The following is a 68,384-nucleotide window of genomic DNA, read 5'->3' as shown; positions in this document are numbered from 1 at the left end:
GAGGTCATTCATTTAAATAAACTTGGTAGCCTTTCCTCCCAGCATGCTACAGACCCAATATCGGCACTCATAGACTTTTGCTTATTGAGATGAAGTCCTTTGTATATTTTAACATATTTGACCCCTGTGACCTTGAAAGTGGGCCAAGGTCATTCATTTGAACAAACTTTGTAGGGCTCCATGCCAGCATGCTATGGGCCAAGTATTAGCCCCCTAGGCCTTCTAGTATTTGAGAAGAAGTTATTTAAAGATTTTGACATATTTGACCCCTGTGACCTTGAAAGTTGTTCAAGGTCATTCATTTAAACAAACTTGATAGCCCTTCATCCCAGCATGCCACAGGCACAATATCAGCAATCTGAGCCTTTTGGTTATTGAGAAGAAGTTGTTTAAAGATTTTAACATATTTGACCCCTGTGACCTTTAAAGTGGGTCAAGGTCATTCATTTGAACAAACTTGGTAGAGCTCCATGCCAGTATCCTCTGTGCCAAGTATTAGCCCCCTAGACCTTCTAGTATTTGAGAAGAAGTCGTTTGAATGAAAAGTTTACGGACGGCGCACGGCGGACGACGACGGACGAAGCATGATGACTATAGGTCATCGGACCCTTTGGGTCCAGATGACCTAATAAGGGGAGATAATTCCTACCAGATCAATACTCTATAGCCTTACTAGTTTAGGTCTATTTAGTAATTTTTACAATTGGATAAAATAACTTATATATTAATTCAACCTTATTTAGAAGAGGATTTTCTACTTGTTATCGCAAAAACAAGATACATGTCTGACAAATATGATAAAGATCAAATACTCTTACGCATCAATACTTACAAAAAAAATATCAAAAGAGTTTAGACCTAGCACTTTAAATGCAATACACATATCTGGCACATATTACACATTATAACAACTGAATCACTCGTACATGATAAACAAAGCAATATTTAAACGATACAGATAATTGAACAAAAATACAAGACTATAAATTTACGTTAAAATAAAATAGAAATAAAGTTAATGATCTCACCTGTAAGATAACAAAGACCGGTGTTAAGCTTCGATGTTGTTGTTTATTGAGTTCCAACCGAAAGTGCCAGATTTCGGCTTGGTACCCACCTAAACACGCCGTCTTCGAAGGTGAGAAATATTTCCTAAGATCTGATTGGTCAGTTCTAAGATTTTACAAACTTTTCTTCTATTATGCTAATGAGAAGTCTGCTGTACCTAATACGGACATGCGTAGACCACCGCATGGTTAGAGATAATCCTTAGATAACACTTATGTCATACCTATTGTAGTAAATTGCAGCTGGCCAGGTGTTTTATCATGGAGTGCCAATCTGTTTACTGGCCTGTCCAAATACTGAGGCTAATTACACTGGCGGCTTCTCTGTATAAGGTGACATGGCATGTACACAGGATACCTACATGTACTTAATAAGCAATTAACTAATCTGAAGTCTAGATTGGCTTACAAAAGTTACCTGACTATTCTTTGTTCCGTACTCTATGATCTTAGCTAGAAAGGAATTTACAGCGTCAGTATTATCTGACAGAATGGATAGTCCGGCTACATGTTCAATAACAAGATTACAAGAAAATAGATTATAAATTCCTTAGCCATAGTAGAGTCTTATTTCCGAAATACAAGGAATTCCTAAGTTTGTAAATGACTCTTACTTCATTTTCTTTAACTTAATAAAAATAAAAATTTAAATTAAAAAAAGATTTGATTTTTACTTCACAAAGTAAAAGTACAAGAAAATACAAATTTTCTTTATGAAATATCCCTCCTGGTCGGTAAATCTTCGTCCCGAAGATTAAGAATATATATATATACACAGTACATGAAAATGTGTTGATAAACAAGAGGCCCATGGGCCTTAACGGTCATCTGACAAAAAGCAAGCCAAACCTAGAAAGTGGGTTGAGGTCATTCATTTGAACAAACTTGGTAGCCTCTCCTCCAAGCATCTTACAGGCCCAATATCAGCACTCATGGACTTTTGCTTGTTGAGAAGAAGTCGTTTGTATATTTTAACATATTTGACCCCTGTGACCTTGAAAGTGGGTTGAGGTCATTCATTTGAATAAACTTGGTAGCCTTTCCTCCCAGCATGCTACAGACCCAATATCGGCACTCATAGACTTTTGCTTATTGAGATGAAGTCCTTTGTATATTTTAACATATTTGACCCCTGTGACCTTGAAAGTGGGCCAAGGTCATTCATTTGAACAAACTTTGTAGGGCTCCATGCCAGCATGCTATGGGCCAAGTATTAGCCCCCTAGGCCTTCTAGTATTTGAGAAGTTATTTAAAGATTTTGACATATTTGACCCCTGCGACCTTGAAAGTTGTTCAAGGTCATTCATTTAAATAAACTTGGTAGCCTTTCCTCCCAGCATGCTACAGACCCAATATCGGCACTCATAGACTTTTGCTTATTGAGATGAAGTCCTTTGTATATTTTAACATATTTGACCCCTGTGACCTTGAAAGTGGGCCAAGGTCATTCATTTGAACAAACTTTGTAGGGCTCCATGCCAGCATGCTATGGGCCAAGTATTAGCCCCCTAGGCCTTCTAGTATTTGAGAAGTTATTTAAAGATTTTGACATATTTGACCCCTGTGACCTTGAAAGTTGTTCAAGGTCATTCATTTAAACAAACTTGATAGCCCTTTATCCCAGCATGCCACAGGCACAATATCAGCAATCTGAGCCTTTTGGTTATTGAGAAGAAGTTGTTTAAAGATTTTAACATATTTGACCCCTGTGACCTTTAAAGTGGGTCAAGGTCATTCATTTGAACAAACTTGGTAGTCCTTCATCCCAGCATGTCACAGGCCCAATATCTACACTCTGAGCCTTTTGGTTAATGAGAAGAAGTTGTTTAAAGATTTTAACATATTTGACCCCTGTGACCTTGAAAGTGGGTTGAGGTCATTCATTTGAATAAACTTGGTAGCCTTTCCTCCCAGCATGCTACAGACCCAATATCGGCACTCATAGACTTTTGCTTATTGAGATGAAGTCCTTTGTATATTTTAACATATTTGACCCCTGTGACCTTGAAAGTGGGCCAAGGTCATTCATTTGAACAAACTTTGTAGGGCTCCATGCCAGCATGCTATGGGCCAAGTATTAGCCCCCTAGGCCTTATAGTATTTGAGAAGAAGTTATTTAAAGATTTTGACATATTTGACCCCTGCGACCTTGAAAGTTGTTCAAGGTCATTCATTTAAATAAACTTGGTAGCCTTTCCTCCCAGCATGCTACAGACCCTATATCAGCACTCATAGACTTTTGCTTATTGAGATGAAGTCCTTTGTATATTTTAACATATTTGACCCCTGTGACCTTGAAAGTGGGCCAAGGTCATTCATTTGAACAAACTTTGTAGGGCTCCATGCCAGCATGCTATGGGCCAAGTATTAGCCCCCTAGGCCTTCTAGTATTTGAGAAGTTATTTAAAGATTTTGACATATTTGACCCCTGTGACCTTGAAAGTTGTTCAAGGTCATTCATTTAAACAAACTTGATAGCCCTTCATCCCAACATGCCACAGGCACAATATCAGCAATCTGAGCCTTTTGGTTATTGAGAAGAAGTTGTTTAAAGATTTTAACATATTTGACCCCTGTGACCTTTAAAGTGGGTCAAGGTCATTCATTTGAACAAACTTGGTAGTCCTTCATCCCAGCATGTCACAGGCCCAATATCTACACTCTGAGCCTTTTGGTTAATGAGAAGAAGTTGTTTAAAGATTTTAACATATTTGACCCCTGTGACCTTGAAAGTGGGTTGAGGTCATTCATTTGAATAAACTTGGTAGCCTTTCCTCCCAGCATGCTACAGACCCAATATCGGCACTCATAGACTTTTGCTTATTGAGATGAAGTCCTTTGTATATTTTAACATATTTGACCCCTGTGACCTTGAAAGTGGGCCAAGGTCATTCATTTGAACAAACTTTGTAGGGCTCCATGCCAGCATGCTATGGGCCAAGTATTAGCCCCCTAGGCCTTATAGTATTTGAGAAGAAGTTATTTAAAGATTTTGACATATTTGACCCCTGCGACCTTGAAAGTTGTTCAAGGTCATTCATTTAAATAAACTTGGTAGCCTTTCCTCCCAGCATGCTACAGACCCTATATCAGCACTCATAGACTTTTGCTTATTGAGATGAAGTCCTTTGTATATTTTAACATATTTGACCCCTGTGACCTTGAAAGTGGGCCAAGGTCATTCATTTGAACAAACTTTGTAGGGCTCCATGCCAGCATGCTATGGGCCAAGTATTAGCCCCCTAGGCCTTCTAGTATTTGAGAAGTTATTTAAAGATTTTGACATATTTGACCCCTGTGACCTTGAAAGTTGTTCAAGGTCATTCATTTAAACAAACTTGATAGCCCTTCATCCCAGCATGCCACAGGCACAATATCAGCAATCTGAGCCTTTTGGTTATTGAGAAGAAGTTGTTTAAAGATTTTAACATATTTGACCCCTGTGACCTTTAAAGTGGGTCAAGGTCATTCATTTGAACAAACTTGGTAGTCCTTCATCCCAGCATGTCACAGGCCCAATATCTACACTCTGAGCCTTTTGGTTAATGAGAAGAAGTTGTTTAAAGATTTTAACATATTTGACCCCTGTGACCTTTAAAGTGGGTCAAGGTCATTCATTTGAACAAACTTGGTAGAGCTCCATGCTAGTATCCTCTGTGCCAAGTATTAGCCCCCTAGACCTTCTAGTATTTGAGAAGAAGTCGTTTGAATGAAAAGTTTACGGACGGCGCACTGCGGACGGCGGACGGCGCACGGCGCACGGCGGACGAAGCATGATGACTATAGGTCATCGGACCCTTCGGGTCAGATGACCTAAAAAATAGACATGTATGCATCATGCTCATATTAAAGTTATTTACAATACATTCAAGAACAATACATTGAATATACACAGTGCCATCATAAAGTAGGTCAAGGTCATGACCTTTACATTGGTGATAATGGACATGAAGGTCAAGGTCATTAACATGGGAATCTGTAACTGAGATTCATGTCCTATAAGTCATTACAAAATAAGGTATACAATTATCTCTTTATACATATACAATTATCAATCAAGGTGCAAAACATAAATTGTCACAATTTTCCTTACTTCTGTAAGGCTTTTGTAGGATACAACTTGCATAACAGTAAAAATATACACACAATCTACAATAAATATACAATTGAGATCACCATACATTTGATACAATAAAACTTTGACTGGTATGAGGTAGTTCTGCCCAACATTGATTTACCTATATGTCCCATTTTTTTGTTTTGTTTTGAAAGATGTAAAGAGGTACAAACACTTTACTGTAATGTGCGATAATAACCATGATGAGCCAGTAATAATTATGCAGTATAAGATTGTTTGAGAATGTTTCTCAGGCGTCTAGCCTGAAGAAGTGACACATCAATGTTATGTGATGGAACCACATGCTGTTTTGTGTAGTTGTTGGTGATGTGAAATGCTGACCAAGTTATTTCTAACATGGGAAACAACCTACCAGTGACAACAATACTGGAGATGTCTGATGTTGGTGAAAATGACCAGTTATCAGGGCATAATCAGAGTGAGGCTACTGGTACTAGCTCACATTCACTACCTGTTGTTACTTCAATAAGGACAGTGGTTCTGTGAGAATGGACGAGCTTTTTCCAAATATAATATATACTGCCTAATATAAAAATAGTGGTTATTAGAGATAGTGTTACATAGGGCCAAGGTGGCATAAGTGACTGGTACACCTGTTCAGTAAGAGGTGTTGGTGTGGTATTGTCTTGTATAACTGGAAAATTAAAACTAGGTAGTTTTGGGGTCACTGTGAATGCTGATGCCTTGTGGGCTAATAGTAACATAGTGGATAATTTGCGGAATTTTGAATACAGACAAATAACAAGAATAATAGCTATTCCTGATGTACCTGTAGCAGTCATTGCAATAACTCCACTTGTGTCAGGCCAAGTGCCTGATGTAAAGGGGATTTGTCCATCCAACATAGATTCTGACAAGGAGGTAAACACAGTTTCTCCTTTCTGGGCCTTTTCAGCTATTTTCTTAAGACTGAGATGATACTTCTTATCATTAGCCAATGTCTCTGAGAAAGAATGGTTATAGATCTTAAAATCAGGAATCTTGATACTTATAAAATCTGGGTATGTAGTGTCACCAAGAATGGAAGAATGTTTGAATGAGGGGAAAAATTCTTGGAGGATGGCTAAATTGACTGGGTGTAAAACTGAAATGTCTTGAGTGGTGTTCTGACATGAGCTTAGGCGAGGTGGAATGAACAGATTGTCAGAGGTCACTGTACACCTACATGGAATCAGAACAACACAGAAACTACAACCTTTGATTATCTTCTGTCCTGTCGGACAATCTAAAGCTAACATTGAAATTCGGTACATAAGTAAAGTGGATGGTGCTAATTCCTGTATATTAGGTGTAATTGTATTTGGTATGAAACGAAAATCACACATCTGTTGTACAGACTGTTTCTGATTGTAGAATATTGCTGACAAACATGAAGCCTTAGCTACTGAAGATAGAGCAACATGAAACTGACAATGTAAAACATTTGTACCAGTGCATTCTTTAAGTTGTTCATGTGACAGTGTAGCAACATGTTGATTATCATGTGTATGTAAGAAGAATGCAGGGGTGTCAAGTAACTGTGTAGCATGATCTGAAGAAGAATTTACAGGAACAGGTACATTGTACACTTTGTACAATGACAGAGGTTGTACAAATGATGAAACTGGAATTTTCAGAAGAATATACAGAGAAGAATGATGCCTGGCGAAAAGAAATGTAGCAAAAGAATAGTAATATAGTGGGTCATGGTGGATTATGTTGAAACCTGGAAATTTCTTAGACATGATATTCTGAACTTGTTTTAAGGTATAAGAGATGTCTTTTGGAGATAGGATAAAGGGAGATAACTTTCCTTTTGCTAAGTCGTGAATTGCTAACTTGGACTCCTCCAAATGTTTGTTTAACACAGTTGTTGCATTAATTTGAGTCAAAATCATATTTTCAAGAAGGACAAATTCATGTTCTATGCCATCAAGAGAAGCGGTAAACTGCTCAGATAAGGTTACACCTTGATCCTGATTTGTTTTGACAGCCTGTATCACATTATCAAATCTTTCATTAACAGTGGTCATGAAGGAGGTCAGCAGATGAGCTTCCTTAGCCATTGCTTTAGATAACTTAACATTGTTATTGTTTAGAATCTGCATGTGGCGTTTCATATCTTGTATGTCGTCCGATGTAGCTGTTCCAAACAAAGATTTTGATATCTGGCCTATGAAATCGAAAAGACCGCGTTTACTGCGTCTTGAATCCAGGGAGAGTGTGTTAGGAAAATATGAATGTGGGACCAATCTGTGTATATCCCTAACTGCTGCATTTACACTGGACATACACTGTGCTCTTAAATTGTTCAATGTTTTTACCATGGAGTTTACAGATTCACATGTTCTGCGCTTACATGAAGGAATCTCCGGGAGGTTGATGTGTGCTGGAAGCGGAATCTCGAATGTGTGGGACCAGAACTTCTGACCAAGATGTAGCTTGGCTGTTGGTTCAAACAACACGCCATAGTTCAAGCGTTGTATAGGTGCACTTGTACTGACAGCAAAGGAAAGCCAAATGAGGATCATCAGTGTTATCTTCCACATGAGAGATGGGCACCAGAAATCTACGGAATACAGAAGAGAGGATAAAGATTAGTCTCCTATATGTCGTTATAAGGCATGCGCAAACCTTAAAGCACTAGTTAGCAGTAACGCTAACTCTTAACATACAGATGACAAGAATTAGAGAGAAATAAAGATAGGGATGGCCTATTCTATAGATTTCCATGAACCACACTCCATATAGTAGTTAATTACTGTGAAAACAAGTCAGTTGTGACTGTTTGCCTCTTTTTCTGGCCTTTCCTCTCTGTGTAATATTTTCAATTGGTTTCCATGTCCTGTTTGAGTAACCAATCCATTTTACCTTGTAAAACTTTTTACCGCGGATAGTTTTGCATGCTAACAGTTTATCAACATCATAAGTTGTCTGACTATTATCTCCATTGTCTGGATTACTGTCTTGTGACAAATCAGAAAGGTCTGTTACCTTCTGACTAGGCACAGGAGTCTGCTTATCTCCTGGCCCTGAACTGTCCTGAATAGGACTCTGTGGCCTTTGATTAACCACTTGTGATGCAGATGGCGCACCATGGGGTTGTACAGGATCATGTCCATGATCAGCAACTATTCCATGGTTTGGAATGTTGCACTGTACTACTACAGATTGGTTTGCTGCTCGATCAAAATCAGGCCTAAGGTTAGTACTGGTATATGACTTCAACCTGGACGCGTTGATAAGTGACCTGATCTCTTTGTGTGTTGTACAATGTCTTGACTTGTAAGTGTGATTGGGTCCTATATCTGTGATATAGTATGGACCAGTCCATGGGTTATGTAACTTAGGTGACAAACCTTGAGGAACACGTGTTGTGTGTAACAGAACAAGATCTCTAAGCTGAAACTTGGGTACAGAAGCAGTTTTGTCATGATGTTCCTTTTGTTTAGCTTGAGCTTTTTGAATGTTTGTAGATGCTAGGTCCTTTACGTATTTGAGATGAGACATGAGCTGAGTCACATGAGCTTTGACATCTTTGTTAAGACCATTCTTAGGAACCAGAGAAGTGTCAAAAGGAGGATTCATCTCCTTGCCAAACAAAATGTGGTATGGAGAGAGATCTGTTGACTGAGTGGAAGGACTCATCCTAAAAGCCATCATTACCCCAGGTAGAAAATCTGACCAGTTTTGCTGATTGTCATCAACATACGCCCTTAAGCACTGTGCAATAGTACTATTCATCCGCTCACAGGTTGAGTTAGTTTGAGGATGGTAGGAACTAGTATAGTGACGTGTGACTTGAAATATTTCACACAAAGCTGTTACTAACTTGCTCAGAAAGTTTTGACCTCTATCACTGACTATGACTTTAGGTGCACCATACCTGCTGAAGATCTCATGGTACAAAACTTTGGCAATTTCCTTTGCGTCTTGTGTTTTGAGGGGAAATGCATCTCGGGCCATTTACTAAAGGAATCAACTACAAGTAAAATGTACTTATAACCTTCTTTGGTAGTAGTGACAGGGCCCAAAATATCCATGTGAAATCTTTGGAAGGTGTCTGTAACAGGCATAGGAGTCAGCGGTGCATGCCGGTGGCGGTTGGGCTTTTTAATGCGTTGACATATGTCACAAGATCTTATGTAATCAGCTACATTTTGAAACATCTTTGGTCAATAGTATTTGTATTGAATAGCATGATATGTGCGATCAAGACCTAGGTGACAACCTCCTGCTGGTGAATCATGGTATGACTTGAGAACATCTTCACGCAAACATTTCGGTATTGCAAGCTGACGTATCTGTTTTCTAGGTCCTCAACCATCATCCAACATAACATATTGTGATGAAAGATATAATATCCTGGAAGCACTTGCTTTGTTGTCAGGAAGAGTTTGTGAGGAGAGACAGGCATAAATAGCACTGAAATCAGGACAATCTGACTGAAGGTTAGATATAGACTCTCTAGGGATAGGATCTTTTTCCTCTGTAACCTCGTCACATGTGTGCAAACTAGGATCTGTGTTATTGTACATAAATGAGACTTGATGATACTTTCTTTCTGTTTCAACACTACTTACCTCTGGACTAGGTAGGACATCTTCTGGGTCTATTGACTTATGACAGGTATACTCACGACGTGATAAGGCATCTGCTACTTGATTTGTAGAACCTGATTTATACAACACCTCAAACTGATATCCTTGTAATAGTACTGACCATCTGGCGAGTCTCCCTGTAGGCTCTGGTTTGATGTCTTTTAACCACTTAAGTGCACTGTGATCTGTGTAGATCTTAAATGGCTTACCTGACAAGTATACATGATAGGCCTTTATTCCTTCAATGATAGCTAACCCTTCACGTTCTGATATGCTATACTTACGCTCGTGTTGATTAAGTGACCTGCCACCAAAAGCAACGGGGTGTTCCCTTTTGTGTTCATCAAGTTGACCAAGAACGTATCCTATAGCTTCACCTGATGCATCAGTTGTTAGTATAAAAGGTTTGCTGTGGTCTGCATAGGCTAACACTGGTGCAGAATTAAGGGCATCTTTTAGAGCATCAAATGCTGCTTGACATTCAGAAGTCCACAGGAACTTTACGTCCTTACTTAAGAGTGCTGTCAAAGGGGTTGTAATTTTACTGAAACCTTTTACAAACTTCCGGTAATAATTACAGAGGCCTAAAAATGATCTGACCTGTTTTTAGTTTGTTGGTACAGGGAAGCTGCGGACAGCATCTGTTTTGTCTGTATCGACCTTGACACCATCTTTAGAAATGACATGACCAAGATAGTGGACATCAGACTGAGCAAACGAGCACTTACTAGGTTTAAGGGTGAGATGTGCTAGTTTAAGTCTGTCAAAGACTTCCTGTAAATGACGGAGATGGTCTTCAAATGTACGTGAAAAGACAAGGATGTCATCAACATAAACAAGAAATGTTTTCCAGTTGAGATCCCTAAGAACTTTTGTTATAAGTGACTGAAAGCTAGCAGGGGCATTGACAAGTCCGAATGGCATACGCTTCTATTGGAAAACACCTGTTGGTGTGACAAATGCTGATTTGTGGGCTGTAGCAGGGTCCATTGGAATCTGCCAAAAACCTGATGCTAAATCAAGGGTGGAAAAATATTTAGCTTTGGATTCACCTATAGAATCAAACACATCATCCAATCTTGGAAGAGGAAATGACATTTGTTCAGTGACAGAGTTAAGTTTCCTATAATCTACTGCAAAGCGCATTTGACCGGTTTTCTTCTTAACCATGACAACTGGGCTTTGCAACATAGATGTGGACTCTTCAATGATGTCATTATCTAGCATCTCCTGGATCTGGCGATTTGTTTCTGCTTTAACCTCAGGACTTTGTCGATAGAATCTTTGTCTCACAGGATGTGCATTACCTGTTTCTATGTGATGATACTGATGAGAGGTTTGACCTAATTCTGATAGACTGGTGGCAAAAACTGATCGGTTAGACAGAAGAAAGGACTGTAAAAGATTTTGTTGTTTGTCTGAGAGGTCAGACTTTGAAAGATCAAAGGAGATTTCAGGGCTAGTATCAGTATCACTATCAAGAGGAGGTGGCTCTAGTACTGGGTCATCTAGGGATAGAACCAAGTTTTCCTCATACAAAGATGCAGAGGCTACAGTTTGATTTCTGTTTATGGTGATGTCTACCTCAGTGGGGTTCAAAACTTGTAATACAGTTCTCTTGCCTGATTTGAGGAATGATATAGTTCTAGCACCTGCTAATCCTAACTTTGGGAGAAATGGTGATGGTTCTAGAAGTACCTGAGTACCTGCTGATAAGTAGGATACTTTGACAGGGATGAGAGATGTGGACTGTGCTGGTACAATGGTGGATTTCAGAGTCCTTGCTAAACCTACATTTGTCTCTACTGAAAGTACTGTATTTGACTGTTTGTCATTCAAATGTAGTGTTTTAGTGACTGTATCAAAAATAGCTCCATTTGCTTCTAAAAAGTCCATGCCTAAAAGCATAGCCAGGTGAAATTTCTTGAAAACATGAAATTTTTGTTTTAGAGTAACATTGCCAAATGAAATGGGTAGGATGATAGCAGCAATACTACGATGAACTTCACCGTCAGCAACACGTACAGTTACATCAGAATTCAGCAAATGTAAAACGTTGACTGAGAGTTTAGTTAACGTTGGCAATGCAACACAAGAAATGGTTGCTCCTGTGTCTATTAGTGCCTTCACTGGTAGTGCATTGACCGTTTATAACACTTCAGGTGCTTATATATGCTTAAAATAACAATCCAACCAGGTAGTACAGGTTCTCTAGTCTTCACATGCAGTTAAAACGAAAGAGTTCGAAAAGTTGAAATAAAGTCTACAGTTAACAAGTTTTAGGTTCCATTGGCCGAATATGAGAAATGAGGAGAGAGAGTAACACTGGTGATGTTCTCTGGCCAGTCGTTCTCCCCAAGTCTGTTAGCAACATTGCGAGCCCCTATTTTATAGACAACAATCACGTTGCCAAACATGGGATATGGTCAAGTGTTCCTAACCCTACCAGAATTTGCCCAAATTTGGTCAAAATATGCTGATCTCACAAACTGAAGTTTCATAAGTATTCAATGACGTAGGTCCAGTTCTATAAACTGACGATAAATGCTTGAATTATGTATTTAACGTGAGACCTTAAGTACTTGACTCTGAAAATCCAACACTGACCACACTTGGTTTGTGTATTCCATTACTGACCACTTATTTAAGTATAATCTTGACTCTAAGACTATGTACCTATCTAATTCCTTGACCGATAAACGGTTTGATAGCTCTGCACTAAATATCATCAATTATATAAAATATTATTAATTAACTCTGATTGGTTATTAACTGCATAATTATTAATCGGATCTTATTTTGTTACATTCCTCCCACAGCTAAAAGATTCATTGGTAATGAATCCACAATTGAATAAACTATTAGCGTACATCTACAGGTATATATATATATATATATCATATTAAACAAAATAAGATAAGGTTTAGCACAGTTCATAGTATACAAAAGAAAATTCCACGAAAGGTTTCAGCTGCAGTTGTATCCTGTGAATTGTCCTGGTAAGAGTCATTCACTTAATAAACACATTTTATAAATATGATTTTTAACACAGTTTTACTGTTACAGTTATCCTTCCACATCGTACACAAAGTTCCAATAAAATGTTCTCTGTCTGGTACCACGTTAAATGTTCACTCTATGTCCCACTGACATTGGACTTAAACAAAAGTCTCTTCTCCACATCATTTGTCAGCTATACAACTTTACATTAATCCACCACTGTTTTCACGCTGAAAGCAATCACCATGCCCCTGTCGAAGGACGTGCCATCACTGTCCTTGTCCAGTCTCCTCAGCTCTAAGTTGAAAAGCAGTTGGATATATCGACGTTGGTCCCTGCTGCTCGGACCTCTCTACGTTGATAAATGGTGCACTTGGACTAACTGTCTCTGTGTGTTGTGGGACACCTTGCCCACTGCGCAAGACTTCCATTTCATAATTAGGAGCAGCTCTGGTGTCTCTCTTACCATACCTAAACATGGCCAACCAGTGTTTTTTTCCCTTTTTGTCTCTTACAGAAGCAATAAATAGATATGATAAACCCCAGCCCAACAGCTATTGCAATACCGGCAAGTACTGACTTCCACACAGGATATGGTTCGTCACGTTGGATAGGCTGCAATTTGTGTAATTCTTTTATTAAACTATTCATCGGTATTTGTTTTACATCTTTTAATATCTCGGGTAGCTGTACGCGCGTCATATTTGGCAATGCTTCTCGGAACGGTGTCCATATCTTAACGTTAGATACATTGCTATACGTCTTAATTAGCATATCAATAGGTTCAGCAATATTATATTGACTTTCCTTTTGAAAATACGGCAAGAGCTTTATATAATCATTTGAGGCGGAACATGAGCTATTTACATATACAACACCCATAGGTGGATTTACTGTCACAGAATGCCCATTAACCTTAATAGTATTATCCTCTTTACACACCACAGTAAATCGTAGTGTGAGCTGAGTAGCTACTAACCACATCCCCTCGGTTACATACTCTGCCATCGGTAACACTGTGTCGAGAGCAACAATGCTCTTACAATTTTTATCAATCCGTTTCAAGGACTTAGTAAACAAAGCTAATAAACATAGCTTACTCAGGTTTGTCGGATATATAGGACTTTTAATACCGCAATATTTCATCAAAGGATCACTACACCGACTAGCTTCTACTGAATTTAACAATGCGTAGTGTGTTCGCTCCTTATTAATCGCAAATGTTTCGGCTTCTAATTGATATTTTGCTACCATACCCGATGTTTGTGAATCAGGTAAGGCATTCGAAGGACCAGGCAAAGGTAAATTATGTACCCTATAAATATCAAATCTTCCTTGTACATCCAGCAAGGGAATAGATATAATGACTAGAATTCTATTTTCCTCTAGCACTGTAGTGCAAGTAAGAAATTTGTAAAAATACCATAAACTAACATTTGGATCTTCTGGTAATTTCAACGTACTTGGCATATTAACTTGAATTGAGTGTAATAGTGCTCGCAAATTCCCCGGTGACACTGTTGTCGGAGATAAATGTCCTAACGATAACATGTTTAGCTGTAAACCCAAATGTTCCAAATAGAACATTGCCTTTTGTATCATTTGTTTAAGATCTTCAACCATTTTATCTAACTGCGCATAAACCTGCAATGCCTCATTTAAGTCATTTACTTTGTCCTGTAACGTTCTGGTAACATTAATCAAATTTTGATCTAATTGTGCAATACTTACTGCTAATTCGTTAATTGCCTGTCTATTTTGTTATATTTCAACTCGCGATATATGCAATATCGACATGTTTTCCTCGAACACATGCGCAATATCCTGTTGATTTTTACTTAACAAGGCAATATTGTGTCGTATGGAATTTAAGTCGGCTTCTGATACCGTACCGAAGAGAAAGCTCAAAGCCTTACCTATAATTGGTAACAATGCCCGTTTCGCGCGCGACGGCTGATGTATTAATTTATAATCCAAAAAACTGCCCATGACAGTATTTTGGGTAGTCCTAAGGGTCTCTAACATAGTTCTAAGTCCTACAAAAACATTCAAGAAACCAGTCCTTCCTGGTGTGTCATACTGCCGTACTACAGTGGTAGCTAATTGATTTGCCATTTCAATATCGTTTATCAAATGTGTCATAAATGTTTCATATGGTGTCATATCTATAACAAAAGTAACTAACCATTTTGATCTGGTTGTTGACACATCATTAACCTTATGAAACACGACATTTTCGTGTACAATAATATCACTGGTTAGCCCAAATAGTAATAGTAAGATCAACCTCATCCTGCCTACAATACATTAAATTACAAAATATATTATAAAACTATTTACAATAAATCAGTTATTGCTATAAGCAAGTTCTTCACCGATTTTTTATTATGTTCCCTACTTTTCCTACGTTTTACCTTTCGTACTTTCTTGACATGATCTATAGACATCAGCTCCTCCTCCTCATCAAGTCCGGTAAGACTATCATTATTAGGATGCCGATGTGTTTGATCACTACTTTTAGAGCCTGAACTATCTGTTCCTGTATCATCCTCATCAGGATGTTCATTATTGCGACGTCTTAATCTTTTAGCTAACTCCATCAACGGGATATCTTCTTCCTCGGAAGAAGTATCTCGCTCCCTACGGAATTTTTTAGCTATTTTCGCTATTGGTGTATCAGAGTCAGAAACTGTAGATTCCTCTTCGCCACTACTGTCACTCTCTTTAGTCGGTACGACATATGTAGATTGTCTCAATACCCTACCTTTACTAACGGGTATTTCCCAGTCATCAATTTTAGCTAGTCGTAGATGTTCTGCATGTGCTTTTGTGGTACGTCCGTCAAGCTGATTTTTAATTATAAATGTCACTGGTGTTGTTTGTTCAATAACTCTAAAATGAGGTTGCCATTTACCCTGCAGTTTACTTTTCCGCAAGTGATTCTTATAATATACTGGATCTCCCACCTTGATTTCGAGAGGTTGACTATTCTTGTCAGCATATTTATTCTGTCGTTTCTTTGCCTTCTTCAGATATCTATGAACTAAGACAAAGGATCTGTGTTGTTGTTCAAGTGCTATTTTATGCTGTTCCTCTCCCATATATTTCCTTCTTGGTTTTAACAAATTATCTACCGGTAATACGACATCCCGGCTATATAATAAAAAGAATGGAGAGAATTTTGAGGACTCACTAATATTGAACCGAATTGCCGCCAGTGTTTGATTTAAATACAAATCCCAAGTATTCAATTCATTGTCCAGCTTTTTTGATAAAACATCATGCAGCGTTCTATGAAATCTCTCTACTTTTGCATTACTTTGGGGATGGTAATAAGAGGTTTTAACATGACTAATGTTTAAACTCTCCAGTACATGTTTAACAACCCTGTTATCATTTTCAGTTCCATTATCAGTGATTATCTGTAAGGGTGCACCATACCTGGGGAATATTTCTTCTATTAAAAGATGAGCAATATTTTCCGCCGATTTATCCGGCACAGCAAAGGCTTCTGGCCACCCACTAAATATATCGACAAAACTGATAATGTATTTATTCCCAGACAAACTCCTAGGATACGGACCTGATAAATCTAGCCCAACTTTTGCAAACGGATATGGTGGTATATCTGTTTCCTGAAGTGGAGGTTTTCTCTTTTTGAGACCGCGTGTCTGACATGTAATACACGACGAAATATAATCATATAATTCCTTGTACAAATTTGGCCAAAAGTACTTTTGTCTAATAGCATCAAAGGTCTTGTCTATTCCCATATGACCATTCTGTTCGTGATACTGAACGACTACTTGCTCCCGTACATGTTCCGGTACATACAATCTAAGCATTGGTTCATCATCTGGGTTTGAAATATAGTATACAATATCTTCTACTACAATATAGTGCGTTTGTATTTTGCCCTTGGCTTTTCCTGCTTTTAACTGGTCCCTAATTTCTTGTATTCCCCTGTCTTTCCCCTGTTCCACTAAAATGTCAAAGTCCTCTAGTTCAAAAACTGGTTTTCCAGGAGTATCAAGTATCTCTAGTTTACTGCTTGCAAAATCTCTTGGTTTAAAGTATTAATTTCAAATGCCTTATCACTTATGTCTGGTTCGTAGTTATCTTCCCTATTCGCTACTTCTACAGTCTGTGGCGTTCGTGAAAGTAAGTCCGCACAACTATTTTCAGGTCCTGCTATGTATTCTATCCTACAGTTGTATCCTGCTATGCCTAACGCCCACAATTGTATCTTCCTATTTTGCATAGGTGACTCTAGTAGATACTTCAACGGCTTATGATCCGTTTTAATAACAAACTCTGTGTTATGTAAATAATGATCTAACTTTTGTAGTGAGTAATGTATGGCGAACGCTTCTTTCTCAACTGTTGACCACCTTGTTTGTGTATCTGATAATTTATGGGACAGATAATATACTGGCCTCTCCTCGCCATTACTTGTTTGTGTAAGACAAGCACCAACACAAGTGTCACTTGCGTCTGTGTAAAGGGTATAGGGCTTAACCGTGTCTGGGTACGCGAGTACTGGTACAACTGTCAAACTATCTTTTAAGAAATCGAAAGCCTCTTGACACTCGGATGTCCATTTAAATTTTGCATATTTCTTTGTCAGATTTACCAATGGTTCGGCTATTTTTGAGAAGTTTGGAATAAACCGGCGGTAGTAACTACCCATACCTATAAATCCACGCACCTCTCTTACCGTTTTAGGAGCTGATAAGGACTGTATAGCTTTTACCTTGTCCGGATCAGGTTTAACACCATCCCTATCTATTACAAATCCCAAATACTTTGTTTCCTGTTTTGCAAAATAACATTTCTTCAATTTAAGTTTTAAGTCATGCTCTTTCAACCTGTCAAATGTCTGTTGGATATGGACCAAATGTTCTGACATAGACGTAGAAAATATCAGAACATCATCTAGGTATGCAATTGCAAAATTTTCAAAACCCTGCAAAACCCTAGACATAAGTTCTTGGAACACTGCCGGAGCATTAGATAATCCGAAAGGCATAACATTAAATTCAAACAACCCTTTGTGACAAGCAAAGGCAGTCTTTTCTTTATCTTTCTTATCCATGGCTACCTGCCAGTATCCAGATTTCAAATCTAAAGTAGTGAAATATTTTGCATTTCCTAATAATGCCAAAATATCATCTATTAATGGCAATGGGTAAGAATTTATTTTTGTAATTTTGTTCAGTTGTCTAAAATCTACACAAAATCTTTTAGTCCCATCTTTTTTATCAACAATTACGACGGGGAAACTCCAGGGTGAGGTGGATCTACTGATAACTTTAGCTTCAAGCATTTCATCAACAGCCTTATCTATTACCTTTCTTTTGTTAAGTGGCGTTCTATAAGGTCTCATTTTAATTGGTGGATGTGTCCCTGTATCTATTTCCATTTGGACCGTTTTTGTACTGCCTAATTCAGAATCAGTTTTAGCAAAGAGATTTTGGTTCCTAGTAATTATATCTTCAATAGCTACCCGATGTTCTTCAGCTACTTGGAGTTCATTTTCTAGATAAACCGACTTCATGCTTCCGACTTCTGGTTTTCTATTTTCAAAATCGACAGACATTACATTTTGTTCAGATACGCTTACGACTTTTCCTATGGTACAGCCTTTCCTGAGCTTAATTGTTTTATTGGTATTATTGACAATCACAACAGGAAGTCTTAGGTTGTCTTTAAGTTTAGCTATAGAGTTGGCGACCATTAACCCTGGTTCCTCATGCACATAACCTGATTCTATAGCACACATCTGTAAAACTGTACCCTTTAAATAATCCCTATCTTTCACTTTACCCTCACAAACAGTAGCTGTTTGTGGTTTTAGTACCAATTCCTTATGGTTCCTAACAATGGAAGAAATATGGATATCTTCCTCTAATGGCACGTATGTTTTGCGTAATCGTAAACTACCCAAATCAAAATACAGTCTAACACCGTTGTCCCTAAGCCAATCTCTTCCCAAGATGATATTTCTATTCATGTCTTTAACTACATAGAATTTCTGTGTCAAAGTCTCATTTCCTACCTGAAATGTCAACGTTATAGCTCCATCGATAGTCAATGACCTTCCATTAACAGACTGCAAGTCAACTTTTTGTTTCTTCAGCTCTGGAGGATCTTTTAACATCCGATACACCCTTCTATGAATAAGTGATACTTCTGCCCCAGAATCAACCAATGACCTAAATTTCTGTTTGTTTATTTTTACTAATATTGAATTTGGATTACCAGATAGATTTATGGTGAATATGGATCGACGTCCCTTTAAATTTTCTCTCCTATCATCGGCTCTACTATGACAGGAGTTACTTAGTTTTTTGTTTGTCTACCCCTAAGTTGTGGACATGAAGCTCGAATGTGTGGCCCTCCACAGTGCCAACACTGCAGTCCCACCTTTTGGGGTTGCTGGTAAGCATTAACCTGCCGTCTGGCTGGTATGTCGCTCCTACCCTTACATTCCCTAGCCTTATGACCAAATTTGTTACACTTGTAACATCTCTTATTTCGGAAATGGCTGGACGTTTCTTTCCTCACCAAAGTCGTGACCATACGACTGTAAATTAAACCTCTTTCGAAAGTTTTGCTCCCTTCTAGCAGCTGCAAGAGCATCGTTAAGATTTTCTGGGCTTTCTCTCATTACCTTCATACGAAGATAGTTATGGTATAACCCTTTGGTGAAAAATCCAACTATTTGTTGGTCTATCACAGCATTACCACCTACCCTATGCCCGTTATATGCGTCTTGTACTACATCGAGTATACGCTCGGCATACACTTCTACATTCTCGTCCTTCTTTTGTTTGATCGCGGACAGCATATCAATAGCATGTTGCGGATCTACCACGTCAGCGAAGCGTATTCTTAATTGAGTTTTAAGTTGATCCCAAGTGATTTCGGGTTGAACCGTCAGCTGTCGCTGAATAAAATCTCCTACCGCCCCCTTTGCTGACTGGAAAGCTACGAATTTAACTCTACCCGTCGGGGTCTCGGTTAAAGCGGAATAACGTTCTATGTCTTTTATCCACGTTTTGAATTTCTTGGGATCTCCATCGAATGGAGTTACTAATTGTGCCACGCTTTGTACTGCGATAGCTGTACTTACATTGTTCATCTGTACTGCCAACCCTTGAATAACATTACCCATAGCTTCTACATCGGCCATGATTATTAGGTATCGTAAATATCAAGACTTAGAGCCACTTACCTAGTTATGGAGTCTACGGGTCCTCTGTTACAAGCAGAGCGTAGCGATTACTCCGTCGACGTAGATTTGACTTTCCTTCCTTCTCCGTGAATAGTCTAATTCGTTGCGGTTTGAGTTCCCCTTGGTCGTCCTCTTGCTCTTTGAGATTCCTGTTCCTTTGCTTTTTCTTCCAGTTCGATGCTGTAGGAAAGTGGTCTTACAACAGCAACAGGTTTCCCTTTCCAGTGTTCTGGGAAGTTTCTTCTGGCCTCTTTGATATAGAGTCGATTGAAATCTCTTATTATGTGATTGCTCATACCACTTCCCTGGTGTAATGTTAGTGTTCTTTTGAAAATCCTGGTCACGGCACCAAAAATTAAGACATATATAACACTTCAGGTGCTTATATATGCTTAAAATAACAATCCAACCAGGTAGTACAGGTTCTCTAGTCTTCACATGCAGTTAAAACGAAAGAGCTGTGGCTGGAGATCATCACCTTCACATCTTCTGACAGTTGCTGTCTCAGGCTTTCTTTTTCTGCCTGAGACAGGTAGTTATCTGGATCTTCATGAGTGTCCTGTTTGATGGTTATGAATTTTATGTCTGTGGCCTTTGATAGAAATCTTTTATTAAAAGCATCCTTGAAGGAGGATAGAGATGCCTTCTCATTGGCTGACAGGCTGTTGAGCCACACCAAAGCTGCCCCTTCAAAGTGGCAACCGAAGGAGGCCAGGGTTTCTATTTCTGACAGACGGTATAGCTGCCGCCAATTCTCCATCGATGACCACCACAGATGGGGATCACTTCTGCTGAATCTTGCCAGGTTGATATTTAGTGCTGTCATCATGACTGGGGCCATCTGAGCAATAGGTGGCTGGTGTACATGTGGTGGTGGTGGTGGTGGTGGTGGTGGTAGTGGTAAACTTGAAATTGGACTTGATGATGAGGATGAGGATGTTGTCATTGTTGCTGCTGCTGTGGATGGTGAGGATGGTGATGCTGAGGATGTTGTTGCTGTTGTTGAAATAGTCTGTGATGTAGATGTTAACATTTCGGCTGTATTTGTGTTTCGTCGAAGAAAGTACGGGTGTTGATTTGTTGAGATCCTGGTAAATTGGTAATTTCGTGGTCTGTTATTACCTTTTGATGATTTTGATGTCTTCATCCAAGGATTTTGGAATTCTTCACCAAGTTTTCGAGTTGTTTTATTGTTTTTCTCTGTAAGATAACGAAGACCGGTGTTAAGCTTCGATGTCATTGTTTATTGAGTTCCAACCGAAAGTCAACAATATCAAGTCACAAAATATACAAAGATGGATTATACAGTGTTTCTTACATAGTATATAAGAATTGCATAAAGAACTAAAAGTATAATTCACTACATGTACATACACATGTTTTACCTATGACATGGATAATTGAGGTATAGAATACAATATCACTTGGCATGTGGAGTGTAGGATGAAGACATTCATATAAAAACAAATACTGTGTGTTTCTAAGTTCCAAATGATACAAATATTTAGAATAAACCATTTAAATAATAAACAAAAATAAAATATGAAAACCTATAATATTATTCCTAATATTAATTAATATCTAAAGTTAGAGACAGTTTAAATAAATACACTGTAAGTTTACATTTCCTACAGCTATAAATAACTTTGAAATCACATCCGGTTCACAACTTCAGGTTTAAATTAAAAATGTCAACTTCCGGTTTAAATTCACAATGTCTATTTTAGATATGAACATATATGACAATAGTGATCAGAGCAGTGGTCTGCTTTGATATTGTATAATTTGAAAGTTATAGATGATCAGATCTAAATTAACCTGTGTAATATTAATTGTGAAGAAATATAATCAATAACAAAAATACTAATCATTCAAGAATGATATCAGGAAACACAATCACAGACTCAAGTTATAGCTATAATTACATATAAGATGAACCCGACCGAACTTACGAGATCAGCGAAAGTATAATTTAACCAAACCGATTCTGAATTAACATTTCCTAACCATCCCTTACATGTAATGTCTACTGAACAATTACCTTTATTACTGCACAGGATCAGATGCCCGACATCCAAAAATATTGCCAAACTTGATGATCATTCGAGACAGCAAAACACATGGCTTAAGAACTTGTTTACGGAAATACCACAACTTAGAAAGGAGAGGTAACTCGAATTGCAAATAAGGGGAGATAATTCCTACCAGATCAATACTCTATAGCCTTACTAGTTTAGGTCTATTTAGTAATTTTTACAATTGGATAAAATAACTTATATATTAATTCAACCTTATTTAGAAGAGGATTTTCTACTTGTTATCGCAAAACAAGATACATGTCTGACAAATATGATAAAGATCAAATACTCTTACACATCAATACTTACAAAAAAAATATCAAAAGAGTTTAGACCTAACACTTTAAATGCAATACACATATCTGGCACATATTACACATTATAACAACTGAATCACACGTACATAATAAACAAAGCAATATTTAAACGATACAAATAATTGAACAAAAATACAAGACTATAAATTTACGTTAAAATAAAATAGAAATAAAGTTAATGATCTCACCTGTAAGATAACGAAGACCGGTGTTAAGCTTCGATGTTGTTGTTTATTGAGTTCCAACCTAAAGTGCCAGATTTCGGCTTGGTACCCACCTAAACACGCCGTCTTCGAAGGTGAGAAATATTTCCTAAGATCTGATTGGTCAGTTCTAAGATTTTACAAACTTTTCTTCTATTATGCTAATGAGAAGTCTGCTGTACCTAATACGGACATGCGTAGACCACCGCGTGGGTAGAGATAATCCTTAGGTAACACTTATGTCATACCTATTGTAGTAAATTGCAGCTGGCCAGGTGTTTTATCATGGAGTGCCAATCTGTTTACTGGCCTGTCCAAATACTGAGGCTAATTACACTGGCGGCTTCTCTGTATAAGGTGACATGACATGTACACAGGATACCTACATGTACTTAATAAGCAATTAACTAATCTAAAGTCTAGATTGGCTTACAAAAGTTACCTGACTATTCTTTGTTCCGTACTCTCTGATCTTAGCTAGAAAGGAATTTACAGCGTCAGTATAATCTGACAGAATGGATAGTACGGCTACATGTTCAATAACAAGATTACAAGAAAATAGATGATAAATTCCTTAGCCATTGTAGAGTCTTATTTCCGAAATACAAGGAATTCCTAAGTTTGTAAATGACTCTTACTTCATTTTCTTTAACTTACTAACAATAAAAATTTAAATTCAAAATAGATTTGATTTTTACTTCACAAAGTAAAAGTACAAGAAAATACAAATTATCTTCATGAAACTTTCAGGCTCAGTATAGGATCAGTGATAAAACATATGTCGCAAACTGACCAGTTACAATACGTTCTGTCTTGGAATAGAAAGAATGGAGTGTATTTGGAAACGAATTATTACCAAAAATAAATTTTATATAAATTAAGGAATGTCTATGATTATGTATTTGTACATTGGAACCAAAAGAAAACAGATTAAATGACAATTTCGAAATATATATATATTTATTCACCAGTTTATATGATATTATAGCTATACTTTTTGCAGCCGTCGAAGGGTAACAGTAGTTATACATTTTTGTTAAATTGAGAGAATGATTGAATAAAAAAGGTCGTGAAGCATTTATCTAAAACAGCTGCAAGTATAAGATTTATTGGTAGAAAGGTTAAACCGAAGTTTTTTCTTCCACTTTTTTGATTTTTGATTCGTATCAGTGCTATATTTGGCTTTTGTTGCATCTATATCTATTTTGCCTCCAGTCACTTGTTCTGTGTCAAGACTACTGGTTTTTATTCCCAAAATGTCATGCCAGTTTTCTGGCACGATACTTTTAGCGCGCGTGCTTCTCATTTTGTAGCTTGCTAACGCCATATTTTCATCAATAATATCTGGTAATACGGTGGCAGTGCTGTTTTTCCCATTTCTGTCCTCCAAATCGAAAATTTCGAAGTTGTCATTCCACTGATTGTAAAGTTGTTTGATATAACCATACGGATCGTCATGAATATACTTAACACGTTCCATCCACGCGCTCCATTTCTTCTTAGCGTTCCCGCCGATATTCGTCATCATGTAATAACGATGACGTCCATTACGAGACAGAATGTTCAACATACGTTTGTGCGGAATTCGAGTGATTTCTAAAAAGCAGACGGGGATGATCCATTCCATTTCCAAATCATTGATATCTAGATCGACGTCCGCGTCATACTTTACAGACGGGATTTTCCGGTAATCTTTGATCACATCCTTTGCGACGATAAAGCTATCCCTGGTTAGCCCCAGTAGGACCTGCCTAGAGACGGAAACATTCACTATACAGGAAATGTCTTGCATTGAACACAAATATCCAAAACTAACTTTAAGCTACAGACAATTAGAGAACATCTCGTCCTCTTACTATTAAACGCAGTTTTTTTTGGCCAATCGGTCACAGTTCCACACACTATGCACGATTCTAGATACTCATAACAGGAACCCGATATGTTGACAACCGGAACATGATATGTTGACAACCGGAACATGATACGTTGACAACCGGAACATGATATGTTGACAACCGGAACAAGATATGTTGACAACCGGAACATGATATGTTGACAACCGGAACAAGATATGTTGACAAGTGAAACATGATATGTTGACAACCAGAACATATAACGCTAAAAACCGGAACACGATACGTTAAAAACCAGAACTTGTATTGTCTTTTGTAATTGTAAAGTTTTGTTTATTAGTTTATGTCTATACTGTATCCCTACATGGGCGCCAATGTAGCAGAGGTTATTATTCATTTCAATGCCTCCACTAGGAATCGAACCCAGTACCCTCTTGCGTACTAGTCTGACGGTCAACCGGTCGAGCGAAAGAGAAGTATGTTGCGGCTAGTATTTTACCAGGGTTACACTAGTATTTTGACAATCAGAAAAAAGTAAACTGTTGATAACCGGAACACGATACGCAATACAACCCAATCATCACCGCATCCCATACATTAACAAAATCACCAAATAATGTAGTTAATAGACGTAGAGACCCTGAGACAGGCGCATCGAATACGTAAGGGTTATGACCTTTGTATACCTGCTCTACGTTCGTTCGGATGCTCGAAGTGATGTATGCGACAGTGCTAATGCGATGACAGCCACTTGACTGACTTGAACGTTCTTGTTTCGTTCACGTCCTAACTTACCTGATAGCGTCACCACGTTTGTCTAGTTCAATAAAAGCCCCCTCTACAAGAACCTTGTCCTCTAGCTCGGAGTATTCTCCCGACATCAACATCTTCTGTAGCCGCGAGTCCGCAGCCATCTCAAGTGCGTCCTCGGCTCTCTAAAATCAGTCCTTACATCTCTGTACACAGCAAATTGTCGTTCAGTAACCGGGTATTGCCAAATGACGTCATAATGAGTGACACAATAGGATGTTACAATCATTGTTATCATTGTCGATGTCAAAGGTCAAGGTCCTTTTCTCCGCAAAGATGACGTCACCAACAAATAGAGCCTGTGACCTCACATTACGCAAATCTTGTTGGTATGCTGGCGTCTCTAAGTGTACACAATGGGAGTTGTGTATCAGAATTGTTGAGGTAAGCCTATTTGTGTTTCAATAGTTAATATTCATGTGTTATATGATTATTTTACTCACTGTAATAACTTTATCTTTTTCAAAGTAGACATGTTGGTGCAACAGAACAGAAAAAAATACGACAGGAGTCGAACCCTAGACTCCGACTTGATGGCTAGAGAAACATACTCTTTCAGTTGAGCTGTCAACTGAGTAACATATACCTATTTAACATTTTGTACAAGCCACACCGACCCGTCAAATGAGTGAGGGGAAGGGGATGGGCCCAATTGCGGAAATAGAGCAAATTCCTTAAAATCCTACTTCTTCATTAGGAATTATTATATATCGCCCAAATTTTGTCCTTAGTTTTGTCATGAATAGTGAATCTAACCCCTGTTTGACCAAAATGACAGGACCCAATGGTGAAATATCAGAAATTGTTTGTCATATTTGAAATTGGCTGAATAGCTAAATTTGCTAGTTGAGCTATTCAGGCCCCTTGGGCCTGTTGTTTTGCTTACATGATCTTCAGATAGTCAATTTTTTGACAGGGATTCGGACTGTTCCTGTTTTCATGTGTTGTTTTTGTGGTATTCACCAATTCAAACATCTTTCGTCATCCCTGATGTGCTATCATTCTCTTTATGCATCTGTGTCTTTTACGTGTTCCACTTCGTCCTGCTTTGATGTTTTATTCGTAAGATGGACAAGGATAGAGCGTCCTGTGAGATTTCATGTCTGCGTTATCTCCTGGACACTGACGGAGTTTGCTCTTCTATCTGACGGTTTGGTCTTCTATTTGACGGCTTGCTATGCTATTTGACGGTTTGGTCTTCTATTTGACGGTTTGGTCTTCTATTTGACGGCTTGCTATGCTATTTGACGGTTTGGTCTTCTATTTGACGGCTTGCTATGCTATTTGACGGTTTGGTCTTCTATTTGACGGCTTGCTATGCTATTTGACGGTTTGGTATTCTATTTGACGATTTGGTCTTCTATTTGACGGTTTGGTCTTCTATTTGACGGCTTGCTATGCTATTTGACGGTTTGGTCTTCTATTTGACGGTTTGGTCTTCTATTTGACGGCTTGCTATGCTATTTGACGGTTTGGTCTTCTATTTGACGGCTTGCTATGCTATTTGACGGTTTGGTCTTCTATTTGACGGTTTGGTCTTCTATTTGACGGCTTGCTATGCTATTTGACGGTTTGGTCTTCTATTTGACGGCTTGCTATTCTATTTGACGGTTTGGTCTTCTATTTGACGGCTTGCTATGCTATTTGACGGTTTGGTCTTCTATTTGACGGCTTGCTATGCTATTTGACGGTTTGGTCTTCTATCTGACGGTATGCTCTTCTATTTGACGGTTTGGTCTTCTATTTGACGGCTTGCTATGCTATTTGACGGTTTGGTCTTCTATTTGACGGCTTGCTATGCTATTTGACGGTTTGGTCTTCTATCTGACGGCTTACTATGCTATTTGACGGTTTGGTATTCTATTTGACGATTTGGTCTTCTATTTGACGGTTTGGTCTTCTATTTGACGGCTTGCTATGCTATTTGACGGCTTGCTATGCTATTTGACTTGCTATGCTATTTGACGGTTTGGTCTTCTATTTGACGGCTTGCTATGCTATTTGACGGTTTGGTCTTCTATTTGACGGCTTGCTATGCTATTTGACGGTTTGGTCTTCTATTTGACGGCTTGCTATGCTATTTGACGGTGACGGTATGCTCTTCTATTTGACGGTTCTTCTTTCCTTTTCTTACCATTTGTTTACATGTTGGTGGCCTACTCTCCTGAGTCCTTAATCAGGTTATCTGCACCTGCTGTTCATATTATTCCATGACAATTAAGGTATCGGTAAACGTATGTCCATGACGTCATCTCCACAAAATGGTGCTAATATAGTGCCCAGCGATAATCAGATAGAGTTGTTATTGCTGTTATACTTTCATATTAGTTTGATGCCGTCGATTGGATTTCTGGATTTTAAATCCGTTTGTGACCACTTTTGTGATATATTTCATCAATATAATGTTTCACATGCCGAGTGCAGTATATGGAATTTTCAATACAGGAAAGATAATGTTCGCAAAACATTTCACATATCATATATCATTTTAAAAAGGCATAGGAATTCGATTTGGCGATAATTTTGTTTTGTTTGGAAGGTTGATTAAAAACAAGAAAGCGATGGTGCAAATTTCGATTCCGAATTTTTATCGACGGATCAGAAATATACACAGAACCCAAAACCATGCGATATGGCACACCCAGGATGATTATGTTTCTTGTATACAAGCGGGTCTTGTATTGTATGCTCCTATTTAATTCTGGATGATATGTTCCAGATGTCAGACTTGAACCTTCTAGTATTGTATGCTCGTCTTTGATTCTGGATGATGTGTTCCAGATGTCAGACTTGAACCTTCTAGTATTGTATGCTCGTCTTTGATTCTGGATCCTGTTTTCCCGCTGTGAGACTGGATCCCTCTAGTATTGTATGCTCCTCTTTGATTAACAGGATTTAAGAGTTCAGTTATTGTGGAGCAACCTCTTTATGTCTTTCTCCATTCGCTTTAATTTCCACTTTTGGTGCATGAATGTGAGATTTACTTTAAATTCAAATTAGCCACATGTAGGGCTAGGTCATTAAAGTCTTTGTAACTATTCATGTACGCACTCAGGCAACTTCATTTCTGAAGTTTAAGCCAAATTGTAGATAACTATGGAGATCTTTGAACACGTACGAATTTTAGATAGCCGATATCAAGGATAGGAGCAGAGTTAATAATTTATAAGCTCACATCCCCTTGTCAGAATTCTTGTGGCTGAAGGGCGGACATCGTGAAGGGGAAAGATCATTTCCCAGGTGATATGATCTGGATCAAGCCCCAGCCCCCTCCCACCCACCAACCCTATATCTTAAATGTTGTCAGTATTCCCAATATCTCGGTTAATATCACTCCTGACAAACCTTCACATCTTGGTCAAGATTGGTAGTATTTCTAGCAGGTTCATCATTTGCGGCTGTTTTGGCAATATCCTGTAAGTATTCGCGTTGTAGATTTACTTGTTGTTTACTACAAATTGTTATTTTATTTTGCAGGTCTATCGAAGTTTTATCAAACAAACTTTCTGCCACAAATAAAATGGAGTAAATTGGTCAGTCACCCTGACGTTTAACAAGAAACACTACTAGGCTCTCCTGGTATTTATATAAGTACGTTGCTATGGACTGGAAATGGTTGCTACGGTGTTGTTTTCCTAGACCTCAAAAAGATGCCCATATCCATACTAAAGATACTACAGAGAAAGAAGAATTTCCTGTTGATGAAGACATGGCATTGAAAACTGACCACTCGTCAGGAAATATCATTGGAATGACTCATATCACGGATGAGAACACAGGAAAGGGTGTGTTAGAGGCAATATCTTCACTGGATCATCCTGGACAGGAGAGACGGGAACCGCCAGGTTTTCCTGTACTGGTTCTTACCTCACCGGATGGTTTCGTTCACGAAGAAATACCCAATACCAAAGTTTCACTTGGGATTGAAAATCAGAACGAACCAATATGTAGGCTATCGGGTATTTTAAAATATGACACTAAAAATGACACAACGATGTCACTGAAGTGATTGTTTAGAAGTAAAATAACCAGTGACAAATCCAAAATATAAGTTTTTAATGTTCTCACCATCGATAGGTTCTCAAACAAAATCTTCTCTCTCTGAAATAATTACTTGTATTTTCATATCTGATTAAAAAAGAACCACATTGTATCTTTATGACTGTATATGAAATTAGAGAAATTAGCAGTTTATATAAAAAGTGCAATCTTGTATTTGTAAGCATATAAATGAGGGGCCCATTATGAAGAAAACCGATATACAAAATTTGAAAATTAAAGAAAACTAGCGATACAAAAAATGATTTTCAATGTCATATGTACCAATCAGACGCTTTAAAAACGTATGCAATGATGTCATCAACCTCGTGAAGGATCTTACAAAGGAAATGACATGTTCTCAAAGAAAGTAAAAAGATAAGCAATCTGTTAGGAACAGAGATATAACTTAGACCGGCTCATTCGTTCTTTATCACGGTGAAAATATACATACTTAACTGACATTGGCCTTTAGAGGCGGATGGCATCCACAAAGAAATGTATATACATCCGGAGTACTTTTAATGATAGATCTGTACTAGGCTTATTTTACACGAGGTTGGATATTATGCAAGATTAAAGAAACGAGGAGAACATTTTCATTTTACCGAGCCTCGGCCAGTCAAGATGAACAATTTTTTATGAGTTTCATCAAAACCATTTTAAGTATAAACACAAACTTCAACAAATAATATGTCTATGCTGTCATGAAATCAGTGTTGCTTTCTTGGCAGTCCAACATCCAATATTCCCGGAACACCCTAACACCAACTCGATTTCATTGGTCTTGTGTTCAACACAAAGCGCGAAGAATTCCGCTTTACTAAACTCATATGTAATACACCCACAGTACCAGAGTCAATGTATTGGGTTCTCTGATTTGGTTTATATACAAACATAACTTTTCCGACATAGCACATACTAGTATTGTCACCATTTTCAATTCAGCGCAACATCGCATTCCGGCAAATTAGCGCAATGATGAATTCTCACATCAATAATTACTCTATGTAAACCATGTACTTAGCTTACAAATAGCACAATACGCGAAGAACGCTAAATTACGACTACCGAAAAAGCATTACGGTAACAGCATCCGTGTTATCTTAATAATCATTAAGATTGTTTTAAATGAAATTGGCGAGCTTGTTAACCTGTGGAAAACCGAGTTTATATAAACATTTGTCCAAATCTTCAACAGTTGCACTGGGATTTCGGACGGTCCATTCATGTAGAATGAAACTGCACTTTTCCTCTACACAGAGGGGAGAATTTCTATTGTCGACGCAATCTAGGTAGATAAGTGGCAGTCCAAGGGATTTTCCTAGATAGCGCCATCTACGGGAGATTTTGCTGCTACAAACTGCTCTTATTGCCGTCCTCAGATAAGCTGAAACAAGACATATACCTATGTAAACATTACAGTTTCTGTGTGACAATGTCAACACTTTGATATACAACTGAAGCGGGCTGATAATATACAGCCATTTACTGTATTTACATCAAAGTTGTCATAGCAACACAATCAGTTTTATTATCAATTTATCAATAAAATCGATCATACATAGCATCATCTCATTTTCAGTTGCTTTTAAAATATAAAATTCATAATTAACACTACTGTTAGAGAATTAACGTATTGTAAATTGATTGTTTTTTTTCAGAAGAGAGTAGCATTAATGATATACTAGTGTTTATACACTGTATTTAATTAACACTCGATAGTTAATGTTGTGAATGGTAGACTTGAGAATCCTTAACATTTACAATGAAGTAGTGACAAAAATGATACGTACGGTCAGGTATTGCAGCAGCAGTCAAGTTCTGTTAAAACAAAACATAGAAAATAATTTGTGAAACTACAAAATAGTCCGGATTATACAACGCTGTGTATGAGGTAACGGTGATAAGTTAACTTTTCGTTCATTAAAAATGTGTAATTTGCTGAAACTAAGCAATTTGTTATCTTGACAGTGTCGTTGATTTTAAGACAGGTGTTCAGAAATCAATTCCTTCCATAAAGTTGTAGTTTTCGATTGGAATCAGTAGTGTTTTTTTTTACCTTTTTAGCATTTTTTGAGTATGTAACCATGGCAATCATATGTAAAAAATCAGAGGAAATTTTTGATTTACACAATTTTCATCTTTCTACTATTAATGGAATTGTTAAGTAGTTTATATATAAGGGTGCATTCTTCATAACCAATCCGCTATGCCTGTATATCTCAAACATGACTAATAATTTCAGGAAAAATGAAATTTAACCGTTTTCTGCTACCTCAAGGACACGCCAGCACAGTATGTTCCGTCATGGGTAGTAAGCGTCAAACTACACACCTCAGATCATCACTTAACGTTATGTGAGCCCAGACCGACAAAGTTATTGCTGCACCATGTTATACCTGTGAGATTCTTTTTACAATAAATCATATGTGTTTTCGTTACAGAGCAGAGAACGTTAATCAATAAAACAACGATAAAATTAGGTCAGGAATCTTACCTGTTCTATTTCGTTTTTCTTCACTAATATTTTCTTTGCAACCCTGAAATAACAATACAGGATTAAATTTTAAATGACTGAGGGGTGTTTCGTGGTTAGTGTGATGTGATGTCTTTTTAAAACAGCACCAAATACTAGCAGAAAAAAAAATTAAAGAAAAAACTCATGTCTGTCAACCAAGTTTGATTTTCCCCAAGTATATATTTCAGGGCAATGAATTCACTGACAAAGTATAGAAGGACGGAACAGCTACTAGTATATGATGCAGTTTAATTAGTTAGTTTGAATGTATCTTATTCGAACTATTTATTTGAAGGGTTCTAATCTCTTGTGTGTGACTTTTGCATAAACCTTTGGTCAAAGTTATTTGACTATTTTTTTCTCAGACACATTATAACAGGTCACCATACAGACAAACATAAAATATTTTCATTTTTCATCAATTGAAACAAGTTATTCCAGCGGAGAATAGGCACTTTTGTGTGGCCCGGATGTAGGCGTGCCCGGAAACCGGACTACCTGTGAAAAATCACAGTGGTCGAGCAGATGACATATATTTATAGATAATGTGATAATTCGAACGTCACTGTTCATCACAGCGGAAGCCTCACCGTCTATTTAGACTGTTTATTACAAACACGATACAGCCGTGTACTTTGTTCGCTCCACAAGGTGCCTTCTGCCACTTGAGATCTCCATCTTTGACTAATATGATCAGGCTCTTTGCGCTCTCTGTAACAAACAAATTCTATCTATTAAAATATTGTTAAGTTATACGGGGTTCTGCTACCAAAATACACGCATTATTGTGTCAAGTATATAATGCTCGATCACAAAAGATTGTTGTAACATGTATAACATTCTTGCCTTGACTTCATTGAGAAATCAGTTACGAAAATAACTCCGTAACAGACATTGCGTATTAAGAATAACATGTAAAATCATCCTTCCGTCAAACTATACTGACTTAAGTGACACTTTTTATAGTGTCATCACATTGGAATGTCACGGCATGGACATGGTAGCTCGACACCCTCCCGGTTACATTATACTGAATACATGGACGTCATTATAGTGTCGTCACACTGAATTGTCGTGACTAGGACACGGTTGAACCACGCACCACCCATACTGCAACTAATGGACGATACAAAAAGATGGCAGGTACAATTTTACCTGTTGAGCAAAAAGACGACATCTTTAGCTACCTAAGTTGTTTTACATTATGAAATAAATGATTTTTTCGTGACACATTACCTCCTCTATCCAGCATGTTGAACGGTATATATAGTGTAAGTGGCCGTGTAATGTCTTCTGTCGCCGTTAAAGTAACCATTGGCGTAGGTCTGGACTCCTGTTCCTGTCAATATCAAGTAAACGATAACAACAGAGAGAATTTCACACGAAGGAACAACATCGGAAAATACCGGAAGTCTAAAAGAGAGACACTTTGAGTCCATACCAATACAAAACACTTCAGGCTACTTCATTTAGAAAGAGTGTTTGTTATGATAAAAAAAAAAAAAAAAATAGATGATATATCAGTGTTCTGAATAATGAGTACAAAATCATGATGTGGAATTTTCTCAAACCCTCAAAAACGAGTGCCTTGCACATATATTGGTCTAACTTTATAATGGTTTACCATGACGCAGATGTCTACATCTCGGTCGACAGAATTTTTGTCTGCTTTGATAAGGATCCTGTTGTTACACCGGAACCGGATCAAACCTCCTCTAGGGGACACCGTGTGTATCTCTAGACGGTTCATCATAAAGTCGGGAACATCCGGCCATAATTCGCACGAGATGGCCATGATGTGCGTCGGACATGCACGGACGATCGCAGACACACATGGTGCCTTCTAAAACCAAAATTACCATAAAGAAAATGAGTCTTTAATATTTCCAATAGGATGTCCTACGTTTGGATGACATCAATTTTTTTAATCTGGTGTTTCGACATAATATTACATAGAATACGTAAGTTTCCCGATGTATCTGTGTTTATGCGTTACAATCAAGGGAGCCATTAAAGCACTGACACAAATATAAGTTATCAGGACATTACAGCACTGACACAAATATAAGTTATCAGGACATTACAGCACTGACACAAATATAAGTTATCAGGACATTACAGCACTGACACAAATATAAGTTATCAGGACATTACAGCACTGACACAAATATAAGTTATGATGACATTACAGCACTGACACAAATATAAGTTATCAGGACATTACAGCACTGACACAAATATAAATTATCAGGACATTACAGCACTGACACAAATATAAGTTACCAGGACATTACAGCACTGACACAAATATAAGTTATCAGGACATTACAGCACTGACACAAATATAAGTTATCAGGACATTACAGCACTGACACAAATATAAGTTACCAGGACATTACAGCACTGACACAAATATAAATTATCAGGACATTACAGCATTAACACAAATATAAGTTACCAGGACATTACAGTACTGACACAAATATAAGTTACCAGGACATTACAGCACTGACACAAATATAAGTTACCAGGACATTACAGCACTGACACAAATATAAATTATCAGGACATTACAGCACTGACACAAATATAAGTTATCAGGACATTACAGCACTGACACAAATATAAGTTACCAGGACATTACAGCACTGACACAAATATAAGTTATCAGGACATTACAGCACTGACACAAATATAAGTTACCAGGACATTACAGCACTGACACAAATATAAGTTAAGTTATCAGGACATTACAGCACTGACACAAATATAAATTATCAGGACATTACAGCATTAACACAAATATAAGTTATTACAGTACTGACACAAATATAAGTTACCAGGACATTACAGCACTGACACAAATATAAGTTACCAGGACATTACAGCACTGACACAAATATAAGTTATGATGACATTACAGCACTGACACAAAAATATATCAGTTACAGCAGTTACCAGGTTTTGTGTTACAGCACTGACACAAAATATAAGTTATCAAATATAACACAAATATTACATTACAGCACTGACACAAATATAAGTTATCAGGACATTACAGCACTGACACAAATATAAGTTACCAGGACATTACAGCACTGACACAAATATAAGTTATCAAGACATTACAGCACTGACACAAGTATAAGTTATCAGGACATTACAGCATTAACACAAATATAAGTTACCAGGACATTACAGCACTGACACAAATATAAGTTATCAGGACATTACAGCACTGACACAAATATAAGTTATCAGGATATAGCAGTACTTTCACCTGTATTTGTTCTATTTCCATTTCCATTAATGAAGAGAAAAAATTTCCATTAATGAAGAGAAAAAATGGAAAGTTTCCACCGTTTACCTGTACCATAACCCGTGAATCTGGGCTGACCGCAATGGTCTCCCACGTTTTTCCGTTGTCGTGTGATAACACAACGAAGGACGGTAACTCTTTATCAATCTTCGGCTTGTTATCCACGATAAAAACTTGCACTGAGCTCTACAATAGAGGTTGTAAAATTAACTTCTGTTAATGACATCGTTTTGTTATTCTTTTTCTCATTTAACAGTTAACATAGCTCGGACAGGATATTGTCATGGGCGAATCCATCAATCCAAGCTTTCGAAAAGTATAATGTGGTGAGAGATGATAATTCTAACACGGAAACTGAATCCGAATGAACTTGGGTTCTTCGGACGCGTCCTATTAATGACCTGTTACAAACATTTCATCATCACCAATTCTCTGACTTGAGTTTTCTAGTATTCTAATGTGTCAAAACCCTCTTCTTCATCTTAGAACAGTTCCTTAATCCAAAAGATATGTTTGAAACACATTAGGCCCCGGGAAAAGTTTTCAAGGCTAGGACATTCAATTGAAGGACAAATCTGCAATATCAAAGTATGGATGAACAGATAACCTACAAAGTGAAAAGTCAGTAGGAATGCACATGCTTGATAAAAGAGACATTTTAAAAAGGTCATGAAATACTTTTTGGTATGGAGACTATGGGACATACTCTACAAACCGGAAGAAGAAAAATGTAACGAAAGTATGTATTTAGGACCGCTAAACGAAGTGGAACTATTGTTTACCACGTTTCTCGGTAACATTTTCATTATTAAAGTAACTGAAGTAAGTATTGAACGGAAACAAATAAGTGGTCTATTTCAACGTTTTTAAGGTCATGTAACTCTGGTATATATTGGCAGAACCTGACTAATATTAAACCCAACCGAGATCTTATTGATATCAAGCTAATATGATGGACAATCGCTGAAAGTAAATATTTTTTGTTTCGGTTTGTTTATGGTTTCATTGAATCTTATTTTGATCGTTATTTGTGATATGTAGGTGGTAACCAAGGGTATTTGGTTTACACAAGCACGCTTTTATAGTGTTATCATACTGAAATCTCACCACTAGGACACGATAGTATGACACTCTACTCCGTCACAGTTTACAAACTACATGGACACTTTTATAGTGTCATCACACTGCAATTTCATAAAACTATCCTACTCGGTTACCTCATACTGACTACAGGGACACTTTAACAGTGCCATAACACTGAAATGCCATAATCTGGAAACGGTAGAATGACACCACACCCCACTTGGTCACATTATACTGACTACAGGGACGCTCCAAAAGTGCCATCACACTGAAATACCTGGACACGGTAACACGCCACACCGGCCGGTCACATTATATTCACTAATCCTTACTGTCACCTCATGGTAGGTGTCAACAATCTTCGAGCAGTATGAGTAAAGTTTTAAATATTTAGTTTATCTTCAATCGGGGACAGAGTTAACTCCCTCGCGGTATAACGAAAGATATTCAAACACAAAAATGACTGTTTGATATGAAAACCTTCGAGAAATTTTCTTGTCATTATAATTAACTATGTGTAATATATAGCGCTCAAATTAGAACATTGACAATGAACAGTTCATCACAGAGATCGACCTCAACCAAAGATCAAGGACAGATCTACAGATTGTACAAAAGACACACAAATGAATAGCAGTAACATACCTTCTTACGTAGCGATGCTTTGGCTTTCACTTTAAACATCTTACTAAGAGGCACAGATGAATGGTCACACGGATACAGGTGTCGAATTTTGGCCTTTACTACAGGAATGGTGCGTACAATGACGTCTTCGTCACTGACAGCCATTGGGAACACGAAGGCCATCGTGAAGTTTGAGGCGTGGTCGTAATACCTTTAAAATGATTGACATTCTTTTTTATACGCCTGTTTTAACTACATTGTGTAGATCTAGATACTTGGTAAACTGACAAAGTATGACTTCACAAGCCACACATTCGTAAAAAAAATAAATAAAAATAAAAATAATAATAAAAAAAAGAAACAAAACAAAAAACAAAATAAAAACAAAAAAGATTTGTGAGTTGTATCAATTTTCGGTCCAGTTGGTCCAGTTGTTGTATTTCATTTTTCCGTGAGTAAGCTCTGGCAAGCTACTTTTTACCGAAATCTCCAGTTTTGTGTTTCAAATGATGACATTATGACAACGTGCGAATGGTAAGTACTATTACACTTAGGTGGTACTTTTTGTTAAAAGATCAGTAGTTTGGAAATTTTCGAAATTTGGTTTTCTTTTTTAGAACTTACTTGATGTTCGTTTCGTTGGTATTTTCAGTACATATGGAACGTAGCTGATTTCTATGTGGCGTTTTGTGTTGCCAGTGTAGACACCTTTTAAAGATTTGCTGCTCGTTGGAGGCGGCCTCTCTTGCCATATTAAAAACAAAGTTCTCGAAGCCTTTCATCTATAAAACACAAAACAATCTTTCCCAAGTTCATCACGAGGATGCTATAACTGTTTTCCCAGACTAATATGTGTAATTTGAGATTATGATAAAATATAATACAGTGTAAATTCAAACTGAAGATTGAACAAATTTACGTGGCATCAGCGAAGCAATACATTTGTTCTGCAAATCTTGAAATATTCAAAACTCTCATTTCTGTATTTTCTTATTTAGTAAGCTTTCTAATCGTTATATGTTTGTTAGTTTGGCAAAAGTTTGATTCTCAAATTGTAATTCTTTGATATAAAAAAATCAAATCAAAACATACTGTCTGTATTTGTTGAAGTCTATTTGAAGTTTCTGTTGCTGTGAATATAAAAAAATAGCAAAATAATAGTTAATTGAATTTAAAAAAATACATTCTTTTTCTTTATCAAATGCTATAGACCTTCGACTAAGTCAGGTTACATTTTATCAAAGGATTTTAGTTATTAAAGATTGTGACGGAAATGCACTCCTCGATTGACTTTCTAAAGTCCTAAACGTTTCAAATGTTAAGAGAAGTGTTTTGAAATTTTAACAATTATTGTATTTGATGGTGTGATAAGAGCTAACAGCATATCTCTAAAAACAAACTGCTCTAATATACATGCTTGCCTTGTGGTGCGTATTTGCTCATCACAGTTGCTTTTTTCCTGTTACTACACGTTAACGCTCGCAAGAAGTTGTCCATTTTCCAAAAGAAGAATTCATTCAGTTCTTTGTCAAATTTATGTTTGGTCTTCTTCTTTACGACGATCTGCGCATGTGCAAGTCCCTCATTCAATACACTTATGCAAAGGTTCATCACAATAACACTGATTGAAATCCCGAATATTGTGAACACAATGATGCTTCCGTAATCGATGAACTTGATGCTGTTCGCGATCTTGAACATGCCCAGAGCCACCCTGTACAGGAAGAGTAGCGTGCTGTACATGTTCCGTAGTTCCCATATGTCCATGTGGAAAAAAATATATACGACAGATGCAAAGGCAATGAGCAGTATCGCCTGAACTATAAACAGGGAGAACAATGTGCTTTTAGATATGTCGAGAAATACCTTAAACAAGTGGAAATGGTAGCTGAAGGTCAATGGTGTTAAGAGGTTGATGATCGCGCAGAAGGAAGCGAAACCCATAAACGCCATGAAGACGGAATCCATAGTACTAGCTTGTTCAAATGAAACGTATTGTCCTGAAAAAATAAATAAGTCTATGATGAACGAACATAAGATTTACACATCGACTCCTGGAAAAGTAAAAGGAGAATAAGACTTACATATTGAGTAAGCGTCTTCAGGCTCATTGACGACACCCGCCATGTAAATCTTGATCGAACCAAGTTAGGAATTCACGCTCTCAAATGCAAAACAACGGAACCAACTACGAGCTTGAAATACATACAGCTACATATCACACGAGTAAACAGAATTTTTCTCACTCAGATCACTATAAAAGTTATGATAAGTTACTCACTTGGGTTCTTGGCAATCTTTTCAATTGCGGTAACAGTTCCGTCCAGTCTGATGATGTAACACACGATTGCGCCTATACTAATCAATATATCTAACGCTGTAAAGTAGAATCGAAGAGTGCGAAGTAACTTCCCTTTGGACATGACGCCATCTTTGACGAGTAATACTAGTCTGATGATGACAACAATGACGAAGATAAACTGCGCTAAGAGAACGATGTAATCCCATGGCGTGTTGTAAGGGTACAAATTAGCAGAAACCGTGTCCATAGTGAATGTTACTCCACCAATGACAGGTAACTCGAATATCACGTTAACATAACTGAACAGATTCGTGTTCGCATTATACGCCATAAAAGTGACGAACATTGCCCTTGTATCACTGTCAATCCATTTGCTCGTCTGAAGGTCGGCGATAGAGCGGAAGGCTGCAGATTGTTTAGGCCCGATATCAATGTAGTAGCCTCCTGATCCGTATATCGCATGCTCGCCATTGGTTAGTACCGCTTCTGTATCCTCCGACGTGTAGTATTTGAATGCATAGTCAATGTCTTCGTTCTCGTCGAAACAGGTATCGTTGTACGGCTGCCAACCTAAATTAATATATTACAGATTATTGCTAAGGATATGAGAAAACAATAGACGTCAGAAACCTTTTGTTACTGGCTGAAACTAAGCTGTTCTAGAACCAATATTTACAGCCTAGGACAAATTGGTTTATAACATACTGTGTAGAGTCTGTGAAAATGAGTTCTGGAGTGAAGTGAAAAGTCCTTTTTGGGCAACAGATTTCATGACGTTAGAAATGGACATTATAAGTTATTATTGTTTATATATCTATATTAGAAACAACTTGAGTCCAAGAGTCCCTAAAAGGACTTTAAATCAACCTTTATATAAAAATATTGTCTTTATTAGTAACGTATCGCAACTGATTGTAAAAATACCTCTACAGAATTCACCATCTTGTTCCGAATTCATCGAGTAATCAGCGGAACATTTCACATGTCCTACAAACCCTTTGATTGTCTCACACTTCTCTAAAATAGAAAGCAAAACTGAAATAAATTGTTTACCTAGTTATCTAGCTGATAGTAAATATGAATTCAGTGCATCAATAACCATTAGAATTAGCAGCATTTACTCACCAGAAGATCGGACTTGTCGAATTCTAGCCAAACCCATCCTGTATAGGTATTCATCATCGAAGAATTTCTGTGTATAAGACGGTCGTATTCGTCCATTATAGGAAAACTTCGGAAAGACTTTCTCAATAAATACGTTGTCGAACCAAGTCCATATATCCTCAATTTTAACGATCTGCAATTTGATTGCTTAGATTAAAAATAGAAGATTCAAAGCTAACTGTATGAGGCGTACTGGATGGAGGGGAAAAAACCACAAAACGTCTCACCACTCTGTACGCATGAAGAATTTTGCTAAAGACACAAACGCAAAAAAATAAAAACACCATTTCAGTGCAGCTTTAGGACAAGATACAGTATAAACATATAATAAATTGCATCATACAAATGTTTCGTCCTTGTTGGATTCATTATTGATGCTAAGAGACTCGAGAGAAAATGAGAAAAAAAAAGATGGGAAAATCCACGTACCCCAAAGCTAAGCGTAGTTCGAAAAAGCAACTGATGTCCATCAATGTGGTAGATAGATAGACGAAGGCCGTTTGACTCTTGCAAATATAAACAGGTGTGTTTTTTTTACCAGCTTTGTTCAGTTTATTTTAAAATATGGCCAAACCAGTTTCATTTTTCCTACAAAATTTTGATTGCGGTTGCGTGTATTGTCTCCGAGGTATATATTCTTTTCTTTTGAAAAGGGTATTGTCCACATTAATACAAAAATTGTTACAGATACTGTTTGTGCTTCATGAACGTACGTATATCCAATATTTCAAAAGACAAACCTTTGTTTTTGGCTGTAAAGCTGATTTCAAATTATAGTTTTGGTAGTAAGCTGTTTCGATGAAGTTATGAGAACACAGGATGAGAAGTAGGCCGGTGTAACAGAGGCTAATGAACCAAGAGGAAAGTTTTTTAGACAATTTCCTGTTCAATTGCATCTGGTATCCATTTTTATCTATCTCTGAAATCTCTTGAACATCTTCCGGGCTAGGAATGTCTGTTGGACACCACTGTTTCTCCACAGGTATATTGTATGCTGACAAAAGGATGAAACATATATGTCAACAAACCAGGAATAAACAGAAGCAAAGAAAGACTTGAACATGAATACAAAATCGAAGAAGAATAGTACCGCTAAATATTTTCATTACCACTTCTCTCAAAAACATCAACAAAATAACAACATAATCATAATCGAAACTCTACGGAAAATTATGAAAAAAAAAAAAAATTTAACTGACAATGTACAAGGATAATAAGACTAGGTGTTCCGGAATGGTAAGTGTCTTCTGTTTCATCGACGACAACTGCCATTTAAACCTTGGTCAACCTATGTAAGCAATGTCACGTTCTCTTATGAGAATAAGCAAGGTATACAACAACGGAACCAACAAGCAATCTATCAAGCATCAAACACGCCCGGCTTCACATGGTATAAAGAAATAGAATATTTCGCAATGAGACCATAAAAGTATACTTCAAGTACAAAGTTGTCATCAATGAATTTGCTGTTAAAGTTCGTAAAAGTGAAGAACACATCTTTGATCAGAATTAAATAAATGAATTGGAAATTAAAACACTTTACGGATGCATATCGAGGAAATTTCACCTCATTGTAGATCGAGTTACAACAAAATTGAAGCAGAATACGCTTACTCTTCCGGAAAACCTGGGCTTTTTCTCCTTGTAAACTTTCAGGAATTCCCGTGCAATTATTTCTTTTGTCCATGATTTTTGTGCTAGTTTTATTCAACTTGGATTTAGATTGTAATTTCGTTGACTTATTGTTATTTTCTTTACTATTTTTCACCTAATGTACGATGATTGTGCCCTTCCATCTTTTTACAGAAGTGTCTCTATTCTGTTATTGAAGCTCAAGATATGACTTAATATGAAACAGGAAACAGAGGTGACTTGGGTTGATAACCATATCTTTCTTGACTGCCTTAATTGATGGTGTGTTGTCTTTATTGTGGTGCCCGTCTAATCGACTAACTCGTCTACAGTACAGTGATTACATATACACTAATAAAATGTAACACAGTACTTTAGCAAGTTTCATAGTATCAACAAAAACAATACCTTCAACGAACTTGGCTTCAGGAGTCGTTGGTAGGTCCACTAATATCTTTCTGGCACCATCGCTACAGCAGAAAGCAAATACGGCAGCAAAGACAACAGCCTGTAAACAAGGTGTCACAAACAATAGGTAAGTGATTTGAAACCTCCGAAAATAATTAGAAAATTAATATCTAACCTTAAAGAATAAATATAGGTTACTTACATTTATATCTATATGTTCCGTACCTGCGCTTTTCAAGAAAGTGTCTGGCAATATTCAAGAGAAGGCCGTGATTTTTGTCCGAACCCGACAAGTCCTATGACAAATCTTTACACACTTTGTTTTGATGTAAGATCAGTGTCGATCTCTATTAAAAGACTTTTAATACACGATATATAATCTTTATTTTCAGAAATTACTTGCAACGATAAGCTCACTTCCATTTAAATGGCTATATCGGTATTCCAATAGTCTCCCTCCCCCCGCCTTCAACCAACAAATAATGAGCTAATGCATTTTAACCACGTGACCACCTTAAAGTCAAATTCACCATAACGAATAAATTACCTTAAGAGGCTCAACGACGACCACGCTCTGCAATGTTCCTACGAAGAAGGCAAGTAACCACTGCAGTGTAATGTCAGGACCCCAGTCGAGTGAGTACAGAAATGTGAACGTTGAGCTGGTTAGGATAGCTACAACTACGAGGGCATAGGCAATGTAGATTGTCCACCAGGGGAGATGACGAGGAGCTTTAATATCCCCTTTTCCCAAACTATTATTGCCGTCATCAAACAGATGCTCATTTCGGAATTTTCTTTTCCGAAAAATAACAATGACAAGGAAAGTCGGGATAACTGCCAATACGGCTGCAGCGAACCCAACATAAACTTGTTTGTAGCTGAATGTGAAAGGTCCCACCGTGATGCTGTTTTCTTTTCCTGCTGGGGTATTGTAAAACATGGCGGATACAATCATGGAGAGAAAGAGCAATGCACCAATCGTCCAAAGTCGTTGAACACGGTTAAACCTACTGAAGTGTGGCCGAGCAGATATAGAAAACCATAAATTGTCGTCAAACAACTGTCGTAGACTCAACTCTGAGAATAAAAGATGGCTACTGATGGCTTTCTCGTCCTGGGCGGGAATACGCTTCCAGACTTTACCGTCCGCCCTATCTAATGCCAGCCATTCTCCACACACAAACACATACCTGTGAAAGAAAAAAACGATCACACTAAAATAATCGCCGGAGGTAAAACATTCGAGAGCGAACACACAGAATACAGAGGTACACAAAGAACGATTTATCACTGGAGGTAAAACATTCGTGCGTGAACACATAGAATACAGAGGTACACAAAGAACGATTTATCACTGGAGGTAAAACATTCGAGCGTGAATACATGGAATACAGAGGTACACAAAGAACGAATTTAACATCGGAGGTAAAACATTCGAGCGTGAACACATGGAATACAGAGGTACACAAAGAACGAATTTAACATCGGAGGTAAAACATTCAAGTTTGAACATACCCATAATTTGGAGACACACGAATAATACGGTTGGCTGCGATATCTATCGGATGACTACCTTTTCCATCATTTAATACAAACTATTATACAGCAGTTGTAAAACAAAGTAATGGCTTATATCAATCATTTCTATTGGGTAGGATCATACGTACATTACCCAATTTATTTTCCATAAAGTGTTTCTATATTTTCTGTAATAATTCAAAAGATACACTAATGATTTTTGAAAGGCTTTATGGTAACACACAATTTGCTTTATCAAACTAGGAAAAGAAGTTCTAAATTTCTTTGTTAAGAAGACATCTAGCTTGAAACCTATCATTTACCCTTAACGATAACCCTACAATACACAGGAAGGGTATGCGTGTGGTTTCACGTTAATACCAGCACGTCTAACATTGATGTCAAGTAAAACTGAACAATACTGAAGTTATTTATTTATTTACTTAGATACGGATGGTGCTAATGCACTCGTCTTGCAGCTATTCGACCGGGGTTCGATATCCAGGTCGGATGGGAAAAAGGTATAGAGTTACTTGTCCGATTGTGTGGAGCTTTGCCATGTACCTCTGTTTGCTCTCACATTAAGACCCTTCGCCTGCTTCCGTCCACACCAAGAAAAAAATAACAGATAAAAGATTGTTTCGCATGTTTAAAAAAAGTTTATATTTGCCTACCGGTTGTTGTCCGAGATATCATGGATGACGATTTTAGTAAGTAGCCACCTTGGTGAAGATCCTGCATTGTCATGCCACACAACCACGTGTTTGAGTGTTCCCAAATTTGTGGGCGTTGTGACGTAGAAGTGAGATGTTGTTCCCGGCCGAAAGTTCTGAAAATCGAAGGTTAAAAGGTTAGATAAGTAGTAATGAGATGATATAATTATTTTTACGGCGAGGAAAGCGATTGTCTGCGATAAGCCATGGGAACATTAGGTACAAATAAACGGATAGATTTTTGACTCATATTAATTGAAAACTAGCAAATGTTTAGAAGCGAGACCCGACAGTAACTCTATAAGTCCCTATAAAGCGGAGAGAACACATTAAAAAACTGTATATTTTCTAAGTTTTCTTCGGTAGTTACCTTTCTGTGCGCGTCGCTGATGATCCTAGGCCCTGTTTCACCCTGACTCCCCACAATATTAAAGTACGGGGTGGAAGTGAGGTTCCGGGAAGACCGTAAAGCAGTGGACACTGTTATATAGTAACCAGGAGTGTTCCATGGGTTGTTGTCAACCAGGGGCAGATATTTCCACTGTAACCAGAACGAAAGATATCACATATACAGCGACGTAAACTACAAATTTTGAAATTGAATATATGAAAATAATGACGCTTAAAAATAGCGGCAAACGGAAGCGTTACAATCGAGGTAAGAGTTCTGACGACCCAATAAGAACTGCCGATAGTCTATATGCATTCATAAAGATTTCCGGCAGTAGGATTAATCCGTGGAGGTAGCACATGAAAATCCACCGATGTAGTACCGGCGCTTCCGCCATGATTCTCAACTACTGTTATATTACTTATGTAAAAGCATATTGATGACTGAACCCCACTTTACCCTCCCCTTAAAGTAACCGATGAACCACCGCAAAAGACATCACATCGCTAAAGTCAGTACTTCATCGTTAGTATATCGTCAGGACCACGGTATCACACATCGCTAAGGTCAGTACTCCATCGTTAGTATATCGTCAGGACCACGGTATCACACTGCTAAGGTCAGTACTTCATCGTTAGTATATCGTCAGGACCACGGTATCACACTGCTAAAGTCAGTACTTCATCGTTAGTATATCGTCAGGACCACGGTATCACACTGCTAAAGTCAGTACTTCATCGTTAGTATATCGTCAGGACCACGGTATCACACATCGCTAAGGTCATACTTCATCGTTAGTATATCGTCAGGACCACGGTATCACACATCGCTAAGGTCAGTACTTCATCGTTAGTATATCGTCAGGACCACGGTATCACACATCGCTAAGGTCAGTACTCCATCGTTAGTATATCGTCAGGACCACGGTATCACACTGCTAAGGTCAGTACTCCATCGTTAGTTTATCGTCAGGACCACGGTATCACACACTGCTAAGGTCAGTACTCCATCGTTAGTATATCGTCAGGACCACGGTATCACACATCGCTAAAGTCAGTACTTCATCGTTAGTATATCGTCATGACCACGGTATCACACATCGCTAAGGTCAGTACTTCATCGTTAGTATATCGTCAGGACCACAGTATCACACTGCTAAGGTCAGTACTCCATCGTTAGTATATCGTCAGGACCACGGTATCACACTGCTAAAGTCAGTACTTCATCGTTAGTATATCGTCAGGACCACGGTATCACACATCGCTAAGGTCAGTACTCCATCGTTAGTATATCGTCAGGACCACGGTATCACACATCGCTAAGGTCAGTACTTCATCGTTAGTATATCGTCAGGACCACGGTATCACACATGCTAAGGTCAGTACTTCATCGTTAGTATATCGTCAGGACCACGGTATCACACTGCTAAGGTCAGTACTTCATCGTTAGTATATCATCGTCGTCAGGACCACGGTATCACACATCGCTAAGGTCAGTACTCCATCGTTAGTATATCGTCAGGACCACGGTATCACACTGCTAAGGTCAGTACTTCATCGTTAGTATATCGTCAGGACCACGGTATCACACATCGCTAAGGTCAGTACTTCATCGTTAGTATATCGTCAGGACCACGGTATCACACTGCTAAGGTCAGTACTTCATCGTTAGTATATCGTCAGGACCACGGTATCACACTGCTAAGGTCAGTACTTCATCGTTAGTATATCGTCAGGACCACGGTATCACACATCGCTAAGGTCATACTTCATCGTTAGTATATCGTCAGGACCACGGTATCACACTGCTAAGGTCATACTTCATCGTTAGTATATCGTCAGGACCACGATATCACACATCGTATCACATCTGCTAAACACTGTCAGTACTTCATCGTTAGTATATCGTCAGTATCACACATCGCTAAGGTCATACTTCATCGTTAGTATATCGTCAGGACCACGGTGTCACACTGCTAAGGTCAGTACTTCATCGTTAGTATATCGTCAGGACCACGGTATCACACTGCTAAGGTCAGTACTTCATCGTTAGTATATCGTCAGGACCACAGTATCACACTGCTAAGGTCAGTACTTCATCGTTAGTATATCGTCAGGACCACGGTATCACACTGCTAAAGTCAGTACTTCATCGTTACTTCATCGTATATCGGTATCACACTGCTAAAGTCAGTACTTCATCGGGTATCACACTGCTAAGGTCAGTACTTCATCAATATCGCAAATAGTATCACACTGCTAAGGTCAGTACTTCATCGTTAGTATATCGTCAGGATATCACACCGCTAAGATCGATATCAAAGCAAATATTAGTACAAATTAAAGCTCTTGAGAGACGCCGATGCATGCAGGGGCGCTTCCAGTGACATAACAACGTAACACATACCGGAACACAAATTGGTTCTCGGATGTAGCTCAGGCTAATCAGATAGGAGAGATAACGATATAAGTATAAGGCTATCCTCACTGTAGTAGTTGTGATATTCGAGAAATACACAATGATGACCAATACTCTAATAACCGTCTGTGTAGCATTACGAACGATTTACTAAAATTTTACATCCAAAGTACCTTGTATCTGTTTGAAATATTTATAAACTTACCAGAGTCTCGTCCTGAATGTCCATTCGTCGGAGGATTACAGCAATGAGGGCCAGGAGGCACCATAGCGACAATATAACAGCCAGGGCATAAGGATTGGACTGCAAACGTTCCGAGAAATTTAGAAACACTGCCGAAAAATCTATCGTATCTGGAGGAAGCAACAGCATGTCTGCTGAGAATGTCCCAAAAATATTGCTTTTGAAAGCCACCTTTGACGCCTTTCCAGAGGCCAACTATATACAAAATAAAAACGGTTAAAAATACACAGATATTTTACAAATTGCTTTTCTATAAAGAAGTCTTATCGCCTATTCAGGAGTATGTTTCATTTGATAATGAAATTATCTGGTCAGTATGTACTAAAAAAAAAAAAACAAACAAACAAACGCACAAAGTTCCCCCCAGCTGTACACCTTAGCTGTAAGGAAATAATGGTCAGGTCTTACATTAAGAATGATCTCCCTTCTCGACAATCTACACTTAAAGCGTGACGATGTCATTGACATTTTTCTTCTTTAGTTCAAATCATGTGGAATGATCAAGCCAAGCTGGAATTTTTCAAACGAATCATTTCAACGGATACCGTGAGAATCATTGCGTGCCGAGCTTACGTCGGGCCACCTCTGACACCACGGAGGCTGCAAGTGCGTCTTGATTGGATGCGAAGACATGACCCAAATAGGTTGGGGATGCGTCGATCGAGGAGTGTTATGTTCACCGACGATTCTAGATTCTGTATCCGCTCAGACGGAAGGAAAAGGGTATATCACAGACGCGGACCAGATCCTCCAACCACATGTGTTTTCATTTTTCTGACGTTATAACCTGATTTTCCAGCAAGACAATGCTTGACCGCATGTTGCCGGAGTCTGCCGTGATTTTCTCACGGCAAATAACGTTTAGCCTCTGGAATGCCCCCCCCCATATAGCCCCGACATCATGTCTCCCATTGAATTAAGACGAATTAATGTTTTCATGAATCCAATGCATAGGAGAATCGGTGCAAGGATTTGTACGAGAGGTGCCCACACCAGGTACTGTAGTGTCTTTTTATTTTCCGCGGATATCAAACTTTGAGCAACAACTGAAGACACGATTGACGTTACACAGGGTTTTCTGCTACAGTATTGTAAAGTGTAGACTTGTCCCTTCACATTGATATCAAATTCCACAAAATATCATAAGCTATTGATTGCATAATTTAATTGTGCGTTTCTTTTTTTCTTGAGTATATATTGGTGATCTCTAATCTGATAGAGTAAAATGTTTTGATGGTCAGTACTACCATCTTTACAGTAACAAGTCACGACTAATCGAGTTTACATGTAAACAGTATAAAATGATTTACCTCTACATTTTGCGTTTTCTCCCACTGAGCAGTTTCCGAGTTAAAATACTTGAGGGCGACGATAGACAATCGGAACTCATGACCTTGGACATCTAAAGATATAAACATATTGTTACCATGTACTACTATGGTAATGTTCGGGTTCTGTAAGATACGGGATACTTCTTTTAATGAGGGAAATCTTTATAAGTAAAAGAAACCTATTTATATCATTAAAATAAAATTATGTCAATAAAAATTTCATATCAGAAATGTATTTTTATCTCAGGGAAATCTCTTAATACAAGGAAACCTTTTCATATCAAAAGATATTTGGAGTATACCACTTTATTAGGGATACATTCTTTTGTCAAGGAAATCTCTTTATATCATGGAAATCGCAATAGGGGGACGTCGCAGGTGGCAATCAAGTATGTTTTATATGTTTTAGAACGAAATGTGTAGATTTAAGTATACTCTTACATAGAAACATGCTACCTACCAGTTTCAAAGATGGAGTCGTCTAAAAAACAGATAAAACAATACATTCAATACATAGCATAGTGTATAACGTCATCTTTTTCTGATTTCTTATATCTAATATAAATAACCATCACAGTGTTTATACTGTCTGTTAACATTCTGTTATATTGTTAAATATAGTTCCGACGAGAATACATTTGAATAATGTATTTGTCTGGTTATACAAAAGTGTCCACAGTATGGACGGTATATTCTTGGTATCACTTAACTGTTACATCCATTCCCACACGTATAATAATCCAACACATTCAGTAAAATGTTTCTTTGGGAAATATATTTACAAATATTGACGTTGACATTGACAGAGCATTGAATTCTTAATAACGTGGAAATTGCTATCCCAGTTTGAAATTAAGATAAATAAATCAATACATTTTTAGCATACTAAGACAATTGTTATCTCACTTCGCGGAAAGACTAATTTTCGAAATATCACTTAGTGTTTATAATATCTGATAATGAATATGATATTTGATTTATCAATTTGCTTGAATAATTAAGATATGTTTGTAAATATCGAGGAATCAGTTACTTCATTTACATTAATATATCGAAATTATTATCTTCTGTTCGTTAGAGTTAAACGTTAAATCAATTACCTATATCTGGTATAAATTTGCATTGAGAACTGCTGTCTATTGTACAGTCTTTTTTGCGACATAATGTGATATCCACAACACTCTTTATCAATACTAGAATCATCATGGAAACACTTACCTTTACAGATGACAGTCATCAGGAATGGCTTCGTTATTGATTCGTCGCCTTTGTAGTTCAAAGCCAGTTGCAGAATTTGATCCGAAAAACTTGCACTGAACTCTTCCGGAAACACAGACTTCAACCGACTCTTTCCCTTAGTCTCTACTTTCACGTCATACTCGGTATCCGTCGGGATCGATTTACCATAACTACCATAGGTCGTACACAGTTTCCGAGTTGCCAATCTGAGGTCCACAATAACGGCATTGACAGTGAAGTTAAAGGCTGCTACGGCCAGAAAAGCTCCTTTCTGTGTGTTGACCCGTTCTAGCCTCTCCCATCCCTGCGCTGGTTGTATAGCCTGTTCAGCGTCCGCATCCAGGGTTATAGGATCATCCGGGTCCTCCAATTCAAGATCATTTCCATCAATGTCTATGACGACTGTTTTTACAAGACCGGCACTGCTGTCATCAGGGCTGCTTGCAAACAGGTATGGATTTGTCTCGTACGTCAGCAACTAAGAATGAAAATGGTAATGCATTACAGCAGTATAGTTTTTTAATTGTTATAATTAACCATAGTTAAATGCATGGATACGAAACATGTTGGGAAACGAAACTTGAAAATTTTATATATATAAATATGACGTCACTATTGAACTGCATTATTAATGACGTCACAATTGCATCTATGTACATTATGTAAAACATCTGAAGAAGAAATGAAAGCGTGTGTGTGTGTGAGGGTGTGTGTGTGTGTGTGCGTGTGCGTGTGCGTACATGTACGTGTGTGTATAAAACTAACAGATAAAGAATACTTACAATAACAGATACAGTCTGATATTTGATTTGATCGTGGAAAGTTTCCCAGTAGGGTAGATCAAAGGAGCCATACTTTGTTTTATAGCTGTAGGGTAGATTAGGTCCTTTAGCTTTGGTGTAGGCCAGAGAAAACATCTCGTGCTGAAGGTCATCTGTATGAGTCGTTACTTGTTCCACATTGACCTGACTCAGCAGCACCTTGACCAGTTCTAAAAGGTTCGATTCCGCTTGTAACACGTTGCTTTTGGCCTGATGAGAAAAGAAAAAAGAATATTTACCTCAACTTGGATTTAGATTTCCTTTAAGAAAGTTCAAATGACTTATACGTACCCGACGTCATTGTTTGCGGAAGTCATATTTCACGGAACTAATTAAGGTGTAACTTTATACGTTACTAGTTTATTCAGTTTTAGTGACATTACTTACCCAACTGTTAGTACATGTGTCGCACACCATCCTTGGTGTCAAGTCGAATATCTGGTGCGACATTTCCAGCATATCTGAAAGGGATGAAAGCAAGGCGTGAAAGCATTAAAGATGTGTTCTTATCTGTATTCTTAGAAATCAAAATTCATGTAACTAGTGTTACGATGATTTGATGGACACTAATACATAGCATAACATCCTACACCTGTCACGTAAAACAGCTAATAGCACACTGGATTGATTCACTATTCTGAAGTTCTAGTTTCGTCTTTGTTCTTGTTAAACTCTAGTTTAACATATGTGAACAGAAAGAAGCATGTCATATGATTAAGATGTAGGAAGATCAGTTGGCAGAAAACAGTTGACAATGAATGAATAAAGATATAATATTTTCGCACGAAAGTCAAATTATTGGCACAAACTACATCTGTGGAAAGCACTGAAATGTCAACATTCCATATCTTAATCGCAGCTAACTTTGATAATGTCGACAAAATATTCAGAAAATCATAACGAAACATGACATCTTTTAGAGAATTATGCTTAATCCAATAGGCATTATGTGAAATTCGGTTCCATGCCACATTCAAAGTATCTGACATTATCACCACCACAACACATATGGAAACAAGTTTTCTGTCTTATGAGATATTCAAAGACTATGATTGTCTTTTCTAAAATTATTTAACAGAAAAAGAGCTATATAGTGTCAACTGAATTGTCATAACTAAAACTGAAACCATGTTACATTCAAGATGACCTCAATGATGATAATATGAAAATGTGCTATTTTTGACACAAGCATATCTTAGTTTTGTTAGGAAGTCTAATCTGTTGAATATATACATGATAAGATTATCCATACAACATACCATTTTCGAAGTCGTTCATATCTGTGTCCTCATCTATAATGCCTCTCACCTGATCCAACAACTCCTTTTGTATCATAATCACATAGTTCTGCAAAAGAGTATGTATTTTATCAACAACATGCACGTACTACTTATAATAAGTATCAGAAAGATTCGGTAATAAAATTATCCAGGAATATTTTTATGCTTACTGATAATCAGTGTGTTAACATAGAAATATAGTTTGGTAACCAGCCGGACTCTATAATCCATATTAAGATATCGACTTGACACTTACCTTTTCAAATTTCATTTCAAAACAACAACTTCCTGTTTTCAGTGTTTGCACTGCTGTTTTTCGATAAACTAGTTTTCCAAAACGATGGAACCATCATTATTGCATAGTTCTTGAAATAATAAGACTGTTCATGACATGATGAATTTGTGATGGATATATTCGTGTAACAGCCTAACTAGCAAATATCTTTATTGTATCCAACGTCATGATGTTTTAAATGTCTACACCTATGTAGAAAACATGTCGAGTTACAGAACTTACTAATAATGGGGATAGTTAACAATCACATATGCTTTTTCGACCAATTTGAATTGTTCCAAATTGCCACTAAGCTTTCGGCAACTTCCATCATTACTAAGGCATACAAATCATAGAAGTGTATGGTGCAGTTTAGTTTGTATTTTGTCTTTAATCTAATTTGTAATTTATATAAAAGGATACATACATTTGCGTATCATGATACAATTATCGGTACAAATAAGGATATGTGAATAAGTAAAGCTGAGTATGGTGGCGACATAAAGCTACCAATTATTCCAGACATTATACACTCCACGACTGGATACGTACCAAAGAGATCGGTAGTTGGTCGTAATTGTAACTGACTTGGTCACTGAGGGCCAGAAGTGTCTGACGGCTCCTGTTGGTCACGGTAGTCATGTTAAGGTATGTATCCATGGAAACGTTATAGTATATCTCTCGAAGTATATCTGTGAATGATGCATCAAGAATTATTCAAGCAAGTAAGAGGTAAAAGTTATTTTTTTCATTTCACTCTTTTTTCTACATACCCTCTATGATTTATTTTCCTTTCTCAGAAAAAATATGGCTTAAGAGGAGGGTAATCACATTCCTGTTTGTTTCTCACTTTCCCTTCACATTTTTCGGTATTCTACACAATATTATAAAACCTTCTTTCCCAAGGACACAATATGAAAAACCGAAATTCGAATAAAATGGTATCTTAAGGTTACTGTGTATCGTTATCGTGACTTAATGATGATTTCTGAATTTTATCCATCAACATCTCATCAACAAATATTCTATGAAAAAAATATGTCAAATCAGCAACACCTGTGCTTATTCTTTATGTACCTACTGGGGAAATGATAATGGGTAATGTTTCCTGTTAATCCCATTCAAGCAAAATTGATGATGTAATGTCCATTTCCTAAATAATTAGTGTATAAGTGATCGTTACAGCAGTACTTAAAATCATATCAGATCAGAACTCGAGCGTATATTTCTTCATTTTAATACTATTGAACATACTATTTTAAATGCAAACCAAGACCAAGATTTGATAGAAATGTATTACATTTGTATATGTACAGAACAATTTTCATCATTTTTCAAAAATGCCGATTTCATTGGAGGAAGATATTTATTTTATTCAAAATCTATTTTACTAACTATTTTCGCAAAAAACGCCCGTAAAGCCGATCGTGCAATTGCACGCTATGTCGCCGGTCGTTTCGTTGGTTTCGTAACATCCAGTAAACATGTTACGACAGCCCATCATTACGCAGTATTCAGCTGAAATGTAATAAAATAGTATTAAGTATAGTGACGTCACTGTCATTATCATCTCTCTGGTTATTTAAGAATAAATGAGTTTTCCAAACATCCTCTCGTTCAGATGTAGTGTTCTTTTAGTGACCAAAGACCATAAGCAGAAATTAGCCATTCCTGCCAAAAATGGTTTCAAAATATGACACCAAATTGTAGTTACGATTCAAAGGTGAAGCAGTGAATATCGTTCAAGTACATTAAATCTAGGTTAAGGTAGTAAAATCTGTTTCTCCTCTTTCAATCATATTTCAAGTTCAGCGTTGAAATACTGGCCTTAAAGACAAGCCGTAGACCAAGATTTCCACTTGCCTTGTTTCTTGGTGCTTTTCACCATAACTTTTATTTTAGCTGTATCATTTTTGAATAATTGCATGCTGGAATGATACTTTTTTTTCTGCTTATCTGACCATGAATCGAAAGCATTCACTTTGTTCGTCTTGAGTAATGGAGATCAAAATAAACAAGATAATACCAGCATGTGAACAGAATCCTAATCCGACCCAGCATTAAATAAATCTATGGCAAAATATAAAGAAAGATTTAAACGAAGACCCCTTGAAATGTACAACGAAATAAAATACCAGGCGTTCCGCAAGAGTAAAAAAAGTCTTGTTCTTCAGCGATGACATTTGCCATGTAAATCTTGGCCAATCAAGTAAGTAATGTAATGTTCACAAATGAAAAAGTATACGACAGCGGGACCAACAGGCAAACAAACGAGCATAAAACACGTACAAAGAAAGAATATATTTAGAAACTTGATCGTCCTTCTGGCTGGAAGGATTTCACTTTTTGGGAAATGTCTATGACATAAAGTCACTGAGATATCATACCTGTTGTCGTTATACCGTCGGCTCCCAGCTCATATACACAGCCAAACAAAGCTAAAATGGTGAAAAAGAGAAAATGATTAAATTATCTGTTTACTCTCAATATTTAGAAAAATCTGAAGAAGCTTAGCAGTCAAAGCCAAATTAATGTGACCTTATGATAAACGACGTGACATAAATAATTTTCCATGTGTGTGTTGGCATATGTCGTTCTCTCGCTCTCAGAATCTAAATTATGAAAATCCTTATTTACAGACGAGTTCATTACATCACTTACCTGAAATGACGATAAGTGTTATATAACTACGTCGGCCCAGTATCGACATGCACAATGCAGCCATCTGAAAAAAAATGTCAAATTTCGAACTTCTTATCACTATATTAAAGGTTTGTGATGAGAATCACTGAACAATTACATATTTTTTGTCTGAAACATCGCAAACATTACATATAGTCAACGAAAGATTTATTATATATACATATATTTCTGATTAGGTCAAGGTCAAGGTCAATATATTTCTGATTAGGTCAAGGTCAAGGTCAAGGTCAAGGTCCAAGAAGTGGGATGTCTTCAGTGTCGTCATCCTAACAACATGTATTCTTCAGTGAATTAAAATTTGGTAGAACTATTTAAAGGTTAGCAATCGAGGACAATGGTCATCATGACCATTAATAGAAATTCGGCAAGCAATTATACTAATTCGAGTAGAAGCGCGTGATGGTTGGGTGTGTATTAATGTCTTGAGGCATTTTCAGGTGATTTATGCATAAAAGATAATTATTTACATGTTGTTGTTTCAATTAATATTCCACTAATTGATAACATTCAACACAACGTTATCAATTTCGTTCACATACGTGTGAAAATATTGTAAAGCTAACACATTATTCAGGCTCATAAATAGACAATCATAAGAAATTCTGGTTTTTTGTTTATATAATAATATTTACTACCAAACCTATTTAATACAATTTGTCAACAAAAATAATTCTGTCACATTTATTGCATTGATATCTGTAACTTACTCATGGACGAGATAATATTAAATAAGTTCATGTGACGCTCGCTTCACGTGTCCCCGTATTTTCGTCATGATTGAAAAAGTAGAAATGTCAATCATTAGGCTGCCATTTGGGCATCAGACCAAATCCTATGAGAGGTTGTTAATCATGTAACACTGAAAATGGCTTACAGTAAAACAATAGTGTGTATTGAAATAACAGTCAACCATCATTGTCGTCCGTTTTTATAGCTCAAAGAATTCATATCTCAATTATCCTAAATGTCGACCGTTTGTCTCGATATATCAAAGTTTTAGATGTACTGCTGACATTAGTATTGTTAATCAGAATGGACTCACGACCAATAACTAATTTGTACAGTGTATCGTAGCCAGGAATCGATTAACACACTACTAACTTATCATTAATTGATAATCATCAGGCTGTGAATTTGACTTTAATTCCCGAATCATCAAAGAGCAGAAACCAGTAAAAAACACATTTCCAAGAGAAAATTGTTATGTATGATAACTATGAATATGTATATTTTATTAAGCAAGCCGTTTTTCATTAATATTTCAACATGGAAAATGTTTTCTCAATCATTCGACAATTTGCAAAACAGAACTAATACACCCGATACAATATACACTGTTTGAAAAAATGTAAAAGGAGAAAATATCAAGATTTCAGTAAAATTTAAGCAAAATATTAACAAAAGAAAGATTTACATGCAAACTTTCGAAAAAGTACAAGGATGATAAGACCAGATGTTCCGGAAGAGTAAACGTCTTCTGTTTCCTCGATCGACACTCGCCATATATACCTCGGTCTACCCAAGTAAGTAATGTCCCATTTACAAATATGGACAAGCAAGGTATACAACAACGGAACCAACAGCCAAACTTACGAGCATCAATCACTTCCACCTTCATATCGCACAAAGAAATGTATTTCTTATTTTTTTAAAAATATTTCTTAATGAGATCACTATGACTTTCCCATAAGAGTACGAACATCGTGATAATGGGAATAGGCCCTTGGTTATCGAATCAACCGCGACACGTAAATACAAAATGTTTGCAAAAAGTTGCAATTCAGATAAGAAAAAATTGACAATAGGGAAATTAACATCTTTTCGCTTATCATACAACTTTGTGGAAATCTGTCCAAAGAGTATAATTGATTAAATAAACTGACTGTCACCCTTATTCATGTCTTTATAATTAAATTTTTTTAGAATCTATTATCATAACTGAACTTTAGAAGGAATTTGGAGTAGTAAGTAGGTATATAAATTTGTTCTTTAAAGACAGCTGTCCACCTAAAAACCCTTCACGTGATGTGATTCTGCCTATATGTCTGATTTGGACCTAAACATATTAGATATGTCCATATCTGGTTTTGTGTATCACGCCGTTACACCACTTTTCGTAGTGTATCATTTCACTTCACGAACGAAAGAATAATATACTTATTATACGTATTTAAGTACACATAAATCCAGGCCCTGACATTTTTAAGTGTCTGATATATGTGTATATGACAAGATCATACTTATGCTGAGTCTGGTGATTCTGTCTTTCTTTGTTTAACTCATCTTAATAATGATTGGTGATACGATTATACAAAAGACACACAAGTGAAGAGTACGGTTTGATAATTCAGAGTAAGATACAGTAGAGCCGAACAATGGATTAAGCTGAATCACACAGTTGTTTCGTCCTATTAGGATATGTCTGTGATGCTAACAGCCTAAATTTCGACACCATGGAGGCTAAATATAAATTCTCTCGACACATTTGCTTCTTTATTCTTTAAGGATAAAGAGAATATAATTGAAGATGTTTCGTAAAATACCTCGTGATGGGTCGTCTAGGTAAAGGTTAAATTGCAAAATAAATTGAAAATTCAGGATGTTTATATAAAACACGTGAATTGTTGAAAAGGGGGTTTTGGAAATATTTCTAACCTGAAATAAAAATAATGTCCGGTTATTTCTACCAAAATATCGTCATTTATATGTAATCCAATCTTATCCACAACCTTATTATGATAGATAAGAACTTGATAAAGGAAATCATCTACATGTCCAGATTGAGGCATCAAAGAATGAAAAGTGAGTATATAGTGAACCCTACGTTTTGTGACGATCATTGATTCATAACAAGGCACATACAATACTTTCGAAAGACATGTAGCCCTTAAACAGTATCTATTTTGTCAACAATTACATCTTAACAATACATTTGGGAATATGGCTTTAGTAACTTTGAATATATGGAAGTTTAAAATCCGGATAAATGGTAATAAATCTGTTTCTAATTTAAGAAATAGAGAATATAAAAATTACCATTTAGAATTTTATAGTGAATTGGAGGTGAATTCTGTAGACACGCGCTTTCTTTACGTACTTTTCTATTGTCAAATTTTACAAAGGATACACACGTAAATAACACTGTCAATGTATACTTAGAATTAGATACAGTAGAGCAAACTAATGAAGTAAACTGTCTCATGCAGCTGTTTTGTCCATCTAGGACTCGTCAGTGATGTCATGGGTCTTTGAAGCAACTGTTAGGACACCCCAAAATGATTCAGAAAGATATCAAGATCTTCATGGTGAGGTGCACTTTCCTCATATTTCAATAAAATTTCTAATTCACATGTGTCTGATGTGTCAAAGGAATGTCAAAAACATCTCCTGCAGGGTTTTATAAAAACACATTTCAGTCAACTAAAATAAAAAATCATAAAGTTGAGCCAAATCTTTGATCAAACTGCATAATACAGCAGTTTTGACCTTGAAGTGATGCCTAGGGAATTTTGAAATCTATGAGAAAACTATTAAAGATCTTCCGACAGTATTCATTCTTTCCTATAGTTATTCAATATCATTACTACTACTGATGAAAATATTTTTGACCAACTGCATTTCATGACTCCAGATAAATCCTGGCATTATTCAACCTGTATTATAAAGGAAAATACAAAATATTGGCCATTCATAGAAATACTGAATCTATGGACCTATGTCTACCACGTTTTAGTTGAACTGTGTAATAGTTAAACGATCCTGGAACAAGTCGATAGAGAGAAAATGCTGTAGATCAAAATCCCAATTTCGAGGCGTTGTTCGGGATCACATTTTATTCAATACTGGTTTCCAATCATCAAAAGTATGCTTGTGACAAATTTTGGCCAAAGTCCGCATTTATGGCTAAAAACGAATTCAAGAATTTTAATGTAAATATTAAAACCAAACAAACAAACAAACAATTAGATCATAAGCCTGATCTATATTGGTTTGTATAGGAAGAGTTTTCAAGCTATAGCCCGGAAATCCAAATTTGCATATATAATATTTTGAAATTATTTTTCTTATTTCCATAAAGAAGTAAATAAATAAACAATAAATATATATATATATAGTTACTTGCGTCTGATATATGTATTCAGTTGTGGTGAAGATAGGTTGAACAGTTTTCAAGATTTAGCACGGAAACTAGTTTACTCTGCACACAATGGATTTAGTACTTTAAAATTTCGTTGCCTGTTAACAGAAAAAGTATCAAGGAAGAGCTCGGAAATAGTACGATTCTTAATTAGTCTGATATGTGTCACTATTGACAACTGATTAAAAGTACAAGGTTGTATGTTTGGAACAATGAAAGTTTTCGGTCACATATTTAGGTCACATTACTATATTGGTCAAAATGATAATGATTTGTAGATGACATCCAAGGACAATATGAAAAGTCAAATGAATGACTGTAACTCATACCATATTTATATGAACAAATTGTTTCGAAAATTTGAACATCCATCCGGAAAATTACTAGTCAGTCTCAGTTACCTTTAAATTGTGTTTACCATCCTATTGAAACGTAGGAAATCTTGTTTATTAGTCAAGATATACTTTCCCATTCAACTGTACATAAAGGGGTACTTGTCATATGATTTAATTAAACAATGCTTTATCTCAGTTATTGAAAATAAATACTACACGTTCACTAAACAAGGTAAATCATACCAAACTGAACGTCATTCATGAGGTAGAAACAAAATATAAACATTAATGTCTGCGAACAAAAGGTTTCCAGATCGATACAAAAGTAAGTTGGTCATTTCAATTACTATTTTTATATTGTTTAAGGGAATTAGAGTTATCATGGTCAGTAACACTAGAACAAGACAAAATGAACACATCACACATATGCTAAAATCTTAAAATTCTGAAAAAAAAGGGAAAAACCCCAATCAGTATATCAATAAAGAGCAAAACGAAAACCATCACGCTATAGCCGTATTTGTAATCCTCGAAAAAACTTACGATCTAGTCTTAAGGCCGTTGGTATTTCTAGTAACACTCTAAGATTTATTACTCGATTCCAAAGAGATAGGAAAATTCAAGTAAGGGTAAATAACTCCATGTAAGCAGTAAAAACCTAGATAATGGAGTCATCTTGCCCACCCTGTTTAATATCTTCATGAGTAAGCTGTACCAAAATCTACATGAGTATTCGCAAACAAAGTAGCTAACATAGCACAATATACTGATGATATCAGTATTTGGAGCACAAATAAGGTTATCACAAATAATGGTTACACTATACAATAAACTATTGATATAAATCAAGAATGGGCTAGTGAATGGGGCTTTAAAATCTAATACTGTAGCTGTGCACAAGACTTAAAAATCAGATCTATATCTAGGCGATATGCTCATTGAGTAGATTAAACAAATCAAATAACTCGGAATGAGTTTGGACCATAAACTTTCTGGGAAACCACACATTCAGCATACAGCAGAAAGATGCATCTCATTACGCTCACTTTTGTTTCGAGTAACAATCTTTGATCAAACAAAAACACATAACTCAGTTTATATAGAGCACTAATAAGATTTAAAATAGATTACGATCTTCAGGTAGTTGATTCTAGTTAGTCTAGACAATATTCAAATACAGGAAAAGTTTCAAAACCTTTTGCCGCCTTGGCTTCTCAGATTAAACCTAAAATTAACTAAGAAATCCTGAACTCTTCCCAAAAAAATCTGAAACCAAACAGGAACCAAAGTTATATCCATGGCAACCATCGAAGGCAAATACAATGGGTTTGTTAAATTCTATACTGATGGTTCTAAAATTCCAAGAACGCGTAGAGCAGATTTAAGAGTTTTCTCCCCCTGACAACAACATAAACATATCCATCAGAATGTCAGACAATTGCTCCGTTTATTCTAGTGAACGCATAGCTATATGCTTAGCATTAAGATTGATAGATCAAACCAAACCGAACAGTCATCCTCACAAATAGTCTTTCGTCTCTTCAATCTACACCGGAAATAACTAAAGATCAGTCACGCTAAATTAGATTCTATGTTCCCTAAATCATTAGATAAACAGGGTATCACGGTAGAACTAGTATATATCCCATCCCATGTTGATATTCCAGGCAATGAAAGATCTGACAAACTAGCAACAACAACAACAACAACAACAACAACAACAACAACAACAACAACAACAACAACAACAACAACAACAACAACAACAACAACAACAACAACAACAAAAACAAAACAAAACATAAACAGAAAAAAGCAAAACAAAAACAAAAACAAAAACAAAAAAACCGCTAAATCATAAAGTTGTACGGAATTTGGAGAGACCAGATTGTTTTAAACGTCTTGAGACAAATTATAGAGAAGAAAAAAACAATTTGAAAAACAAAATAAAAATAAGAAACATAACAAAAAAAAGGTCTTGTCATAAAAGGTTGAAAAGACCTTATTATTCGGTCACAGTAAATCAGGTGACAAAATTATCACAGGATTAAAATTAGCAAAATAAAATTGAAATCAAACATTGATATCATGATGAAACACATATCACTGAATTGTGAGTTCTGTAATAATGTAGAAACAATTGATCATGTTTTCTCCTTCTGTCCCAAACATTAAACAGTCAGGACAGAATTGTATAAAGAGTTTAATAATAATAAAATCAATGTTATTTACACTAATCACATATAATCATCACTAAATAGGTAGGGTATTTTTCACAACATAATACTCGACCTACCGACTTATAATCTTCAGCACTGGAAAATGACAAATGTACTATAATATTCTTTCAAGTTATGATCAAAACCAGAATTTTAAAATATTCCAACATATTAGATCCAACTTTAATTTACATAAGCGTTCACGATATTAATGTTGGTTTAAACGTAGCAGAACAGATATGCAGGGAAATAAGCACATGTCGTTAACACAAGTGAAATGAACAGAGGCTCGACACACAGTTCCAATCTTGATTTTCATTTCAGCACATTTCATTGATCACTGAAAATAGGATTAGACTAGAGCCTATATAAGTCTTCTCCCAAGACAACATGGTGATCAGACATGGACATAATACACCATAAACATACATACATACAAACAATACACACATACCTACATTACATACAAATAACAATAATTTAGTGATGACAAACTAATCAATCTTAAACTATGGGAGACAACTCTGTTATTTTTTTTATATTTTAATATTATGATTATAAGAAGATAATCAACAATCCATCATCTTTTCAGTGTACCATGTCTTATGATATTAAATGTGCATTACATGTATTTTCTCTCCCATATAAAAGGGGTTTGGACCAGAATGTCCATGAAATAAAAGTTTAGTCCTCTACTACTTCCGTGAGGGAGCAAGTACACATAAAGTACATTTTTCTTACATCAAAGGATTATTATTCTAAAAACAAGGATATTCAGACCAAGATAAAGAACTGATCAGAGTTGATTCTTATTATAAGATGATAACTGAAATACTGGAAAGCAATCAGATATAACAAATGATAATAGGAAAAACGGGGAAAAGTAAATAACTATAAACCAGCATTCATCTCATTATTGATAAAAGTTTAATATACTATATCTATGGAATGTAATCATTTTTTTCTAATTATATTTTGTCTCAGTTATAGATTTGTTCTTCAATTTTAATTCATGTCAGTAGATATTAAACATTAAACATTTAAGTCTTTCTGTATCATCAATATACATTATACAGCATTGAATGAATGTGAATGTTTGTTGTTTCCAACACCAATACATAGGAATACTACAGCTGACAACAATACATAGGAATATCACAGCTGACACCAATACATAGGAATATCACAGCTGACACCAATACATAGGAATATCACAGCTGACAACAATACATAGGAATATCACAGCTGACACCAATACATAGGAGTATCACAGCTGACACCAATACATAGGAATATCAAAGGTGACACCAATACATAGGATTATCACAGCTGACACCAATACATAGGATTATCACAGCTGACACCGAAGGTGACACCAATACATAGGATTATCACAGCGAACACCAATACATAGAAATATCCCAGCTGACACCAATACATAGGAATATCAAAGGTGATACCAATATATAGGAATATTACAGCTGACATCGATACATAGGGATATCAAAGGTGACACCAATACATAGGATTATCACAGCTGACACCAATACATAGGAGTATCACAGCTGACACCAATACATAGGAATATCAAAGGTGACACCAATACATAGGATTATCACAGCTGACACCAATACATAGGAATATCACAGCTGACACCAATACATAGGAATATCAAAGGTGACACCAATATATAGGATTATCACAGCTGACAACAATACATAGGAATATCACAGCTGACACCAATACATAGGATTATCACAGCTGACAACAATACATAGGAATATCACAGCTGACACCAATACATAGGAATATCACAGCTGACAACAATACATAGGAATATCAAAGGTGACACCAATATATAGGAATACCGATTTTGAAACAAATACAAGAAACGATGATGATTTAGTGGTAATTCGATTTTTTGTCTGCAGATATGTGATATGAGTGCCGTTATGGAACTTTCTAATTGTTAATTATTTTTTAAAACGAATAAACAGGTAGGAAATTCTCATTTTGTGTTGGAATGAAGGTTCCAGCCATTTTAAAGGCAATCTCATGTACAGTTTGCTGTTTTAACCACCTGGCACTTCTATATACTATATTAGACAAAAGCTTACTGAGCACGCTATTAAAACTGATACAAAGATATCAATGCAGTCCATTCATATACCACTGAAATTACCAAATACCTAAAATACCACTGCTGACAAAAATACTGCTATAAGCATGACGTATTATGATATCGTAATGTAACTTTATGTTTTTCCCCACCAAGTGACAATATCAATACCTACAAATGCGACCGTTTTGAAAAATTTGATTTGTTCTACAATTTTAATTCATGTCAGTAGATATTAAACATTAAACATTTAAGTCTTTCTGTATCATCAATATACATTATACAGCACTGAATGAATGTGAATGTTAACCACCTTGCACTTCTATATACTATATTAGGCAAAAGCTTACTGTGCACGCTATTAAAACTGATACAAAGATATCAATGCAGTCCATTCAAATACCACTGAAATTACCAAATACCTAAAATACCACTGCTGACAAAAATACTGATATAAGCATGACGTATTATGATATCGTAATGTAACTTATGTTTTTCCCACCAAGTGACAATATCAATACCTACAAATGCGACCGTTTTGAAAAATGTACATATATTGAAAAAAAATAACAGGAAACTAAACAACATACCACCCCCTCCCCCGTCATAAAAAGAAAAGACAGGTTAACAATTACATGTTATAGTGATAAGAAAAAAATAGCAAAAAAAGTGGAGTGAAATTGGAAGTCGTACATACTTCAAATTTAATTATAAATCTTATTTTAGAATATGTATATTGCAAATTGGTTATATGAAAAACTGTAATAATATTGATAAATACTAACAAACGCACAATGTAAACTTCTAAGACCTTTTTAGTACATATAAAAAAGAAGGGAAAATATGTCCGGGATGGCTTCAAATTTTGCGCTCTCTTCACAGAAAAGTTTAAAATTGAAGAAGGCGCAGAGTTACGGTCGGACATTTGAGACTGAAGAACAGGATTGTTCAATATTTTTATTGGGTTATATAATTCCAGTACAATACAACAAATTCGTCAGTAAACGATGGTGACAATAGTGAGTGGATGAATTAAAAATTTGATACAAAAAAGTTATGGGAGGAGTAGACTCATCTGTACACTAAAATAAAGATAAAGGTTTTATTATGTTAGGATTCACATCAATTGTTTCTTACAATTATACAGTAGATCAACTGACAGATATTCGTTTGTCTGAACTTTCAGTAATTAAACAAAATATCACTTTGCTAAAATTACATAATTTCATTGTCTATCTAATCATCTGGTAAATACTCACCCTCTCTGTCGGAAGGTCACTGAAGGTCAAATAAAACTTACCTCGGACAGTCTGGTCACTCAGTACTCCAATTAAACTTTTCCACGAATAAGATATTTGGAAACAGTCTATGCATTCCAATAGAGTGTGGTAGGCTATCAGCGTATGATCGTGTATTATAACATATCACAGACTACATTGTCTCACCTCATAGAGCGATTGTCATGCATAGCCATGCCTAACGAAGTGTTAGACCAATACCTGTGTATATGTAGATATATATCAGGGAATACCTCGCAGTCGCTTTACAGTAATTGCTAGTTGTAATTAGCATTGCATTTTAAATAGATACATTAAATCTATAATGTTTATTAATTCACGAACATACCAGCAATGATTTGGAAAAATAAATCTTCAAGGTCAATAAACGCCAATTTTATACAACTCACCCTGTTTATTACAATACATAATCAGGAAAAAATCAATTATGTACATTGTCGACAGTCTGATGCTCATTCCTATAGGTTGTACAAAAGACTTCCACCGTTTAATACAAAGAGGCTTGTAACCTACTGATTCCATGTAACTAACAATGAAAAGGAAAAAATGAATGATCCATTTCGGCGAATTTGGAAAAGTAATTTCAATTAGCTATATACAAATAATAATTATCAGATAAGATATCTTGGACATGTGTCATGTGTTTTTTTTTCACATTTCGTCAATGTTGCTTCCTTAAGAAATATGCACTAAATCATGGAGCATTCCCTAGCTTCAAATGCAATTTTGACACGTAGAACATATAAATCTACAATCCCTTACTCAAAAACTGGTTCCTGCGTGTGCTAATACCGAGGAACTAAAAAAGATTGGAACAAAAATGCTACGTACTTATACTTTTCATCTTGAATTTATAATAAAATGATAAAAAATCGATCAAATTGCATAATACAAATGTTTCGTCCTTCATTGATGCTAAGGGCCGAAGTTTTGAAGCCTAGGAGGGGACTGAAGACAATCCAAAACAATCGGAATAAAGTCTAGATAGGGGTGTGTACTTGCCCCGAATTCCAATGTCTTCGTTATTTTCATTTATCTGATCATTTCAAGAATGTTAAATACATGTTTATTTTCTCTACCGTGTCACAATTTGAACGAGTTAACACGTGCAGATACACAAACCACGCTGAATTTAGATTATCGTCATACTTTTGGAATCAGCATTAATTGATAAAGATTTAGTTTAATAATATCAATTACAAGTCAGGATAAAGTTCACGAAAGTACATGTACTCGATTAAGCTCTATTATTTTCATTTCACAATTGGGAATTTTCCATGTCTTGATAGCAACTTACCTCTGCATCCCCAGCCAAAGTTAGTCGCAGTTGAATAGATATTTAGGGCTTGTCTGCTGATAGCAAATTTACAACACATTGTTTCGAGGGATTCAGGCTGATGGGGAAGTTGGATGGTTGTCATAGGGATCTCAACGGGAAACATTCTATTTCCTTGTGCAATATGGAGTTGGACGTAATTGAAGCTAGTAAGCCTGGTGCTGTTTACCTTGTTTTGAATTGGGAACGTGCCATTTCTTTATTTGGAATGACCAATATTTACATGGTACGTGTCGTAAAGCATCTGTCAGTAATAAGTGCGTGTCGGGCTACACTGTCAAGGCTATGCCATTTCAGTGTGATGACCGTTTATTTCCTGTCTCAGCATCGTTGTTGTACAACATCTCGTTTACCCGTAGTCAGCATAATGTGAGCGGATGTGGTGTTCTGCTGGGTACCTACATCTTAGTGTGGTAGCATGTTAGGTCAAACTTATCAGAGTTAAGAAAAATTGCACGAACATATCGGAGCCTACCCAAAAACAAACGCATGCACTCATCTGTGCAACTTTCTGTTAACATGTCGGTTTTGTACCGTTATAAGAAACCAAATTAAATATTAATATTCTCAGGGGCAAACCATTCCATCTAATATGCCATATAGCGATAAAACGACATGGTTCTTTGCAAAAGTTGTTTGGAATACGTATTGATTTACTTATCTTCACGGTTTGTAAACATTGTTGTGATATCTGAGGCATGTCGTCTCTTAAATATTCCATAATGTCAAGTAAATATGAAAAAAGGATGACGATTATCAAACATTCATTAATGTATTATCATACAGCTGTATATAGATATTAATTTGCGGAGATAGATAAGCAAGAGATATATAGCCCTGTTTAAGACAAATACCTACATCCATAGTCAAATTTGTTAAAACCGTTTTAATTCCCTAGACACACAGGCGCTGGCTGACATTTAATATACATGATGCATACGACATTGTCAACTTAACAATTAATAAATTATTTGCGGTGACGTAGAAAAAGTATACACGAAAAATTAGCAGAATCACACAAAAAAACCTGCTTTGAAAAAACACCGAGAAAGATAGTATCGTCTTGACACGCGCTAACTGCACTAAACGTCGTAACCGAACGATTTTGAGATGGTAACCTATCATCTATAAATTAGTCTCAATTTCACTATTTCCAAATTCGAATAGCATATTGGATACTAAATCTAGGTGGATGTTTGTGAACAAAGGTATCTGGCAAACCTATATTATTCTGATGAACAATACATTTATATTCAATACTGAACACTATATTCAAATTAAAGGAACATCGATGGGTACTAAGTTAGCACCAACACACGCTACACTTATACGTCACTACTTAGAGATAATACTTCATGATAGAACTAAAGAACTTTGGGGTGAAATGTTTGCAATATTTTTAGCAGAAACCTGGAAACGATTTTTAGATGACTGTTTTATTATTTGGAGATACACAAGTGAACAATTATTAGAATTCAATAACTTTATCAATACTCTTTACCCAGATATAAAATTTACGATGGAAGTCATCGATAAACAAATTCTATTTTTAGACATACTAGTGAAAAAGCAAAATGATAAAATTGCTACTGATATCTATCATAAACCAACGGACACTCATCAATACTTA

The 68,384-nt window shown here is 36.6% G+C and overlaps 2 protein-coding genes across 2 annotated transcripts; both read right to left on the bottom strand.

The window, feature by feature from the left end:
• Nucleotides 1–23,698: 23,698 nt before the first annotated feature.
• LOC132563397 (uncharacterized) lies at nucleotides 23,699–25,387 on the bottom strand. The gene is made up of 2 exons (XM_060228160.1): nucleotides 25,269–25,387; nucleotides 23,699–24,371 (listed from the first exon to the last, which is right to left on the bottom strand). Exons 1-2 carry the CDS (start codon nucleotides 25,385–25,387, stop codon nucleotides 23,699–23,701), a joined length of 792 nt encoding a protein of 263 aa, XP_060084143.1.
• A 5,061-nt stretch (nucleotides 25,388–30,448) lies between these two features.
• LOC132563394 (polycystin-2-like protein 2) lies at nucleotides 30,449–40,332 on the bottom strand. Its single transcript, XM_060228157.1, has 14 exons — nucleotides 40,296–40,332; nucleotides 40,095–40,187; nucleotides 39,150–39,740; nucleotides 38,290–38,868; nucleotides 37,961–37,998; nucleotides 37,493–37,650; nucleotides 36,890–37,079; nucleotides 35,210–35,347; nucleotides 33,467–33,685; nucleotides 33,079–33,181; nucleotides 32,433–32,553; nucleotides 31,822–31,864; nucleotides 31,118–31,145; nucleotides 30,449–30,711 (listed from the first exon to the last, which is right to left on the bottom strand). The coding sequence occupies exons 1-14, from the start codon at nucleotides 40,330–40,332 to the stop codon at nucleotides 30,449–30,451; spliced, it is 2,601 nt and encodes an 866-aa protein (XP_060084140.1).
• Between the last annotated feature and the right edge of the window lie 28,052 nt (nucleotides 40,333–68,384).

This window comes from Ylistrum balloti, unplaced genomic scaffold, assembly GCF_031769215.1.
Source record: "Ylistrum balloti isolate Yb309-2 unplaced genomic scaffold, AGI_CSIRO_Ybal_v1 Utg371708, whole genome shotgun sequence".
Taxonomy (NCBI): Eukaryota; Metazoa; Mollusca; class Bivalvia; order Pectinida; family Pectinidae; genus Ylistrum; species Ylistrum balloti.
Note: the sequence above shows the minus strand (reverse complement) of the source record. Positions and strands in the feature narration are given on the sequence as shown.

What these genes read in the sequence shown, in the direction of transcription:
- LOC132563397 (XM_060228160.1), bottom strand. Translation starts at nt 25,387, where the DNA reads ATGGCTGCGGACTCGCGGCTACAGAAGATGTTGATGTCGGGAGAATAC. An exon ending in AAACGTGGTGACGCTATCAG is followed by an intron (nt 24,372 to 25,268) that starts GTAAGTTAGGAC and finishes TTCCGTCTCTAG; the next exon opens with GCAGGTCCTACTGGGGCTAA.
- LOC132563394 (XM_060228157.1), bottom strand. Translation starts at nt 40,332, where the DNA reads ATGGGTTTGGCTAGAATTCGACAAGTCCGATCTTCTG. An exon ending in GAGCAAATACGCACCACAAG is followed by an intron (nt 37,999 to 38,289) that starts GCAAGCATGTAT and finishes TTATATTCACAG; the next exon opens with CAACAGAAACTTCAAATAGA. An exon ending in ATTCACGGGTTATGGTACAG is followed by an intron (nt 33,686 to 35,209) that starts GTAAACGGTGGA and finishes TTTTGGTTTTAG; the next exon opens with AAGGCACCATGTGTGTCTGC.